This window comes from Trachypithecus francoisi, unplaced genomic scaffold, assembly GCF_009764315.1.
Source record: "Trachypithecus francoisi isolate TF-2019V2 unplaced genomic scaffold, Tfra_2.0 Lachesis_group7, whole genome shotgun sequence".
In the NCBI taxonomy this organism is placed as follows: domain Eukaryota; kingdom Metazoa; phylum Chordata; class Mammalia; order Primates; family Cercopithecidae; genus Trachypithecus; species Trachypithecus francoisi.
In genome coordinates, this window is record NW_022681472.1 from 68,972,562 (window position 1) to 69,044,650 (window position 72,089).

At 35.2% G+C, this 72,089-nt stretch overlaps 1 pseudogene; it reads right to left on the reverse strand.

The window, feature by feature from the left end:
- Positions 1-30,921: 30,921 nt before the first annotated feature.
- On the reverse strand, positions 30,922-42,250 carry LOC117079071 (annotated as a pseudogene).
- Between the last annotated feature and the right edge of the window lie 29,839 nt (positions 42,251-72,089).

A 72,089-nucleotide genomic window follows, 5' to 3' on the forward strand; every position in this document is an offset into this window, starting at 1 on the left:
GCAGGCCCAGGCCTGGTTTCCGGCCTGGCACCAGGCTGCCTGTTTTTGGTTTTACTTCGTTGTTTTTTTTCTTAAAACAGGTACTGAGTGTAAAACAATACAAAACAATATGAGAGGGTCTCTCTCTTTCCTCAGCCTCACATATTTTTATACTCTGTTGTCAGGCACGTACACGTTACATATTGTTATATCTCATTGAATAACTGAGTCCTTCATTATTACATCATGCTCCTTTTTATTCCTGACAACTTTCCTTACTCTGAAATTTGCTGTGTCTGAAATTAATATAGTGCTAATTCTGGTTTCTTTTTCTTGCTATCAACATGATATATCTTTCTTGATTTATTTAGTTTGAATCTCTAAGTGTCTATAGGAAAGTGGGTTTTCTGTAGGCAACACACAGTTGGGCTTTGTTTTCTGATTCTCTCCTGACATAGCTGGATTAACATCCACTATATTTGTTTCAGTTTTCTAATTGCTGCCATTATTCTTTGCTTCTATTTTTATTTTTCACTCTTTTTCTGTCTTTTGTGGTTTTAATAGAGCATTTCATATGGTTCAATTTCTTCTTTCTCTCTGTTAATTCCAGCATGCCTGCTATATCTGAGTCTTGTTCTGATGCTTGCCCTGTCTCTTCAAATTATTATTATTTTGTCTTTTGTTATGTATTGCAAATTGTTTTCTTGGTAGCTGGAATGGGCTGGTTAAAAGGAATTGTAAATAGGTCTTTAGTAATACGATGCTATGGTGTACTAGGAGGAAGGGGGATTTTCTTTAATCCTGTAAGTAGCTCTAGTGTTTTAGTGAGCCTGCGCTTGTGAGATGTGAACTTCAAATCTGCTTCTCAACTTTGTTTTGCTTTGTTTTCTCACCCCCTTGGGACAGAATGGCTAGAGTGATCTGGGTTTGGGCATTTTCCACATAAAGAAAGGAGGGGCTGGAGTTCTGTGTTTCCCTTCCCCAAGGTCATGTAGGCTCCAATAAAACCCCAGCAGTTTAGACTCTCCTTAACTGATTTTTCCTGTAGGCAGATCTTGTAAAGAATAGACTGCTCTGGAAGATTTCAAAAGGGTTCCTTTACCCACCCACTGCTGAAAGCATGAGAGGAATTTTCTCAGACATTCACTATGAGAACCTGGCAGAGCTCCCGAAGGTAAAACTCAGAAACATATAGGGGCTCCCAAAGATTGTAACCCAGGAGGTTTTAATCTCTCAGACTCTTCCATAATGAGCCTCCAAGAACCCTGAAGTTTTTTCTATTTTAACACTGGTTCCTATGGAAGTTGCTGCTCTTATAAGTTGTGAGAAGTTTAATTGTTTTTTACTTTTGATATAAATACCTCCGCATGAGTGACACATCTGCATATTTGCCGTATTTTAAAATAAACAAGATGAGTCCATGGACATTATTCAGTTATGTGCTCAAGCAATTTTAAAGTGTAAGTAATAAGTACCCTTTAGTCAATAACATGTATATATTACTTATTTTCACGGTAAAATGTCTAGATGATTTGATATTCCTTATTCCCTGTCCCTTTTGATAGATTAAATTTAGCACATATTCAGGACAACAACAAGATATCAGATATTTGGTTACACAGAGTCTGTGAAATAAACCGATAGATAAGATCTTATGCAGCATGCAAACCCATTTTTGCAGTATTCACTGCAAAATCTTACAAAATTCTATTTCAGGGTTATCAAATTTAATCAACTAGGCATTTTTAAGCCAGAATCTTATACTTTCTACATTTTAAGCATGTCATAAGAAAAGAATATAGGCTCTGGCTGTTTCCATTTTTAAAGCATCTTATTTTGATCACATAAATAAGTAAAGCAAAAGATTACCCTGAGCCAGACTGGTTTTCTCTCTTATCATTAAGATCTCCACTTATTTTTGCCACCTGAGTCTTATTACACAATTCTGTAATTATACAAGTATTAACATCAATAGAGTAAGCAAATGGATGCCATCATTTTATTTTTTTTCCAAAGTGAACAAAACACAACATGTTTTATAGAAATTAATAGTTGTATGCAGTTTGATTACAAAATAATACAGCTGATATTTCAAGCAGTTTATAGCTGGCTAGTTCATTAATTTTTGCTCATTAATTAAACTTTTTCTCTCTCAACCCTCTTACTCTAGTCTACTTTCTCTCTCCACCCTCAATACACACATAAAATGTAAGTAATAGCAGAGTCTGACATAAATCAGTTTAAATTACAGTTTTGCCTCTCACTGTTTTTGACACTACGGATAAGTTATTCAATAACTCTGAGGCTCATTTTCCGCATCTGTGAATTAGGGATAAAAACGCTTATCTTATATTGTTCCTGTGAGTATCTAATGAGGGCATATCCATAAGTGTATATTATCTAGGCTTGCACAATATTTTATAAAAATGAACTATATATGTAATCAAAGTTTCCAGATTGTTAACCCTCATTTTAATGGTGCAGAATATTTTTGTCAGTGGGTCTACAATTTATACACATATATTTAAAGCTACAAAAAATATATTAACTAGTAACAAAAAATGGACTATAAAATCTGAAAAAGGAAGACTTAAGAGAGGTAATGGGTTAGCAAATAGCTCGATGCAGACCTGTTTAGAGATGACTAGCTTAGTAAGTGTGCCTCAACAATGCATCTATGCAATTGTTTTCAAATAATTTTTTAAATAAACATGTTACTGGCATTTACTAATATAAAGAAGGGTTTCTATCTATAAGATACTTTAATAGGATCTTTCTGCACAGATTAAGTTGATTACCATAAATAAACTAGAATTGATGTATTCAAGGGGCATGGCTGGTTAAAGAACATAAGGTAGCCACATGAATATGTTCAATTTAGTAATTAACGGTAGGTAAAATAAAAGAACACCTAAATCAAAATGGCTCCACTTAATCAACTGTTTTGTTGGCAGATTACCTAGACCCAGATCCTCTATCACTATCTTCTCAGGAGTCCTAGGCATATTAATGAACTGCTCTGAGTTTTTAGAATTTGTTCAGAGTGTTTAAAACTACATACATGTAACATCTGTTTTATACAAGATACTTCAAAAACCAGAGTGATTACTATAATACATTCTATTAAACCTAAACCAGCATGTGTTCAAACGCAGAGAACAAAAAGGAATGTTTTGTCAGATGTTGCATCTGATGGACTGAAAAAGTTCTATAAAATAGCTCCTCTATAGCTTGTGCTTGCCTGTATTTTTGAGTCTTTAAGAAAGTTTAATGCTGGGGAATATCTGTGATGTGTGTGTGTGCCTAGGCAATTCAACCCTTTGTGATAATACAGCATTCCTAGCTAGCTATCATTCGATCGGATGAAAATTTATTAATTATTATATTTTACTGGCAGTAATATTTTTCTTTAATTTCTCTTTTCGATCTTGTCAAATTCAGTAAGAAAAATCAATGTAATATGCAAATATCTCCACTCTATCATTCCATGAGTTATGAGTCTTTTCTTACCAACTATATCATCTATAAACTAAGTACATGACTACTACCAAGTAATATACTATCTTATCATTAATGCTAATCAACTTATGTAATACTGTTTATATATTCTACTAGATTATAAAAAATAATAATTTATAAAAAATACAAACTCTGTTTTCCTTCTCATTTTAACTGCTGCCTGATGTAAACAATCAAACTTTTCATGTAGTTCCCTAATGTACTACTATTGTAACAAGCTTTCTCATTAACTTAATTTATGTTTATAAAAGTCAAAACATATTTTTGTCATGAGTGAGATGGTATTTTCATATTATGCACTATCTTAATGGGAGGGAAAGTAGCGGAGGGAGAAAAGGAAACTATGGTGTAAAAAAAAACTGCTAAGTCCCAGAACTACAATACCCAATACTGTAGCAACTAATCTCTTGAAACTATTGAACACTTGAAATGTAGCTAGTGGAAATAGTAAGTGCAGTATACACATTGGATTTTGCAGACAATACAAAAAACAGACAAGCAATGTATAATACTGGTATTTTGTATTTATTCCATTTTGAGATGATAATATTTCAGATATATTAAGATACATAGTTATGATTTATTATACCTGTTTATTTTCACTTTTTAATTTTGTATTTTAGGAAATTAAAATTACATTTGTGATTCATATTTCATTCCTATTGGAGAGCACTGTGCCAGATACTTCACACTAACACTTTGAGTTATGGAAGATCATGATCCTTCCTACCTGTATCATGAAGTTTGAGAATTTGAAAATTATAGTCCTACTTGTATTAATTTTTTATTACTATATAAAAATACTGAAATTTTAGTAACTTAAACCAACATCCATTTATGATCTTACATTTCTATATGTTACAACTCCAGGTTTGATTTGACTGGATTCTCTGCTAAAGGAGTTTCACTTAAGGTACAGAGGCTCTGGAGAAGAATACACTTTGAGTCATGTGGGTTAGTGGCGGAATCCAGTCTCCTGGAGTTCTATCTCAGTTTCAAGAAGCCAAATGCTGTTTTCTGTTACTCGGACCCCTAAATCTTCAAAGCCACCCATGAGAAGTTGAATACTTTCTGTACTTTGAGTGCTTTGAGTTACGATTTTTTTCCTCTGTCTTTGACCTGTAGAACCTGATTTGAAAGTTCATGTGACTAGTCAGGTCCATCTGAATAATCTCCCTTTTCATTAACTCAATGTTACTTTATTAGTAATCTAAATTACATTTACAAAATTCCTTTTGCCATTTGATTTAATCACAGGAGTGATATCTCAGCAGTCGTTTTCCTCTGGGATCACTCTCAGGATGATGAAGAATGTCATAAAATACTAAAACCCACAAAAATATTGCTCCAGATAAAAAGTTTCTTAAGGACCTTAACTTTTAAATTGGGGCAAAATTTCAATATGTAGTACTAATCTACATTTTTTTTTTTTTTTCTGATGGCAAACCCCATATTATGCATTAGTCCTTGTTTTAAGTTGACTCTGCAAATTGGAAGGGACTATTTTTCTTCCTCTGTTGCTAGTTTTAAACATCATTATCACATTGGGGCTAACAAAAGTGGAATGAGCCCATTTCATATTTTGAGCCATTTTATGTTGTGAATAAGTTCTAGTTACCTGATTTTGAATATTTACAATTGTTGTACTATATATTTGGTAATTTTAAGAGCTTTTTAACAAATATATTTGGTACTTCATTTAAGCTCATGGTAGAGCTGTACTTCTCTGATCCATATCCTTTGCTTTGGCAAATACGTAGATAAATAAATAAATAAGAAGAAATATCAGATTTTCCAGAAATATGTTTTCAATTCTGAAATAAGCCAATAAGGACTAGTGCCTTTCACTATGTTATTATCTTTCTGCCTCTGTAATTGTGGAAGCATATGTTGAAATGAAGTCTTTAGTTGCCAGTCCCTGAGTGATAGTACGAGCAAAGCCCTTCTTCTAGACATCACAGACCCACTTTGGGCATAGAGCATAAGAAACAGCTGCTGAAGGCTGGGTGCAGTGGCTCATGTTTGTAATCTCAGCACTTTGGGAGGCCGAGGCAGGTGGACCACCTGAGGTCAGGAGTTCGAGACTAGCCTGGCCAACACAGTGAAACCCCGTTTCTACTAAAAATACAAAAATTAGCCGGGCGTCGTAGTGGGTGCCTGTACTCCCAGTTATTCAGGAGGCTGAGGCAGGAGAATCACTTGAACCAGGGGGGCGGAAGTTTCAGTGAGCCGAGATCGTGCCATTGCGTTCCAGCTTGGGTGACAAAAGTGAAACTCCATGGAAGGAGGGAGGGAGGGAGGGAGGGAGGGAAGGAAGGAAGGAAGGAAGGAAGGAAGGAAGGAAGGAAGGAAGGAGCAAGCTGCTGAAGATGTGGAAGCTTTTATTACCACTTCATAAAATAACCTATCTTGACATATTTGGATATAAAGGTTACTATGGCCTCAAATAAAGATTTCAGAATTGAAGAGAAGTATGTGTATTACACAAATCATTGTATGCTAGATGATAGATAGAAAAAGTGCAATGAAAATAAGCACATGAGAAGAATGAGTAATGAGAGATACGCTCAAAATTAGAAATTGATGTTATAAAAGGCTGCGGGTTTAGGGAAAGGAGAAATTCATCAAGAATCTAAATAACTGCATCTGCTTTGCCTTTTTTCCAATTGTACCCTGTGGTAAATTGCTTAACCTAATTAAGACAGTGTTTTCTCAGTTGATAAACTGAGTGTACCAACACATTACATTCTGTATCATGGGGTTGTATGAGGATAGACAGAGAAAAATATGTGTATTCATATATGTATATATGCAGAGATTATAGAAGTTTATATATATGTATATGTGCATATGTATATGAACACAAAATTCTATAAACTGCTTATACAAATATCAGTACTATTGTTTAGAATGTACCTTTTTAACTACCTTTCAGATTCTTGTCCACTAAGCGTTACCAAGTCTTTAAACGTAATTGCTGCGATTTTGGCAAAATCTCTAAGGCAACTTTTCTGTTCTCATGAAAGTCTGTCTAAATAGGAAAAACACAAAAAGGTAGGCAAACTTTTTTTTGTCCTCTTTTTTTTACAGGATGAATCCTGTTGGAGTTCTTTATTTCTTCAGACTTTGTATCTTAAATGAAATCTTCTCCTTTAGAGGCCACATAAACTGATGATGCAATCTGCATCTCTAAGGAAAATTCATAGGTTATACTTTTTCTTCTTCATACTTGACATTTGAACCTAATAAGTTTGAATAGCCTGTCATTTGAAAACTCTCTTGCACATCTAGCAGACCAAGGTAGCTGGTTCTGCCTTCTGGACAAATGTTGCCCTTAAGTCAGCTTAGGGAGAGTGTTCTGACATCAAGATTCTGTTGTATACTCAGATATACATTGTATATCTTGTGTATATATATATATATATATATTGTATATAGTATACTATATACTCTCAGCTTCTCATTTGTTCATATATATATATATGACATGTTTATCATGGAAGTATTTCAGAGCTATCTGAAAATGAATATTGATTATTAAGGAATTCAGTTTTAGGAAGAAAACATACAATGAAGATATATGATCTTCATTATTTTCCTTTCTCCAGGCAATTTCAATAGATACTTATCAAGAACTCAGAATATGCCTAACACTGCCAAGGTGTCAGAAATATTAGCGAGATTAAAACAGATAAATTCCTTCTTTAGTAGACTTATATTCCAACTAAATAAATGTATTTTAAAAGGGCATAATAAATGGTATAAGCAAAAGAAAATGAGGGTGAGGTGAATAGGGTATGCCAAGTAGGGAGCTGCTATTTTAATGAGGCCTAGGAGAAATCCCTCTATAAGGTGACATTTGGGCAGAGACCTAAAGAAAGTGAGAAAATGTGATATATGTATGTACATGGAAAAAGAATACAATAAGCAAAGAAATAATGGGTAGAGGCCAAGAGGGAGAGTCTTATTCATTACACAGATTTTGAACTAAAAGCAAGAAGGCCCTAATGGCCAAAAATAAATGAGGATTCATTATAGAGGGAGAAAAATATAGAGAGTTAGGACTATTGCTGTGATGTAAAGTCATTGGAGAGATGACCTGAGAGATTAGAACCCTGGGGTAACATACATTTCGTTTGTTATTTTATTCCCAAGTGATATTCATTATATAAAGAGAAAAAGTCAAATAGGTAGAAATGAGAAAATATAAAAAAATGCTGACTTTTGAGAAACATTGACCTATAAATCTTAAGATGTTAAATATTTGTTTCTTGTGATTTGTATCTTTATTGATATGGTAATTCTGTATCTATAAGTTTGTGAGTGAAATACATAACAAGCCTGGAATGTATTTTCTTTATAATTCACATTAATTTTTTTCCACTAAAATTCAATCTAGTAAATTTCCTGTTATAGTCAAATAATTTTGACAACACATCTTTTAATGCTCCATGGTATTAACAACCCTTTATGGTTTGCATTTAAGATTGTTTAGAGTATTCATTGTAATAAATAATGAAAATGTTGGCAGAAGTTTTTCCATGTGTATGTACACACATACATACTCTATTTTTAATTATTTCATTCCCATAGATTAAAGTAAATGAAGTTTTGCTTAATGTAAAACAATGTTGATGCTCTCAATTCTCTAGTTACTTTGTACAATTTGCATGCCTACCAGCAATGATGAATATCCTAATTACCTTATACATGTCTGTATTATGTCAAATCTTTCAGGCACTTTCAGTGTCTGACTTCTTTAGCACTGAAGTTCATACTCAGATTTAAAGGGCCTGTGTGAACAGGTGAGGCCCACCTGAATACTCTGCAGATAACCTGATTTGGTACCTTACTTCCATCTTTAAAATCCCTTCTAGCAACACCTACATTCATGATTGACAGAATAACTGAGAGAAGGTATGTACACCAGGGACTGCGAATTTTGGAGATCACTTTAGAATTCCGTCTTCTGTGGATACATTTGAATATACCTACACATTAACACGCACTTGTCACCACATTAAGGAAAATTAACATATAGATTACCCCGAAAAATGTCCTCAAACTATTTAATAATTCTTTAATCCTACCCCTTCTTGCCCTCTTTGCCATCTTCAACTCTAGGAAATTGCACTTATGCTTTTTGTCTCGGATTTTATATAAATGTCACCATGCACTATGCACTTTTTGTCTGACTTCTTTCAACTAGCATAGTTTGAAATTCCTATATGTTTTATGATTCAATAATATATTTTTATGTCTGAGTCTTATTATATGACTATATCCACCCTCATGACAATAGACATTAGGTTGTTTCCAGTTTGGGGCCTGAGAAATAAAGTTATTTTGAATATTCATGTACAAGTATTTGTAAGGACATATGCTTTCATTTCTTTTGCATAAATACCAAAAAAAAAAAAAAAAAAAAGAGTGGCTAGACTATAAGTGTGTTTAGCTTTTTAAAAACCTAAACAATTCAAAAAGCAAAAAATGAAAATCCCCTTTCAAAAAATGGGCAAAGGACATGAACAGACATTTCTCAAAAGAAGACCTACATGCAGCCAACAAACATATGAAAACATTCTCAATATCACTAATTATTAGAGAAATGCAAATCAAAACCACAATGGGATGCCATCTCATATCAGTCGAAATGGCTATTGTTAAAAAAATTAAACATTACAGGTGCTGGCGAGGTTTCAGAGAAAAGAAAATGCTTTTACACTGTCGGCGGGCATGTAAATTAGTTCAGCCACCGTGGAAAGCGGTTTTGAGTTTTCTCAAATAACTAAAAAACAGAACTACTATTCAACCTAGCAAACCCATTGCTGGGTATATACCCAAAGGAAAATAAATTGTTTTTTCAAAAAGACATGTGCACTTGAATGTTCATTACAGCACTATTGACAATAGCAAAGACATGGAATCTAATTAGATGTACATCAATGTTGGACTGGATAAAGAAAACATGGTACACATCCACCATAGGATACTATGCAGCCATAAAAATGAACAAAGTCATGTCTAATGGCAGCGAAAGGCCATTATCCTAAGCAAATTAACACAGGAACAGAAAACCAAACACTGCATGTTCTCACTTACAAGTGGGAGCTAAACATTGAGTACACATAGACATAAAGATGGAAACAATAGACACTAGTCACTGGGGACTTCTAGAAGGGAGAGGGTAGGAAGAGGCAAAAGGTTGAAAAACTACCTGTTGGTTACTATGCTCACTACCTGGGTGACACAATCATTTGTACACCAAACCTCAGTGACGCTATTCATCCATGTAACAAACCTGCACATGTACACACTGAACCTAAAATAAAAAAGGAAACAAAAAAATATATTTTTAGCTGTAGCTGAAAAAAAAAAAGAAAGAAAGAAACAGGAAAAGAAACCGCCATGCTATTCTTCAAAGTATTTCTGTCATATTACATTTCCAGCATCAGAGAGTGAGAGTTCTGGTTTCTCTAACGTCATCATCAGCACTTGACCTCGTTGCTCTCTAATTTTAGATATTCTACAGGATATGTAGTAGTATCTCAATGTGCTTTCTTTTCCAGTTCCTTAGCTACTAATGTTTAAGCATGTTTTCATGTGCTAATTTATCATTTGTGCATTTTAGTTTGTGAAGTGCCTTTAGCAATTTTTACCATTTTTTTAAAAAAGTAATGTTTCTTTCTTACAATTGGATTTGTTGTGGTGGTGGTGGTTGTTGTTTTTGTTGTTGTTATTGTTGAGATGGAGTCTCACTCTGTCACCCACACTGGAGTGCAGTGGTGCGATCCTGGCTCACTGCAACCTCCACCTTCCAGGTTCAAGTGATTCTAGTGCCTCAGCCTCCTGAGTCGCTGGGATTACAGGTATGCACCACCATGCCCAGCTTTTTTTTTTATTTTTTATTTTTTATTTTTTATTTTTGTATTTTCAGTAGAGACAGGGTGGGTTTCAACACGTTGGCCAGGCTGGTCTCAAACTCCTGCCCTCAAGTGATCCACCCACCTTGGCCTCCTAAAGTCCTGGGATTACAGGCATAAGCCACTGCGCCCAGCCTGTTTCTTATAATTGAATTTTGAAAACATTTTATATATTATAGATACATGTCTTGTATCAGTCATGAAATTTTAAATATATTCTCCAAGACCATGTACTGTATTTTCATTCCCTGAAAAGTCTTAATAGAAGAAAAAAGTTGCTAATTTTGATAAAGTCAAAATTTTTAACTTTTCTTTTTTACGAATCATAATTTGGATGCCATCTATAAGAAATATTTGCTTGGAACACATTCATAAAGAATTTCTCCTCTCTTTCTTCTAGTAATTTAAGAATTTTCATTTTTATATTTTGGGACAATTGTCATTTTGAGTTAACTTTATATACAATGTGAGGTACGGATTGAAGTTTATCTTTGTTGACAAATGAATATCCAAGTGTTCTCGCAAAGAAGCACTATCTTAGGTCTGTTGAATTCCTTTGTACCTTTGTTGGAAATCAATGAAATATATGAGTCTATTTATGTACAGTCCATTCTGGTCCATTGAACTGCCTTCACACCAATGCCATCCTGTCTTGAATACACTGTAGCTTCATGATAAGTCTTGAGGTCAGATAGGCTATACTGTTCAAATTTATTTTTCCTTTTAATTCTGTTTTGGCTATTCTAACTCTTTTACATTTTCATTCAAATTAACCTATGAATGTTTTCAAATGAGCCTACTACAATTTCAAATGAGTTTGTGTTAAAATTGTATTGATCAATTTCAGGAGTATTGAATTTTCCTAATATTGAGTCCTTGGATTCATAAACACAGTTCATCTCTCCATTGATTTTTGTCTCTTGAATTTGTGTCAGTTATATTTTTGTAGTTTTTAATATATAGGTCTTTTACATTTTTCATGGTTTTAGCACTAATAAAATTATACTTGTATATTATAGAAAATGATATTTTATTTTAATTCTGATTATTTATTTTGAATATTAAAGTACAATGGAATTTTATTGATTTTGGTATCTTGTGACAAAATTAATTAGTTCTAAGTCTTTATGTAAATTATAGGATTTTCTACATGTATGATAACGTCATCAGTGATAGTTTTCCTTCTTCCTCTGTAATCTGAATGCCTTTTGTATTTTTCTTGCTTTTATTACACAGACTAGAGCTTCCATTATAATGACGAATGGAAGTTGTAAGAGCAGATGACCTTGACTTTCTGCTACCATTAAAGGGGAAATGTTTAGTTTACGATAAGCTGTGATGTCAGCAAGAGGTTTCTCTGAAATGCCCTTTTTTAGATTGAGGAACTTCCCAATGATTCCTAGACTGCTGAGAGTATTTATCAGGGATGGATTTTCGATTTATCAAAATTTTTTTTCTGTGTTTATTGAAATTATCATAGTATTTCCCTTCTATGAATCTGTTAAATATGATGACATGCTAATTCTCAAAGGTTAGAATACCTTCACTTTTCTGACCCACTTTGTCAGGTTATATTAACACTTGATTTTCTTAAAAAAACAACTTTTGATTCAGTGATTTGATTTATTGTTTTCCTATTTTTTATTTTGTTGATAATTCTTATCTTTATTAACATTTTGTATTTATCATTGGCTTTAAGAACTTAACTTTTCTTCACATTTCTTGTACTTGGGCTTGCTGAACTTCTTGGCTCTGTTGGTTGATGTTTTTTAATAAAATATGAAAACATTCCCATCATTATTTCTCAAATATTTGTCTGCCTCTACTATTATCCTTGTAGATCCAAATTATGCATGTATTTGGTCACTTAAACGTCTCCCATAATTTGCATAAGCTATTTACTACTTTTAAGACCCTTTTAAATTTGTATTAATTTTATATAGTTTCTATTGTTGGACTTTAAGTTAAATAATATAGTTTTATTTTTTGCTTGGTTTTCTGCAGTTGCTAATACTTTATTTCATAGACTGTTTTTCAGAGGTTTCATTTTTTATGTCTGGAAGTTAAATTTGACCTTTTTTATATTTTCTATATTTATTAATATCCTCAATTTGTATATACCTCGTTGAACATATAAATTTGATTGACAAAAATAATTTCAATGCCTTTGTCTACTAAGTCTATCATATTATTTCTACATATGATTTGGTTTACTATTCTCCCAATTAATGGTCAGATTTCTATGCTTTTTGAATGCCTGGTTAATTTTGACTAGAGTTTATATATTGTGAAATTTTTACCTTTATCCTGCTAGCTCCTGTATATTTGTGTATTCACAAAAATGTTATTGAGCTTTGTTCTAAGACACAGATAAATTTCTTGGAAATAGTTTGTTTCCTCTAAGGCTTATCTAGTCTTTGAACAAAGGACCCAGTAACCTAACAATCTGTTGCTGATTTATTTTTGCCACTATTGAGTCAATATCCTTCCAAATAAGAATAGAAAATATTATCCCGTTTTTATTAGCATTGGGGATTGTTTTTCTGGTTTTTTTTTTTTTTTTTTTTTTGGGGTGGTGCTTTCTCTGGCATTTTTTTTTTTTATATATACACTCACATGCTGCTGAGTCCTCAGGTAAAATCTTGACAGAGATATCTGGATCTCTCTGTCCCTCTCTCTTCTAGTGTGTTTTCTTGCAAACTCTTTATGCCTCCTGAACTCGTAAGAATCCTGGGCTCCAACTTTATTTTACCTTCCTGTGCTGCAGCGTCAAACCATATTGCAGTTCATAATGCTGGGGGATCATAAGACCATTTGTTTCCTCTTTTTCAGGAAACCTCTCTAGCAATTCTTAATATCTAAAGTCTGAAAACTAAAGGTTTATTCTTTTATTATTTTTTCAGAATATTAAACTCTTTCAAGCAGCAGAGTACATCCCATCCCATCCCTGTTACTCTACCTTGCCCTGAAAAAAAAAAAATCCTTTTTTGACTTGTAATTTTAAAAACAAAATGTAGAAGTGTCAGTTGTTTCAGACGTGTTGTATTAATGAGGAAAGTAACAGAGTAAAACTATTGATAATATTTCATGCTTACTATACCATTGATATATAATATTCCACATACGGTGTTATAATTTAATGGATTTTTAATATATTACTATTTGACCAATGTCACTGGATTCAAAACACAAGTATTTATGTTAAGATGTAAAGGATAAATAAAACATTCTGTGATTTAAAAATATATCAGAAATTTAATCACCTGGTAAAAGTCAATATAAAGCCAATTGAAACTATAAACATTTTTCTTTGAAAACATAAACCAATGTAGCAGATGCTGAAATTGGGAGCAATTTTGTTAAAATTTATCAAAGAAAATGGAAAGAAGAAAAGTTCACTTTAATTCCACTGGGTAACATAAAAATACATTTTTACTGTCAGATTATTTGCAAGTTATATTTAAAGATACCATCTCTGTGAATATTTATGTACTGTTAACATGACTCCTAGTAGTCAGAAATTTGTGTTCAGCTGTCACTCACGGTAGCTACTTCAGACTTTCTGCTTTAAAAAAAATCGTTGAACAGTTTAGCATCTTTCTTCAAGGACATTCTTTTATAGGATGTCAAGGAGCACCCTGAATAAACACAAGATAAAACTTTATGTTTCCTTTCAGAGGACAGTAACCACCCCATAAAAACTTCAATTATAGTTTCCATGATATATTTTGGATGAGGTTGGGGTAGGCTTGAGCTTGGACAATGTTTCAAAACCCTATTTCATTTTATTAAAACACAAATAAAAAATTGTAATCAGAAACATTAAACAAAATTTCTAATGCTATGTTTTACTCTTGAGTCAAATGGAGTTATTGTTAATATTGAAGAGATTTAGATTTTTCATTTAAAATAAGTGTTGTACCTACCACACTGGGTTTCTCAGACCATTTTTAAAACACTTACTGTCTTTTTAAGTTTAAATATTTTTTGACTTACAGAAAATTGGCAGAGATACTGCAGAGAGCTCTCATATGCTGAACACCCAGTTTCCTTATTATTAGCATTTTAAATTAAGTTGATTTGTTATAATTAATAAACCAATATTGATACATTATTATTAATGAAAGTCTGTACTGTATTAATATTTCCTTATTTTTTACCTATTGTCATTTTTATTTTCCAGGATCTCACCTAGGATGCCATATTAGATTTAGTTATTTTTCTCTTTAGGATTGGCTGCAACACTTTTTCAGGCATTCTCGTTTTTGATAACCTTGACAGTTTTGAGGAGGACTGGTCATGTATTTGGAGAATATCCCTTATGGATACCTTCTCATGTTTAAACTGATTTTTTATTTTTATTTATTTATTTTTTTAAGGAAGATCATAGAGGTAAAATGACATTTTCATTTCATCATATCAGATATATACTGTCAACATGATTGATCGCTGATGCTGTTGATCTATCAGCTTTGAGATAGTGCTTCTTAGTTTTCTTCACTGGAAAGTTATTATTTTCCCATCTTTTTATATTGTATTCCTTGGAAGAAAGTCACTATGTGCAGCCCACTTTAAAGGGAAGGCATTACAACCACCACCTGAATAAGAGTTTCTACCTAACTTGATTGGTGTTTTCCTTGATGAGATACTTCTCTTCTCCACATATATTTATTTACTCAGTTATTTACAATACTATGAATGTATTTTACACCATTAATTTTACACATTGGGATAGAAGCTATTATGACATGATTGATTTTGCTACTCAAATTGTGATAGTTTTATCATTGGGAGCTGTTTCCCGTTGTTTCTATGTGCCTTTGATACACCACCATCATTGTGTGCAGGTTTTTGTTTTGGTTTGGTTTTGGTTTTGATTTTTTTAATACCTTCTTACTTTCTAGAACTGCAGGATTCTCTAGGCTCATTTTGTATATTTCATGGCTCAGGCACTGAATCACCATTTTCTCCACGGAGCACTTGTACCTTGTATTGGAGAATAACATCAGAAATCAAGATCTAGATGTGTTCTCGATTTCTTAAAGGTGTTTTCACTTTTAAGTGGTAGCTTAAATACTGAGTACACACGGACACAAAGAAGGGAACAAAAGACACAGAAGCCTGCTTGAGGGTGAAAAGTGAGAGGGGAATGAAGATAAAAAACCTACCTATCGGGTACTATGTTTATTACCTGGGTGACAAAATAATTTGTACACTAAACCCCTGTGACATGGAATTTACCTATACGGCAAACCTTCCTATGTATTCCCAAACCTAAAATAAAAATTTTAAAAAACCGGAATGCTAGGTGTGCTTATTGTTACAAGAAAATCAATGCTTCTAGGCTCTCTCAACTGACAAAGTAAGGAAATACATATGCAAATACAAACCCATACATACCCTACACATTATCTATCATCTATCTAAATTTACATAAGATGAAACATGAATTGATACCGATTTCTCCAACTCTAATTGAATACCACAGACATCATTCTAGCGGTCTCATCTTGTTGGTTTGTTAACTTCCACCATAAAAGTGAGAAACCTGCCTTGTATAAGAAGACTATGTTCAGCTTTGAAAGAAAGTGCAAAATCATTTTCCAAAGTAGATGTACCAAGTGTTCAATTTACTCAATTATTCAATGCAAATATACATGTACAGGATTTCCAGATTGTTAACATACGCCCTGTGGGGACAAGATATGATCTTGTACTGTGCAGAGTTTATGTACAGATTATATTGCCTTCAGTCTTACAGAATCCAACCTTCTCCAAAGTTGCTTAGGTCATCACTATTTCTGCATTGCCTTCAGGTAGGTTGCTTCATACATTGGTAAATACAGTTAGATTCTTTTATCACACTCAACACTCCATCCTGGGATTCCTTGACTTCCTATTTCTTAATAATTTGCATTTATCAGCTTTTTATGTTCTATGCTGCAAAGTGCAATAGGTTTTGACAATTGCATAGTAGTATGAATCCATCATTATGGTGTTATATAGAATAATTTCAATGCCCTAAGAAAATGCATGTGCTTTATGAATTCAGCCTCTGCCCAAACCCTTGACAAACACTGCTTTATTTATAGTTTCTATTGTTTTGCCAATAAATTGCAATCATGTAGTAGATAGACTTTACAGAATGCCTTTCTTCATTTAGCAGTATTCATTTAAGATTCATCATGACTTTGAATAGCTTGATAGCTTATATCTATCTATTGCTGAATAATATTACACAGCATATTTTTCTGTTCCATGTTTAAGAATATATTGGTTGTTTCCAGTTTATTGTGATGATGTATAAAGCTGTTGTTAATATCTACATAAAGATTTGTGTGGGGACAATTTTTCAAATCACTGGTTAAGTAACTAGGATCACAATGGCTGGATTGTAAAATAAGCCTATGTTCAGCTTTGAAAGAAACTGTCAAACTATATCCAAAAGTGAATGTAGCAGTTTACATTCCCACCAGCAATGAATGGAGCACTAGTTGTTCTGAATCTACAGCAGTTGATATTGTTTATTCATTTTTACTTTAGCTATTCCAATAGGTGTGATGTTATACCTTATGGATTTAATTCGCATTTCAAATAACAAATAATGTTGATCATCTTTTCATCTGTGTATCCTCTTCCATGAGGTGTCAATTTAGACCTTTTGCCTATCTTGTAATTGTGTCATTTGTTTAGTTTTAGGTGTTCTTTGTGTATTTTTTAGTGCTTAGTTTTAGGTGTTCTTTGTGTATTTTAGATACAAGTCATTTTGGGAAAAAAAAAAATGACTGTTTCTAGTTGAGGAGATTAACTGCTGGTTCAAAACCTATATGTGATTTTTTAGACCTGACCACAGGCAACTACAAAGGCTTTACCTGGCAGGACTCATGGGAATAAACTGCCCTCCCACAGACCAGACTGGGTGCACAGCCAGTTCATTACAGTCTCTGAAGGGAGTTACAGTTGAGAACTCAGGGCCTCTTAACTGGTCAGGCTCTTACCGTATTTAAATTCCTAGTGTCTTCATTCCTAGATCTCTTTATCTGAGGTCTAGGACAGAGAGATCTTCTTCAGGTACCTCTGCTGAGACCTCCTGGAGGAGCAGAAGGTGGGAAAACTTCAAGATATGCTTTTTTCCCACTTTGACTCAGCACAGTGATTTTTCACTCCTAGCTCTTCCTCCTCATCCTGCCCCTGACACCAGGGTCTATAAAGCTGTCTGACCCTATTGTTTGCAACATCCTCAAGAGAGAAATGATCCACCTCTCTGTGCAACACAAACGCCTCCACCTGTGTGCCTTTCCGTGGGAGAAGTGAGACAGAGAGTTGGGGCTTCCTTCGGTTTTAGACTCCTGCTTATGCCTTCACAATATGTGATTAAAGGTTTAACTCCTTTATTTTTAACTTGTTGCTTTAATTGGATCCTTCAACACTTGCTTTAATTGGAGTCCCCTGATTCTAGGTTTTATTTCTCTTTACAGTGTATTTCAGGGAAACATAGATATTAATTTCTAAAAAGTCCAACTTATCAATTTTTTTCTTTTTTTATCTCTCAGGATTGTGTTTTCAGTATTGTGTTGAAAAACTTGTCACCAAAACCAAGGTCACATAGATTTTCCCTTATGTTTTATTTTGTAAATATTATAGTTTCACCTTTTACTTTTAGGTCTATGAGCCATTTTGAGACAATTATTAAGAATATGATTGGGTCTCTGCACAGATACTTTTTTTTCCTTTTTGCACATGGATATCCCATTGTTACAGAAACATTTGTTATAGTCTATTCTTTCTTTTTTTGGGGGGGGAAGCTATTTATTTATTTATTATTCTTTTTTAATTATACTTTAAGTTCTAGGGTACATGTGCATAACGTGCAGGTTTGTTACATATGTATACTTGTGCCATGTTGGTGTGCTGCACCCATCAACTCGTCAGCACCCATCAATTCATCATTTATATCATGTATAACTCCCTTGGCTTTCAAACATTGTCGAAAATTAATTGATTGTATTTTATTGGTTTGTTGCCGGAAATCAATTCTGTCCAATTTACCTATGTTTCTATTATTTTATGAATAATATCCTGTTTTGATTCTTATAACTGTATGATTAATGTAGAAATTGAATAGTGTGAGTGTTTTTATATTTTTGAGCAGTATCTTGTAGCTATTCTAGGCATTTTGCCTTTCTATATAAACTTTAGAACAGGTTTATTAACATCAATCATAGTCTGTTGGGATTTTGATTGGGATTGCACGAAATGCACAGGCCAAGCTGGAAAGAATTAACATTTTAATAATATCAAATCTTTCAATCCATGAACATGGAATATTTCTCCATTTATTTAATTATTTATTGATTTTTTTCACCATATTTTGTAGTTTTCTGCAAACAGATTCTGGACATATTCTATTAAATTATGTAAAGATTAGAACTTCCCTCTGCTTCTATTTTCTGAGAGATTTTGTAAAAATTGGTATTATTTTTCCTTAAATGTTTGTTAAAATTATCTAGTAAAACCATATGTCTCTGGTGCTCTCTCTTGTGGAAAATTTGTGATTATTTAATTTATTTAATATATTTTGGAATATTCAAGGTATTATTTCTCCATTTTTCATTTTTGGTAGTCTTTTAAGAAACTGTTTCATTTTGCCTAAGGCAGAAAATTGGTGGCTTTGAGATGTGTGTTGTATTTTTTATTTAAATTTTACTGCCCATCAGTTGAGAGTGATGGATCCCTCTCACTCTGATGTTGTAATTTGGGTCATCTCTTCTTTTTCTTTATTATTCTGGAATAGGGGTTTTTGAATCATATCATTCTTCTTAAAGAAAAAGTTTTAACTTTTTTTTAATTTTAGTTTTTATTTTTGTGAGTACATAGTAGACGTATATATTTATGAGGTACGTGAGATGTTTTGATACATACATGCATTATGTAATCATCACATTATGGAGAATGGGGTATCCATCCTCTCAAGCACTTATCCTTTGTTTTAAAGAACAAGATTTTGGTTTCATTTTATTTGTTTTGTATTTTAATATTCTTGATATTTTTCTAATATTAACTTTAATTTTATACTACTTTCTGACTGCCAACTCAGTCTTTATTCTCTAGTTTCTTAGAGACTTAGGTTATTGATTATAGATCTACCATATTTTCTAATATATGAATTTAGTTCAGGAAATTTATCCTAAGCATTGCTTTTCCTACACTGTGCAAATTTTGATTAATTTTATTTTTATTTTTGTGTCAGTTTATTGCTGCAGAAGCTTCTGTTCCAGGTAAGCAGATGTTGGCCGTGACTCTCTGGAGTTATCTATCACCCCAGATATTAGATTATAACTTTGCCTTGCAAATTCAATTCTCTGTTGGTCAAAGAAAATTAATCGATTTTAAGTTTTTCCAATTCATCTTGTTTTAAAGATAGAAGTCATGACTTCCAAGCTTTTTAAATGTCAGAGCTGAAACTAGAAGGCCACAATTATATATTTTAAGAACATAAAATGTCTCCCTTATTCCTACTATACAATTGGCTATAAATACTTGTCAGCTATGCTTTCTTCCTTCGATAAACCTAATGGCATACAACCACTAGTTCCAGGTACTCAGCAAGGTGTCTAAGATTTAGTAACAACACAACTTGACCTTTGTTTTCCAGGAGACTTTAAAGCTTTTATTCACCTTTTACATTATACCAAGTAGTTTTCACAGCTGCAGAGAAGTCACTCTTCATCTTTCCAATTAGAGTTGTTATACTCAAATGGTACTTGCATTCAGTATGCAATTTTATCATTTCACTCTGCTATAAATGACAGTTACCCAAGCTACCAGTTAACAATAGAAATAATATGTAGGAGCATCACACTAGAGAAAACTTCAACAAACTAGAGTTAGAGCACAAATAATTGAATGAGAAGCTTCTGAATTTTTAAAATATTATTCAATGTTATAGAAGTGTTTCTCTTTCATATTTACCTAAGCCCATTCTCTGAGTCATATGTCAGGCACTTAATAATAGTTTCTTGTGTCTTGTGCATCTGTAACTGAGTTCCTAAATATAGAAGCTATCATCTGGTACAATTATACTACTGATTGCTATAAAGTTCACAGAAATTTCAGAAAATCTCTTCAAAAATCCATTATCCTGTGTTGTGTGTTAGATTAATCCTAAGTACTGTATTTTATGTAGTGGATAAATTTGGATTTTATAATTAATAGCTACTTTTCCTATAATATATGAAGGGATATTAATGAATAGAATAGATAGTAAAAACAAGACAAAACAAAGCAAAATGATAAGAACCTTTACATGTTCAGATTTTAAAAAAAAACTTTAGAATTGATTTTGGAATGACATAGTCTACAAGACAGTTTGTTCCACTGGCAAGTGAATTCAATTATATTTTTCCAAGAATTGAATTCAATTTTGAGTTAAATAGCCCATTTACCTGTCATTTCTCAGAACCTCTGAAACTGTTTCACTTTTTTTTTTTTTTTTTTGAGACAGAGTCTCGCTCTGTCGCCCAGGCTGGAGTACAGTGGCCGGATCTCAGCTCACTGCAAGCTCCGCTTCCCGGGTTTAGGCAATTCTCCTGCCTCAGCCTCCCGAGTAGCTGGGACTACAGGTGCCCGCCACCTCGCCCGGCTAGTTTTTTGTATTTTTTAGTAGAGACGGGGTTTCACCGTGTTAGCCAGGATGGTCTTGATCTCCTGACCTCATGATCCGCCCGTCTCGGCCTCCCAAAGTGCTGGGATTACAGGCTTGAGCCACCGCGCCCGGCCCTGTTTCACTTTTTACATCTACACTTTCAATTAGAAAGAAAATTTTGATCTGAGGCAAACAAGAAGATTCAGCTTTAAGTCCAGTTTTATTCTGCTGTTTCCAAAATTCAGAGGGAATTTAAGTTAAATCTTGTAGTCAGACACCCTTTAGATAACTAGCTTAAGACATGCTCTCTCATTCTCTGGTGTTAGTTCCTTTCTGAAACACTTCTAACATCATCATTCTTGTTTACATTTTGTTGTTTTACGAATATATCGCTTCTCTTGTAATGTATTTTCTTGTGTATCTATGGAAAATTTTAGAAGATTGAAAGTATCTTTTATGATGATTTCGTTTAAATAAAGCCATTAAAGAGGTATTTTAAATTAATCTGTGGTTCATGCCCATCTTCTCTGGAAGAAGTTCAAATTGTAGTTTTGTTATTTAGTAAATACGTGACCTTGACAACTCACTTAACCTACCATTGCTTCAGTTTCTTCATCTGCAAACAAAAACTAACGATAAACTGTTTAGCTACTAAACAGAGTACTTATCAGATTAAATGACTTAATATAAGTAAAGTTATCTGAGGGTACTGGTTAAGAGCATAGATTTTTAAAAACTAAACCAAGAACGTAGTGCAAGATCTACTTTTAGGCAGAGATAGATTCCAAATCATATTAACTTTTCTACTTGTGCCTGGAGTAATTATTTTTCCTCCTACTTTAAAAAAATAAGCCATTAAGCCATTTCTGATTTACATAAAATAGTGTCATTCTAGTCTGATTTCTTTATTTTTCTTGTAGGCACCTAAAACAATGACACCCATCTTTGATTCTCTCAGGTCTTATAATGGAAATGGTCTCCTTTTGCCTCTGGCATAATGATACTTTCTTTACTTGTGTTTCATATCACATCTGTTTCGTTCAGTCTCCCTCTCTTTCTCTTTCTCTTCCTCCCTCCTTTCTTTCTCTTCCTTTTCTCCTTTACTTCCTCTCCTTGACCCTTAACTCTTTATTTTTTCTTCCCACTCAAGCTTCTTGAGTTGTCTATGCTTGCTTGTTACGTTTATTTTATTTCTTTCTTTCACCCTTCAATTGACTGTTGTCTGTTTGCATCCCAAAACACATATTAATGTTGTTCTCTAAGATCTCCATTGACCATTTCAATCTTTAACCTACTTTAAATCTCTGCATTATTTTTCACTGTATGCCATTCATTTCATCTTGATATGTTTTCTAATGGGACAACAACCTTATCTAGTTAGCTTCAAAGTATCTGAGATTCGACTTCAAGGATGACAATTTCCTTACCTTTTCTATCAATAATCAAGATATTCCTTTCTAGTTCTCTCTTTCCTCTGGCATAGCCCACTCTCCTTGGGCAATGCTACTTACATCTATAGTTTTAATTATTTCCAAATCTACACCTTCATGACTTCTCACTCTCTCTTGAGAGCCATGTATTCAACTGTCTTTGGTGTTTTATTTTTTCTAGATGCTTAGTAGTTCCATTATGCTCCAACAATTTTGGCTGCTCATTTTAGGACAATTAATTTGGGAAAGAACTTTAATTTGGGGCACAGCCACTTAATTATACTTCCCAAAATATAGATAACATGTACACCTCTTGATAAAGTGACTATCTGTTAAAATACTTTTGCACTACAAGATGAACTTGATATAGCATGGTATATAAGATACTCCGTGACATAACCCCTGCTTGTAAATCTCAGCAATCCTTGTTAAATTTAGGTCTTCTATGAATATGGTAAGTGTAAAAACCTGCCCATACTCTGCCCTTTTCCACCTTAATCTTTAAACTTAAAGTGTCTTATTACATCATTTATAGTCTCACTGATTGAAACTACTCTAAAGGCCGGGCGCGGTGGCTCAAGCCTGTAATCCCAGCACTTTGGGAGGCCGAGACGGGCGGATCACGAGGTCAGGAGATCGAGACCATCCTGGCTAACACGGTGAAACCCCGTCTCTACTAAAAATACAAAAACTAGCCGGGCGAGGTGGCAGGCTCCTGTAGTCCCAGCTACTTGGGAGGCTGAGGCAGGAGAATGGCGTAAACCCGGGAGGCGGAGCTTGCAGTGAGCTGAGATCCGGCCACTGCACTCCAGTCCGGGCAACAAAGCGAGACTCCGTCTCAAAAAAAAAAAAAAAAAAAAAATTCTCTAAAATAGAATAAGTAGTCGATGAATTTTTTTCTAAGTCATTAGCTATTGAAGGTTTCCAAAATTATGCCATTAATGGCTCAACCATTAAAATATTCATTATTTTTTATATTCAGAAACATAGGTGAATAGTGTATTTATCTTGTAGTCTTAACTTAGAACGTGACAGTAAATAGTTAATTATATGTCAACTATGGCATTATTAGGCAACTTTTTATAAAGAAAACTGAGCTTCAGTTACAATAGAAACTTGGATTTTTACTTCTATTTTGTAGATTCCACATTTTGTTTCTTTTCAGAGTACTAGTTACAGAGTACTAGTTACAGAGTACTAGTTTGTTTCTTTTCAGAGTACTAATTATAAATACTATTTATAATTAGATCTGGTGTCCAGATGTGCAAACTTCCTTAAATTAAATGTTACTTTTGTTTTCATCAATTTGTTTTCATTATATGAGAAAGCATATTAGAGTGGCTATTAAAGATCTAATGTATTCCATTTACTGTGACATTTTTTTCAACCCAAAAGCTGTTTTGCTATTATGTATTATTTAGTTAAGGCCTTAAATATAATATATTTTATCTTTTTTTTAACTTTTATTTTAAGTTTTGGAGTACAAGTGCAGGTTTGTTACATAGGTAAACTTTGGTCATGAGTTTGTTTTACAGATTATTTCATCAAACGGGTATAACTTAATATGCATTAGTTATTTTTCTTGATGCTCTTCACACCCTCCACCCTCCAAAAGACTTCAGTGTGCATTGTTCCACTCTGTGTATCTATATGTCTCAACATTTAGCTCCCAATTTAAGTGAGAACATGTGGTAATTGGTTGTCTGTTCCTGTGTTAGTTTGTTAGAAATAATGGCCTCTAGCTCTATCCGTGTTCCTGCAAAGAACATGATCTTATTTTTCTCAATTGCTGTGTAGTATTCCACAGCATAAATGTACCACATTTTCTTTATCCAGTCTATCACTGATGGACATTTAGGTTGATTCTATGTCTTTGCTATTGTGAAAAGTGGTGCAATGAACATTCACATGCGTGTATCTTTATAATAGAATGATTTATATTTCTTTGGGTACATACCTGGTAATGGAGTTGCTGGGTTAAGTAATATTTCTGTATTTAGGTTTTTGAGGAATCACCACAGTGTCTTCCACAATGACTGACTAGCAGGGGTGAATCTCTTAAGTTGAAATGTTTATAGCAAAGAAAAAATAAAGAAATACATACCTGTACTCTAAGAGTAATTTATTGATGAGAAAAAAATTGGTAAGATAGGTACATAAAAAATTCTATAAGGAACTCACAAAAAGAAGACAATAAAAAGAAAAATGGTAAGTGACTTTTCAAAATTTTGATATATATGTTTAGCTGGTAATTATAACAAGGCTTATATTTCTTCAAGGATTATTCTCGTAATTATTCTTATATATCTCAATGGTAGGTAAAACATGGTGAGTAAAAACAAGAAAACAAAACAAAACAAAAATAAAACCTACAGATTTGGTGTTATGTGTACCAGGTTTGAATCCTAGTTACAGTATTTATTGATCATAGGGCTGTGGCTAGGATATTTAACATCTCTTAGCCTCATTCTCCTCATTAATAAAATAAAATTAAAGTAAGATTTTAAGGTTAATATAAAAATAAAGTGAGGTTGACCTGGAGCATTGTAACTTACTTGTTAATTTTCTTCCCATCTGTAGTAATAAAAATATGATTATCTTTTTTCTTAATTAATACTTAGGAAATGTGTTCTATTTTTTTCTCTGAATTTTGAATGTATTCATATGGAATCCTAAAAGGAAGTTGAAATGTTATTTTTTGTAGTAATTGTTGCAAAGTGATTATTTTAAATTAATTATGCCCAAATATTAAGCTTTTGTTTTTAAGATTTGGTAGTTGTTAATCATTAGAGGTAGGTTGGAGATGGCTCATTACCAGTCTAAAACGAAGGAACCTCAGTTTCAATTTTGCCATACTACATACATTCATAAGAAGATAAGCAGTAACATTTTTATATCTAAATCTGTCATCTGGGGTGAATGTCAGCTGTTTTTCCCCTGTGGTACCCAAAAGCACTAAGATAGTTTGGAATTTTGTTCCCCCCAAATCTCATAGGGGCAATGTAAGAATAGTCTAACACAGAAAATTGGTACTGAGTAATGAAGCATTGCTATAAAGATACCTGATAATGTGTAAGCAGCTTAGAAACTGGATAACAGGGCTGGGCACGGTGACTCACACCTGTAATCCCAGCACTTTGGGAGGCCAAGGAGGGTGGATCATGAGTTCAGGAGATAGAGACCATCCTGGCTAACATGGTGAAACCCCATCTCTACTAAAAATACAAAAAATTATCTGGGTGTGGTGGTGGGCACCTGTAGTACCAGCTACTCAGGAGGCTGAGGCAGGAGAATGGCGTGAATCCAGGAGGCAGAGCTTGCAGTGAGCCAAGATTGCACCACTGCACTCCAGCCTGGGCAACAGAGACAGATTCTGTCTCAAAAAAAAAAACAAAACAAAACAAACAAACAAACAAAAACTGGATAACGGGCAGAGGTTGGAAGTTTGTAGGACTCAAAAGAAGATGGAAAAATAAGGGAAATTTTGGCACTTCTTAGAAACTGGTTAAATTGTTGTGATCAAAATGCTGATAGTGATGTGGAGAGTGAAGTCCAGGCTGATGAGGTCTCAGACAAAAATTAGGAACTTATTGGGAACTAGATCAAAGGTCACCCTTGTTATGCCATGGCAAAGAACTTGGCTATATTTTGTTCATGTTCTAGGGATCTGTGAAAGTTTAAACTTAAGAGCAATGACTTAGGGTACCTGGCAGAAGAAATTTCTAAGCAGCAAAACATTTAAGATGTAACCTGGTTGCTTCTAACAACCTATCTCAGATACGGGAGCAAAGAAACGACTAAAAGTTGGAAGTTATAATTAAAGAGAGAGCAGAGTATAAAAATTTGGAAAACTTGCAGCCTAGTCATGTGGCAAAGAAAGAGAAAAAAAAAAACAAGAAAAATCTAAACGTATTATGGAATAACCACTTGCTAGAGATATGAGCATAACTAAAAAGTAGCAAAGTGTGAATAGCGAAGACTATGGTAAAATAGCCTTGAAGACATTTCAGAAATCTTTGAGGCAGCCCCCCCCCATTACAGGTCCAGAGGCTTAAGTCTAAAGAATGGTTTTGTAGGCTAGACAAGGAGTGTCACTGACCTGCACTACGTTGGTAGGCTTCTCGCATCCAGGCCCCTCTGACAGCTTTGACTCAAAGGGCCATGTACAGCTTAGGATGGCAAATCCAGAGGGTACAAGCTGTAAGTCTTGATGGCTTTGAGGTGGTCTTAAGCCTGCAAGTTCGCTGAGTGCAAGAGGAAGCCTGATAGCCTCTGCTCAGATTTCAGAAGATGTGTGAGAAAGCCTATGTGCCCAGGCAGAATTCTCTGCAGGGACAGAACCCTCACAGAGAACTTCCAGTAAGGCAGTGTCAAGGGCAAATGTAGTGTTGGAGGTAACACACAGAGTCTCCACTGGGGCACTGCCTGGTGGAGTTATAGGAAGGGGGCTGCCACCTGCCAGACCCCAGAATGACAGATTCACTGGTAGCTTGCACCCTGTACCTGGAAAAGCCACAGGTACTCAACTCTAACCCATGTAAGCAGCCGCAGGACCTGTACTCTGCAAAGCCACAGAGGTAGAGCTTTCCAAGGCCTTGGGAGCTCACCCTTGCACCAGTGGGCCCTGGACGTGGGACATGGAGTCAAATGAGATTATTTTGGAGCTTTAAGATGTAATGACTGCCTTGCTAGGTTTTGAACTTGTATGTGGCCTGTTACCCCTTTCTTTTGGCCAATTTCTCCCTTTTGGAATAAAAATGCTTATCCAATGCCTGTACCCCCATTGTATCTTGGAAGTAACTTGTTTTGGTTTTCCTGGTTCATAAATGGAAGAAACTAATCTCAGATGAGACTTTGGACTTTCGACATTTCAGTGATGCTGATGATTCTATTTTGCAATGTGAGAAGAACATGAGATTTGGGGACCAAACGTGGAGTGACGTAAGTTGAATATTGGTTCTCCCAAACCTCACGTTAAAATGTAATCACCAATTTTGGAGGGGGGTGGGGATTGGTGGGAGGTGATTGGATCATGGGGGCAGATTTCTCATGAATGGTTTAGTACCACCCTCTTGGTGCTGTTCTCACAATAGTGAGTGAGTTTTCAGAGTTCCAATTGTTTAAAAGTGTCTGGCACCTTCCCATCTCTCTCTCTTGCTCCTTCTTTCACCATGTAATGTGGCTGCTGCCTCTTCACCTTCCATCATGAGTGAAAGCTCCCTAAAGTGTTTCTTTATGGCAATGCAAGAATGGCCTAACACAGATACTATCATTGAAAAATTCACCTGATTCTACAAGTAGGGTTAGACTAAATAATCAGGCAGTCTGAGGTGATAAAAGGTATTCTTGGAACCAATAAGTCAGCTCAGAATCAGTTAAAAGTCAAATGGAGGATGCTATCCCTTAGTCTACAGGGCGAGGTTTCACTTGATTCTTATGCCTTGACCATACAAAAGTGTGAAGGTTGTAGGAACTATTTTAAATAAAACAGCTTGAACACTAGTAATTTCATTAATGGGGATCCATTTTTAACATTCATTATGCTAATTTACTCAACATTCAGTAAAGCTCCTGACGTTGAGTCAAGATGTAGATGTTAGACGAGATCAGGTGCGTTCAGGGTGGTATGGCCGTAGACAAAATGTAGATGTTAGAAATGCTTGGTGAATTTACTTCTGCAGTATGGACTTCCTAACTTTTAATGTTAGCTGACCCCCTGGGGAAAATGATTGCAGGAATATGTCAACTAGATCCCCATAGTGTCTAGATTAACACAAATGCACATACATTGATTTAACATGGTCAATTCTGAAATATTTGAATATAAATTATAGGCCTTATATCATTGTACCTTTAATCATATTTTCCAAATAGCAAAATTAAGTCAAAACTGGCTTATAAAATCCAGATTGTAATGTCCATTGGATTTACAGAAGTATCAGATGGATAATAGATTGATCTTAATTTTGCCCTTTAAATTAAATGCCAGAGTAGTATAAACCTGGGAGAATGTAAATTTGGGAACCAGAGTTGTATCCTCTTATCTTCTCTCACAATAATAGTCTTCAAAATTGCAAGAAATAATCCTAGCACTTTGGGAGGCCAAGGCAGGTGGATGGCTTCAGTCTAGGAGTTCAAGACCAGTCAGACAATGTGCAAAAATGCATGTCTCTACAAAAATGTGAAAATTAGCCAGCCATCGCGGCATGTGCCTATAGTCCCAGCTCCTCAGGGCGCTGAGGGAGGAGTATTGCTTGAATCTTGGAGGTTGAGGCTGCAGTTATCCATAATTGACTGAGCCACTGCACTCTAGCCTGGGTGACAGAGCAAGAATTTGTCTAAAAAAAAAAAAAAAGCAACAAAAAGAGTGCCAAATATAGGATGTTATCTCATGGAAATAGCATGAAAAAGGATGATCTACATGAGTTGATTCACTAGTTGTATCTATTAAAAATAACCACTTCATATAAACTAATACTACCTAATATTATTGATAGCTTACTCATGTCAGATGTTATTCCTGACCTTTTACATATAGTATTCATTCCTCAAAATAATCTCATAAATTACATACTATAAACATTATTTGATGAAGATAAAACCACTGAGGCAGAGAGCATTTAAGTAACTTACTAAAGTCTAACAGTTAAAGAATTGATAATGTAGAATTAAAACCTAGTGATGTGGCTCCGGAAGCCATATTCTCCAATGCTACAATACATTGATTATGTCACAGTGTGTCTATGGGGCTGACTTCATGGACCTATGACCTGTCCAGTTGCACAGGGTACCATGCTCACATGGATCTGCTCTTGGTTAATGCTGTGCTGCTGCCATTTTGGAATTCTTTTTTTTTTTTTTTTTTTTTTTTTTTTTTGAGACGGAGTCTCGGTCTGTCGCCCGGACTGGAGTGCAGTGGCCAGATCTCAGCTCACTGCAAGCTCCGCCTCCCGGTTCCCGCCATTCTCCTGCCTCAGCCTCCCGAGTAGCTGGGACTACAGGCGCCCGCCACCTCGCCCGGCTAGTTTTTGTATTTTTAGTAGAGACGGGGTTTCACCGTGTTAGCCAGGATGGTCTCGATCTCCTGACCTCATGATCCACCCGTCTCGGCCTCCCAAAGTGCTGGGATTACAGGCTTGAGCCACCGCGCCCGGCCTGGAATTCTTAATAATTTGCAACAAAAGACCCCACATTTTCATTTTGAATTGAACCCCACAAATTATGTAGCCAAACCTGTGTATGACTGCCTTGGCCATGAAATAATACACTTCATAGGTAGAAATGATATGAGGAAGTTCCTCTCACCGACAATCATTAGAATGTGTAATTCAAACCAGTGGGAGAAAAATGAAACTGTCACTAAATAAGATATTAATTACACTCTTTATAAGCAAATAATGAATTGTTCTTTATCACAAATAAACATAAACCAAGTCGTCTCACAACTTCCTGATGAGTGTAAGTAAGCACAAGAATATAATTACTTATCTTCATACTTACCATAAAAGGGAATATTCAAGAAATCTTAATATATTGGGAGTTTCAAACATACTTCTGTTGCCAAAATATTATTGGAGGAATGAGAGTCTATTGTTGAAAACTTAGAAAATAAAAAGACATAGTGCTTAGCAGTAAAATATCAAATTAAATCTAATTAGTAAATATGTTATTCTTCTCACCTGTTAATATTAACAGCAAAGTTACATTAATGTTTTCAAGAGCTGGAAAAAGACACCATGAACTGTGCATTACCATAAAAATTTGAGGTAATATTACAAAACCTAGTTTTAAAAATATTCATAAATGTAGTTTTCACTGATTAGTAATTTAATTTTTTAAATAAATAAATGCCTGAAATTTAAAACAGCATTATTGTAAAATTATAAATGTTTCTTTTATTTTGCTGAGTAAAACAAATGAGCAAAATTCAATTCTTGTTACAGAAGTGTTATATTTCTGAGTACATTTATAAGAGAGATTTCTGGATTTAATTTTCCTCATCTAAGCCATGTAGCTTAGCAATAGTGTCATTTGGAATAAATATATTTTCTTTACAAACTAGCTAATGCAGATTTTATGGATGAATAATTTACATAAGTTTTGTTTCTGCCACCTTGTATTTATTGAAGTTTTATTTGACACCACATGATACATTTATGTATGATCACTTGGATTTTATCTTTCAAGGTAATTTGCCTTACATCTTATTGAGTTCCAATTAATCAAAGTAAGAAGTGACTTCCGATAATCATAACCCTGAAATATATAAAAAACCGATTTGGCATGTGCAATTACTCATTTCAGACATTCTTTTACATTTGAATCTAAAATTCGTGTACAAAATTTTATAAAATAAACCAAAGTAACTCTCTATAAATATTCAACATCTGCTATTTTTAAAAGCCTGAACTCATTTCACTAATTGTCATGTGCTGATGTGGAAAATAACTGAAAGATCAGTTTCTTCCAGGATGTGCAGGTTAGCCAATATAAAGCCTGTTCAACAACAGCAAGACACAAAAGTAGCTATAAATCATTGAATTAAATCTTATTACAGTCTAAGTGTTTCTCCTCTAATGATACTCACATAATTCTTATTGTATAATTTAAAAATATTAGAATAATTAAAATGATGTAGAATGCATATCTCTTAGAAGCATTAGAGTATTGTTAATTCTGACAGATTTCTATAATCCAGGTCACAGTCTTCTTTTCAGACTGTGTGATTATCTTACTTATGACTTATTCCTAATGTAAACAATATCTCCATGGAGAAAACATATTACTATTTAATGGAACATTTAAAAAGCATTAAATTTGTTCATATTGTTGGATAAAGAACAATATTACAGTGTATATTAAGCACCAATCCTATGCATAGTACTTTGGTAAAATTAAAAGGACCAGAAAGAAAAAACATAACTATATTGCAATTGAGATGGTATTAAAAATCATAAGTAGAAAAACAAAGCAATGTCTTATAACTGACATTGAACCAAATAGACTCTCATTGCTATGGAACACAAAAGAGGAAGAAAAGTGTTGATATGAAATACCTATGTCTAGATACTGGCTTCTTGATGATTTTTTATCTTTTATTCCTTATCGTATTCATTCCTTCAGTTATTTAAATATCCAGAAAGGGTTTTTGGACATCTTCGAGTAGAGAATGCTTAAGTAATTATGTAATATGGATCTGAGGATATGAACTTTATGATTAATTCCTGTAAATAAGTTATGAAGTTTCTGTTATAGTGGTCATAAATGTAGGTAAGAATCCATTATGTGTCTGGGTGGGAGTACAGAATGGAGAGCTAAAGATTATCTCTGATTACATATGAAAGTTCCACTGTAAAGTTATTGGTCAATGTTTTCTGGGGAAAGCACTTTAACATAGGCAAAGTCTTTCTAACCTAAAGAAATTTAGAGTTAAATATAGGGAAAAAAAATCAAAACAACATTTTGATATTTTGTGTATTTTGTGTTTCTTTTTTTACCTGCAATGTATGAAATGTGTTTCTTTTGTTTTGAGTTCTTGGGCAGACCAAAGGGTAAAATATCCAAGCTGAGATATAACTGCCAAACAAGGTCACTAAACCCAGCTACAGGAGATGCATAGGGTTTTGACTGACATACATTCATCTGATTCCTTCCACCTTGAAGTCTGTGATGAAGTAGCAAGGCAAAAATGTTCAATCTTTCTCCTGTCTTCTTCGGATTCATTAACATATCATATCCTTGAAGTAATTGCTGTCTCATTGATGTCTCATTTGATTTATCTAAAAGAACCTTCGGCTGGACATCAATACCCATATTTTTTTAAATGTGTGTTGTTTTATTGGGCCCAGAGACGCTACTTTTCCCTGTGCCATTCTTTGCAAATAACTGAAGTCCACATTAGCTGTTAGATCTGCTATTCCTGGGGCAATTAAGACATCACGAAACTTGTGGCCACAAAACCCTCTGAAGTCATCTGTCTTTGTTCCATCATGACCATAATCAGCAACCAGTGCAGCACCTCCAGTTAGTGCAATGCATTGAGAAAGTTCCTTAGTGATAACACCAGCATCAGGAAACACTTCAACGTGATCGCTTGTTTAATCTAGTAACTTCAGCCATTGAGATAATCTACTGTAATTGTGATTTGAATTAAAATTTCGATTGTGAATAAAATGGAGCTATTTATTTCACAAATATATAATGTTATTGCAGTATTTAAGACTATAAGGGCCCCTTATATTGATAAAGCTAACACTTACTTGGGAAGGTTTTGGTAGTCAGGCAATTGAAGCACATTTAATGGAAATATTAGCTGGGCATAATGGTATGCATCTGTAGCCCCAGCTACTCTGGAGGGAAAGTTGGGAGTGTGACTGAGCCTAGAAGTTTGAGGCTGCAGTGAGCTGTGATCAGGAAATTGCACTCCATTTCAGTCAAAATATGCTGAAATTTATAAATTAAAATAATTTATAAGTGAATATCAAACATTTGGAAAAAATTCACTTTTAAAAGTTGTAATGTTAATAAATCAAATATTAATATTTAAAAGAAATTATGAAGTAATTTTTAATATGCAAAGAAATGTTGTTTTCCAGAACACCTATAAGTTCATATTTACATACAGTCCTGCTCCATGTGTGATATGGATAACATACACTTGACTTTCTTCTCCATCTATGCTTTTTCTATTCTCCTTACCACGAATTCCCCAATTAATACTCTGTTTCCACCTATTGAAATAGTAGTCACGGGGCGGAGCAAGATGGCCAAATAGGAACAGCTCCAGTCTCCAGCTCCAAGCACGAGCGACACAGAAGACAGGTGATTTCTGCATTTTCAACTGAGGTACTGGGTTTATCTCACTAGGGAGTGCCAGACAATCGGTGCTGGTCAGCTGCTGCAGCCCAACCAGCAATAGCTGAAGCAGGACGAGGCATCGCCTCACCTGGGAAGCGCAAGGGGGAAGGGAATCCCTTTTCCTAGCCAGGGGAACTGAGACACACAACACCTGGAAAATCGAGTAACTCCCATCCCAATACTGCGCTTTACCAAGGGTCTTAGCAAACGGGCACACCAGGAGATTATATCCCACACCTAGCCAGGAGGGTCCCACGCCCACGGAGCCTCCCTCATTGCTAGCATAGCAGCCTGTGATCTAAGGGCAAGGCAGCAGCCAGGCTGGGGGAGGGGTGCCCACCATTGCTGAGGCTTAAGTAGATAAACAAAGCCACTGGGAAGCTCGAACTGGGTGGAGCTCACAGCAGCTCAAGAAGCCCTGCCTGTCTCTGTAGACTCCAACTCTGGGGACAGGGCACAGCTAAACAACAACAACAACAAAGCAGCAGAAACCTCTGCAGCGGCAAACGACTCTGTCTGACAGCTTTGAAGAGAGCAGTGGATCTCCCAACAGAGAGGTTGGGATCTGAGAACGGACAGACTGCCTGCTCAAGTAGGTCCCTGACCCCTGAGTAGCCTAACTGGGAGACATCCCCCACTAGGGGCAGGCCGACACCCCACACCTCACACGGTGGAGTATACCCCTGAGAGGAAGCTTCCAAAGCAAAAATCAGACAGGTACACTCGCTGTTTAAAAATATTCTATCTTTGGCAGCCTCTGCTGCTGATACCGAGGCAAACAGGGTCAGGAGTGGACCTCAAGCAATCTCCAACAGACCTACAGCTGAGGGTCCTGACTGTTAGAAGGAAAGCTAACAAACAGGAAGGACACTCACACCAAAACCCCATCAGTTCGTCACCATCATCAAAGACCAGAGGCAGATAAAACCACAAAGATGGGGAAAAAGCAGGGCAGAAAAGCTGGAAATTCAAAAAATAATAGCGCATCTCCCCCTCCAAAGGAATGCAGCTCATCGCCAGCAACGAATCAAAGCTGGACAGAGAATGACTTTGACGAGATGAGAGATGAAGGCTTCAGTCCATCAAATTTCTCAGAGCTAAAGGAGGAATTACATACCCAGTGCAAAGAAACTAAAAATCCTGAAAAAAGAGTGGAAGAATTGATAACTAGAATAATTAATGCAGAGAAGGCCATAAACGAAATGACAGAGATGAAAACCATGACACGAGAAATACGTGACAAATACACAAGCTTCAGTAACCGACTCGATCAACTGGAAGAAAGAGTATCAGCGATTGAGGATCAAATGAATGAAATGAAGCGAGAAGAGAAATCTAAAGAAAAAAGAAGAAAAAGAAATGAACAAAGCCTGCAAGAAGTATGGGATTATGTAAAAAGACCAAATCTACGTCTGATTGGGTGCCTGAAAGTGAGGGGGAAAGTGGAACCAAGTTGGAAAACACTCTTCAGGATATCATCCAGGAGAACTTCCCCAACCTAGTAGGGCAGGCCAACATTCAAATTCAGGAAATACAGAGAACACCACAAAGATACTCCTCCAGAAGAGCAACTCCAAGACACATAATTGCCAGATTCACCAAAGTTGAAATGAAGGAAAAAATCTTAAGGGCAGCCAGAGAGAAAGGTCAGGTTACCCACAAAGGGAAGCCCATCAAACTAACAGCAGATCTCTCGGCAAAAACTCTACAAGCCAGAAGAGAGTGGGGGGCAATATTCAACATTCTTAAAGAAAAGAATTTTAAACCCAGAATTTCATATCCAGCCAAACTAAGTTTCATAAGTGAAAGAGAAATAAAATCCTTTACAGATAAGCAAATGCTTAGAGATTTTGTCACCACCAGGCCTGCCTTACAAGAGACCCTGAAGGAAGCACTAAACATGGAAAGGAACAACCGGTACCAGCCATTGCAAAAACATGCCAAAATGTAAAGACCATCTAGGCTAGGAAGAAACTGCATCAACTAACGAACAAAATAACCAGTTAATATCATAATGGCAGGATCAAGTTCACACATAACAATATTAACCTTAAATGTCAATGGACTAAATGCTCCAATTAACAGACACAGACTGGCAAACTCGATAAAGAGTCAAGACCCATCAGTTTGCTGTATTCAGGAGACCCATCTTACATGCAGAGACATACATAGGCTCAAAATAAAGGGATGGAGGAAGATCTACCAAGCAAATGGAGAACAAAAAAAAGCAGGGGTTGCAATCCTAGTCTCTGATAAAATAGACTTTAAACCATCAAAGATCAAAAGAGACAAAGAAGGCCATTACATAATGGTAAAGGGATCAATTCAACAGGAAGAGCTAACTATCCTAAATATATATACACCCAATACAGGAGCACCCAGATTCATCAAGCAAGTCCTTAGAGACTTAGACTCCCATACAATAATAATGGGAGACTTCAACACCCCACTGTCAACATTAGACAGATCAACAAGACAGAAAGTTAACAAGGATATCCAGGAATTGAACTCATCTCTGCAGCAAGCAGACCTAATAGACATCTACAGAACTCTCCACCCCAAATCAACAGAATATACATTCTTCTCAGCACCACATCACACTTATCCCAAAGTTAACCACATAGTTGGAAGTAAAGCACTCCTCAGCAAATGTACAAGAACAGAAATTATAACAAACTGTCTCTCAGACCACAGTGCAATCAAACTAGAACTCAGGACTAAGAAACTCAATTAAAACCGCTCAACTACATGGAAACTGAATAACTTGCTCCTGAATGACTACTGGGTACATAACGAAATGAAGGCAGAAATAATGATGTTCTTTGAAACCAATGAGAACAAAGATACAGCATACCAGAATCTCTGGGACACATTTAAAGCGGTGTGTAGAGGGAAATTTATAGCACTAAATGCCCACAAGAGAAAGCTGGAAAGATCTAAAATTGACACTCTAACATCACAATTAAAAGAACTAGAGAAGCAAGAGCAAACACATTCAAAAGCTAGCAGAAGGCAAGAAATTACTAAGATCAGAGCAGAACTGAAGGAGATAGAGACACAAAAAACCCTCCAAAAAATCAACGAATCCAGGAGTTGGTTTTTTGAAAAGATCAACGAATTGATACACTGCTAGCAAGACTAATAAAGAAGAAAAGAGAGAAGAATCAAATAGACGCAATAAAAAATGATAAAGGGGATGTCACCACCGACCCCACAGAAATACAAACTACCATCAGAGAATACTATAAACACCTCTACACAAATAAACTAGAAGATCTAGAAGAAATGGATAATTTCCTGGAAACTTACACTCTCCCAAGACTAAACCAGGAAGAAGCTGAAACCCTGAATAGACCAATAGCAGGCTCTGAAATTGAGGCAATAATTAATAGCCTACCAACCAAAAAAATTCCAGGACCAAATGGATTCACAGCTGAATTCTACCAGAACTACAAGGAGGAGCTGGTACCATTCCTTCTGAAACTATTCCAATCAATAGAAAAAGAGAGAATCCTCCCTAACTCATTTTATGAGGCCAACATCATCCTGATATCAAAGCCTGGCAGAGACACAACAAAAAAAGAGAATTTTAGACCAATATCCCTGATGAACATCGATGAAAAATCCTCAATAAAATACTGGCAAAACGGATCCAGCAGCACATCAAAAAGCTTATCCACCATGATCAAGTGGGCTTCATCCCTAGGATGCAAGGCTGGTTCAATATTCGCAAATCAATAAATGTAATCCAGCATATGAACAGAACCAAAGACAAAAACCACAGGATTATGTCAATAGATGCAGAAAAGGCCTTTGACAAAATTCAGCAGCTCTTCATGCTAAAAACACTCAATAAATTCGGTATTGATGGAACATATCTCAAAATAATAAGAGCTATTTATGACAAACCCATAGCCAATATCACACTGAACTGGCAAAAACTGGAAAAATTCCCTTTGAAAACGGGCACAAGACAGGGATGCCCTCTCTCACCACCACTCCTATTCAACATAGTGCTGGAAGTTCTGGCTAGAGCAATCAGGCAAGAGAAAGAAATAAAGTGTATCCAGTTAGGAAAAGAAGAAGTCAAATTGTCCCTGTTTGCAGATGACATGATTGTATATTTTGAAAACCCCATTGTCTCAGCCCAAAATCTCCTTAAGCTGATAAGAAACTTCAGCAAAGTCTCAGAATACAAAATTAATGTGCAAAAATCGCAAGCATTCTTATACACCAGTAACAGACAAACAGAGAGCCAAATCATGAATGAACTTCCATTCACAATTGCTTCAAAGAGAATAAAATACCTAGAAATCCAACTTACAAGGGATGTAAAGGACCTCTTCAGGGAGAACTACAAACCACTGCTCAGCGAAATAAAAGAGGACACACAAACAAATGGAAGAACATACCATGCTCATGGATAGGAAGAATCAATATCATGAAAATGGCCATACTGCCCAAGGTGATTTATAGATTCAATGCCATCCCCATCAAGCTACCAATGAGTTTCTTCACAGAATTGAAAAAAACGGCTTTAAAGTTCATATGGAACCAAAAAAGAGCCCGCATTGCCAAGACAATCCTAAGTCAAAAGAACAAAGCTGGAGGCATCACGCTACCTGACTTCAAACTATACTACAAGGCTACAGTAATCAAAACAGCATGGTACTGGTACCAAAACAGAGATATAGACCAATGGAACAGAACAGAGTCCTCAGAAATAATACATGTACAGCCATCTGATCTTTGACAAATCTGAGAAAAAGAAGAAATGGGGAAAGGATTCCCTATTTAATAAATGGTGCTGGGAAAATTGGCTAGCCATAAGTAGAAAGCTGAAACTGGATCCTTTCCTTACTCCTTATACGAAAATTAATTCAAGATGGATTACAGACTTAAATGTTAGACCTAATACCATAAAAACCCTAGAAGAAAACCTAGGTAATACCATTCAGGACATAGGCATGGGCAAGGACTTTATGTCTAAAACACCAAAAGCAATAGCAACAAAAGCCAAAATTCACAAATGGGATCTAATTAAACTAAAGAGCTTCTGCACAGCAAAAGAAACTACCATCAGATTGAGCAGGCAACCCACAGAATGGGAGAAAATTTTTGTAATCTACTCATTAGACAAAGGGCTAATATCCAGAACCTACAAAGAACTCAAACAAATTTACAAGAAAAAAACAAACAACCCCATCAAAAAGTGGGGAAAGGATATGAACAGACACTTCTCAAAAGAAGACATTTATGCAGCCAACAGACACATGAAAAAATGCTCATCATCACTGGCCATCAGAGAAGTGCAAATCAAAACCACAATGAGATACCATCTCACACCAGTTAGAATGGCAATCATTAAACAGTCAGGAAACAACAGGTGCTGGAGAGGCTGTGGAGAAATAGGAACACTTTTACACTGTTGGTGGGATTGTAAACTAGTTCAACCATTATGGAAAACAGTATGGCGATTCCTCAAGGATCTAGAACTAGAAGTCCCATATGACCCAGCCATCCCATTACTGGGTATATACCCAAAGGATTATAAATCATGCTGCTATAAAGACACATGTACACGTATGTTTATTGCATCACTATTCACAATAGCAAAGACTTGGAATCAACCCAAATGTCCATCAGTGACAGACTGGATTAAGAAAATGTGGCACATATACACCATGGAATACTATGCAGCCATAAAAAAGGATGAGTTCATGTCCTTTGTAGGGACATGGATGCAGCTGGAAACCATCATTCTCAGCAAACTATGGCAAAAACAGAAAACCAGTCACCGCATGTTCTCACTCATAGGTGGGAATCGAACAATGAGATTACTTGGACTCGGGAAGGGGAACATCACACACTGGGGCCTATCATTAGGAGGGAGGAGGGGGGAGGGATTGTATTGGGAATTATACCTGATGTAAATGACGAGTTAATGGGTGCTGACGAGTTGATGGGTGCAGCACACCAACATGGCACAAGTATACATATGTAACAAACCTGCACATTATGCACATGTACCCTAGAACTTAAAGTATAATAATAAAAAATAAATAATAAATAAATAAATAATAAAAAGAAGCAAAGCTAGGAACTTTCACAACCATTTTTCAGGATAAATAAAAATCAGTGAAATGGTAGTCACATTTAAAGGACTGATCTTAAATTTCATTATTCTATAATGTTTTCCAGATCCCTTTTTAAAAAATAAGGGTTTTTTTTTGTATTTTTTACTAATTTTTCCCAGTGATACTACTTTGCTCAATCATAACACAAGTAATAAAATATTACATTAATTTACTTTAAGTGTTTGCAAATATCTGTCCCCTTCTCTATATTGTAAGCTACTTATATTAAAGGGACTATTATAAATGTGCTTTGAATAGACAACCATTAGATTATAATATCAAAATCAGCCTATCATGCCTAGCCAGTCTATAAGCAAATACTTAGCTTTGATTGTAAAAAAATAATATGTAGTATGTTAGATGAGAAAATAGCTACCAACATTAGATAAATTCAATTCAAACCCTACATTTCAATACTTATGTCTGGTTTACATCATTTCTATTATAAAACAGGTATTCGCTAACTCATTGGGGATCCATTTGGACAAAAGTTGATTCAGTAAATTTCATGTAATCAGTAACATTGAGTTGAGAAAAAATCAGTGAATAACTAATTGTTAACTAAAATGAACAGTCAATAAATTCAACTTTATATTTTCCACATGTTCTATTTTAAGGCATTTGATTTAAAAACCAAATATTTTTTTCAGTTCATTGAATAAAATTTGGTAACATGAATAACAGGGATTAAAGCTCATAAATAGCTTTATGAAAATAAACCTCAAATACAGCCAATTACATGTTATAATTAAAACATGCATTTAAAAGGTGACTTTATAATAAATAAAATTTATCGTACATGTAAGAGTATTAAAAAATCTAAATGCTTTAGATCTAAAAACATTCCTACTCTGTTTTTGAAGAGCAGTTTTGAAGAGCAGAGCAGATTCAGTTACATGACCAAAGATAGCCCAGCCTACAGGATTTTATAAATTTCAAAATCTTATATGATAAGAGCAGTTGAATAACTTCTTATTCTTGGAAAATATTTACGTAATGTGCCTTCTTTATTGTAATTCTCTTGCCATTAAAATTACAATGATGTTTTCTTTCTATGTTTTTGTCTTCAATACAGCAGCCTGCCATATTGCTGAAAGTTTGTGAGACATAGCCTAGTAGTTTGTTATCAGTCCTCATTGGTTGAGGCTCCTCCCGCTGTAGTTGAAGACTGTCTACTGCTAAAAGAAGAGAGAATATACTAGAAAGAAATATAATTATTTGATGTGTTTAATTTTTTCTGATACTTCCTGTCCATTTGTTACTTCCTGTCCCTTTGTCGCCTGAAGACATTCTCTATTTTTGTCCTGAGGCATCAAGTGTGTTGAGAACAACAGAATGTGGAAATTTGTGTACTTCAACATACAATGGAGTAAGACGTAAATGAAAAGTTTTATGTGATAGAGATGTTGACAGATTCCATTTCATCTAGTGAACACATCCAGTATTTACAACCTTACCCCATGCATATCATGCAGACTACCTGACTGCGTGTTTTGCTTCTAGATCAAGACCTATCATCCACTCTAAAACATCATGCACACATATGAAATCCCAATTGTCTACATTTATGGAACACAGTTTAAAATACTTCAAAAATATTGATATGATAAACATCAACAAAATACAAGTTCATTTGAGATTCAACATGCATTCAACTGTTTATTTAGCTAGGAGTTATTTAATACCACATGCTGGCTACAGTGTTAGGGTCTGAAGTACACAGCCTAATATGGTTAAACTTTGATACACAAAGCAAAATGTTATTCAATTATAAAATAATGTTTACATTCTTATAGGAAAATGCTTACAAAAATTATATTAAAGCTCAATGAATGATCTACTTTAATAATTCTACACTAGAACAACAGGAATTTGTGGTTTAGAGAAGGATTTTTTGTTCAAGTTAGATTTGGATAGGTCTTTCCAGAGTTAATAAATACTTTCAGAAGGAGAAGAGAAAAAGCACATTTCAGAAAATAATTAATGACATGAGCCATATCAAAGAGATACAACAGAGCATGGTTTATTTAAGTAATATGCATGATCCAGAATGGTAATGGTGTAGGATGGTTGTATTTAAAAAAAAAAAAAAAAAAGTAGTCTATACAACAATGAAGTTAGCTTTTACCATATTTTTAAAAACAATGTTAAGTAATTTTGAGTGATGTGGGTCACATTCTGCAGGGAATGGCTAATCATAAAGGTAATTAAGCAGAAACCTATTTGGGACAGGCATTTTAAAAACTTTAAATTAATTACCCTAATAATACTTTCTAGAAAGCAACTTTCCCCAAAGTGCACTTAGGGCCAAAAAACAAGCAGATATCTGTGATTTTATTAAAGTATTGTTTGCCAGTCTTTCCTCAGAAAACAGTAAAAGATTTGAGAAGAAAAGAAAAATAGCCATTTATGTAGTTTTTGGCTCAAGTTTCAAATAAAAAGACAAGGACAGATGATATATTAAGTCAAGAACTTTCTTGACCTTGCCCAATGAATGAACAGAAAAGTAATAGCTTCTCCCAAAATTCTCAGATGGATTGCCTCTGAAGTGCCTCCACTTGGGTTCACTTTCTCATCTTTGGTTATTCCCTTTGATTGAGCATAAAGTGATGTGTGAAATAATTAGCAGAAGCCTGGATTGGCAGAATAGTTAATGTATCTTCATCTAAGATAAACATCTCTTCTCTTTCATCTATCTATAGGTATTCTTGATTCATCTTTTTATTAGATTTCTTTTGCAGCCATAAGGCTTTACCTCATATTGCAGGATTTTCTTCACTGTTATCTTTAATCTGCAAGTTAACATTTGAACCATCACCAAAATGTATCACTATGATAACCAAATAACAAGTAACCTTTATTACTTTATATTTTGAAGTTCAACAAACCATAGTCTTAAGGAGTATGTTCTAAGCGTGTCTGAAATAAAAGTGACATCATTGCAAACTGTTATAGCTTAAAAACAAGCAATCCAAAGTGAAACTAGGGTAATCTCAATTTCCTGTAAGCCACGCTAGGTAGGTGAGGTTTCTGCTTTGTTAAAAAGAGTGGAAGTGTAGAGCATGGATGAGAAATAGGAGCAACCAGGATCAAAAACATCAGTTAGTTGAATTTGGAGACAATAAAGACAAGTGTTAAAGTGATCTGAGCTGGGGGCTAGAGGCTATTCATTAAAAAGAGGAAACTATTTTCATTTCTACATTCATTTTTAACCATGACACTTTGAAATATAATTTGCAATTACTTTATAAAGAGAGAACAAAAAGCATAAAGCATTGTGAGGAGGAGGAAATAAATAACTCTTAATAAAAACAAAACAAGGAAGTCAAAGCAAAAAAAAAAAAAAGTCCACAAAAAGTTTAGATACAGTTTGAAATAGAGCTTACCAGTTACTTTCACTATATGACTAAATTTATTTAAAAAGAAAAGTGAAGAAAAACAAATGTGGAACTGAAACATACCCATTTTGAAGCGTCGAATTGATAAACGATAATGGATGCATAGCCACACATGCACACCCACAGAGAACTAAGCACTGAGTGCATTAAATTTAGATTATCTTAAATAAAATACTATATTCAACCCATTAATCTTTCTTTCTTGGTAATAGAGTTGTAATTTATAATTGTGACTATTATGGCACAGATTCATTTGAAAATACTCTATTATGATATTTAATATTTTGCCATTTCCTGTAGTGCTAAATTTCGTTTATGCTAAACTGAAATAAAATCTGGGAGAAAAATTTGAAAATCAGTGGCATAGGCATAAAGACAGTAAAAACTGGACTACATACATTTTGGCGGCAGGTACGCTCTACAAGATCTCAGGTAAATTAAGGTCAAATATAGAAAACATAATTTGTGTTAAGTAAGGATACAATTAAAAACTCTAAAGCAAAGTCGTTGCAGTCTTTTTCACAAACACCTACTTTTTAATATTTTATGTATAACATAATATTAGAAAAACGCAATCAATAGGAAACAAGAATGTTTAAATTAACTTGACTGAATTTTCTTCTCACTTTCCCACATGTGGTATTTTGTAAACATGTTTTAGAGTTAGGGAGTGTAAAGAAGGTGAATATTTGATTTTTTATTAGAATGTATAATAAAATCTTGAGATAAAATTATCCATGTTTCAACATATCTTGTATCAGTTTTTGTTCCAGACTATCTTTCCAAGAAAGTTTATACAGCAAATGTCTTTGAAAAATAGTGTTCCCCCCAGGGACAGAGGACAGATTTGTGTCTTGACTTGAAAAATAAAGGTAACAAGGCCGGGCGCGGTGGCTCAAGCCTGTAATCCCAGCACTTTGGGAGGCCGAGACGGGCGGATCACGAGGTCAGGAGATCGAGACCATCCTGGCTAACACGGTGAAACCCCGTCTCTACTAAAAAAATACAAAAAATTAACCAGGCGAGATGGCGGGCGCCTGTAGTCCCAGCTACTCGGGAGGCTGAGGCGAGAGAATGGCGTAAACCCGGGAGGCGGAGCTTGCAGTGAGCTGAGATCTGGCCACTGCACTCCAGCCTGGGCGACAGAGCAAGACTCCGTCTCAAAAAATAAATAAATAAATAAAGGTAACATCTCCTTCCGAGGTAAAGTTTTGGCAAGCTTGCCAGTAATCCCCTTAGAAGGCTGAAAGTTCTGTAAACTCACTGTGTGTACCATCTACCTGGTCTGCTCCATATAGCTCCCATGGGATATGAGAGAGCAACAGAAACCAACTTAAGCACAAAGCTTATGCTGTCTGTTATGCCTTGAGTAACTAGATTTTTTTTTTTTTTTGATCTAGGAATTTCATGTGTTTTGCCAGCCTCTACAATACTGTGGGGTATGTTGTAAACTTGCAAGTAAAATAAAATTTCAGACCCTTACAATTCTTAACATAAAAATGCTCAAATTTTCAGTGTGAAATAAGTTTTTAAATTTACTTATTATTCTGATGAGGAAACTGAGGAAAGCACTGGTTAATTCATTTTATTTCATTTTTTGGAGATGGAGTCTCACTTTTTTCCACAGGCTGGAGTGCAGTGGTGCAATTACCTACACATAAACAGTCAATTAACATGTATTTTGTATGTTATATGTACTATCTACTATATTCTCACAATAAAATTATCTAGAAAAAAGAAAATGCTATTTTAAGAATTATTGAAAAAAGAAAACATATTTACTATTCATTTAGCATCATAAAGATCTTCATCCTGGTCCTCACATACAGTAGTCTGAACAGGAGGAAAAAAAGGAGGTGTTGGTTTTGCTGTCTCAGGTGTGTCAAAGTCAGAAAAGATGGAGGAGGTGAAAGGGGAAGCAAGAGAGTTAGGCACACTCAGTGTAGTTTTACACTAAATTATACATTATAATTTTTGACTTCTTGCTTCTTCATTTCTCTAAAAATATTGCTGTGTGTCACCAGTCCTTCTTCCACCATTTTCTTTTGTTTAAGTGCCCAAATCATGGAAGGTCTGTGTCATAAAAGAAGTCAAAAGCAGTCCTGAATAATTGGCAAACTTCTGCAAGATGGTCTAATGTCAAATTCTTTTCCGAAATTTCTTCTTCCCCATCTTTCTTATCATCTGGCACTGGTTCAGAGCACTTATCTCCATCAAGTTGTCTTCTATAAATTCCTCTTGCATGGTATCTATTGGCTCTAGAATTTCTTCAAGATCCATAACTTGACCCTCCAATCCCTGCCTTTTTCACCATATCCTCAATGTTTTTCATGATTTCCTCGGTGGGCTCTGTTGTAAATCCTGTGACGTCATGCACAGCATCTAGACAGTTTTCTCCAGCAGGAATTTATTGTTTCAGATTTGATGGTTTTCATGGCTTTTTCCCTAACCATGATGGCATCTTCAGTGGTGTAATCCTTCCAGACTTTCATGATGTTATCTGTATAGGGGTTCTCTTCTATAGCATTGATAATCCTTTCCATAGAGTATCATGTGTAATGAGCCTTTAAGGTCTTTATGATCCCCCGATCTAGAGGCTGAATTAGATACATTGTGTTTGAAGGCAATTAGACCACTTGACACCTTCTGTGTTGAACCTACGAGGCTTTAGGTGGTCAGGGTCATTGTCCAATATTAAAATAACTTCAAAATGCAATCCATTACTGAAAAAGGATTTCCTGACTTTAGGTACAAAGAATCAATCCATTACATTTTGATAGAAACAATCCAGAACGAGGGTTCTCACTGACCAGGACTTTTTCTTGTAAGACCAAAAGACTGGCAGTTGGTATTTATCTTTTCCCTTCAAGGAAGCTTTATAGATAAGCCTTGATCATAAACCCAACTGAATTTGAACAAAATATTGGAGTTAGACTATCTCTTCCTGCCTTAATTCGTGGTGCTTACTGTTCTTTGCTAATAAATGTACATTTTTTTCTAACAGAATAGTGCACTTTCATCTGCGTTATGAACCTGTTTAGGCAGATATTGTTTCTTTTCAATGATTTTCTTAATGTTGTCTGGGAACTAGTCTGCTGCCTCTTGGTCAGCAGAAGCTATTTCTGCGGTTATCCTGACATTTTAAAAGCCAAAACTCTTTCTATAATACAATTATCAAACCATCCTTTGCTGGCATTAAATTTTTCAACTTACATTCTTCACCTTCCCTTTTTCTCAAATCATGTTACAGTGTACAAGTATGCTTGTCTTATAGTAGTCTTACACCCACATAAAAGCTGGATTTTGAATACAAGATAAAAAAGTATTCCACAAAAAGTGCAAGGTTTTTCACACCTGCTGGTGTAGCTGCAGTGACAGCATCACAAGTTTTTTTCTTATTTTATAGTGGGTCTTATGCAGGATTCTTTTATCATAAAATGGCTGCAAATGTATCTGCAAGACCTCAATCTATAGTACATATCAAGCAATTAAACTTTCATATAATGTGATGATTTTGCCACTTGGGAGCACTTCCAGCATCACATGTACCGGGATTCTCTCAGATTTTATCATCATGTTCACTAAACAAATACTGTCTTCTTTCTGTGGTGGTAACTTTGTTAATAATATTGTGAAGGGAAATTGATTACTTGGAATTGACTGAATAGTCTAATTCTAATCTGGCTTACGTATTAAGCAAAATCTTTTTTTTTTAGTTTTGTCTTACCAAAGTCCTTGTGATATATATTTATGGCACCAAATATCTGGTATTTCTTTTCTTTGTTTTCTGAAATATACACCTTAACAGGACATCATGAATTTTCTAAATGTAAAAACAGCGTTCTACTAAAAGAAAAGAATTAATTGAAAAAACCACAAACTAACTTTTACATAAAACATCTATGCAGTTTATACTGATGTTTGATAAAAATACATACAAATTTCTTCTTTGTGTTGGTGACACATAGAACATTCCAAACTTTATGTATTTTATTATTTTTTATTTTTAACTAGTATATGTGGCAATCTAGAGTTTATAGAAAATTTCAAATATATCATTTAATTCTCAGAAATGGTATTTTATTTCATCTTTCTTTTACCTAGGAGACAAAGGATCAAAAGGTTATCACCTTGATTAGAGAGCTTAAAATTTTTTGATTTGAAAACTGGGAATTTTATTCTCTTATATAATATCTTTTGTGCTTTTATGCATAAATGATCTTGAAATTTCAAAAAATGCTTAATAATGAAACAATATTTTTATGTTAGTTTTATTTAAGATATCTAAAAGTGAAACTTTTAATTGTTCTGCTGTTCTCAACCTTGAAAACTTGAGCAATTAATCAGATTTATTCCAGTGATGATGACAAATGTAAATGAAAAGCAGGGATTTTTTGCTTTCATTAAGTATTCTGATATTCTCTGTATCTTTTAATTATATGAAAATTGTGTTATATCTGTGCAGAAATATTCAAATTTTAAGTAATAGCTACTATTCAACTGTACTTTCATATTTAATTATTTTGAATACCTGTGATTCCAAAGTTTGTTTATGAGTATTTATTATTTTAACTAGTGTTTTGGATGTGTCCTTGTACATGAATTTTCAGAATGTTACAAATGATTATGCAAGTTGAGAATTTACAGAGTCTGTGTCAACATTACAAATAATCCCCAAATACTTCACCCTCTTATGAGTTTCCATATTAATGAGGAAATTGACCTGATGCAGACCATAAGTCATACATAGACAGCCATCTTTAATTGTAAATTGTGGACTGAATTTTGAATTACTTGTTTTTTTAACTAGGTGTTTAACTAGGTATTTTTTTGTGTGTTTTTCAAATACCATAAATACACAATAAGTAATACGCTTATGGTGTCAATTGAATCTTGCTTTCAAGAAGATAAATTCATACCATTAATGGTTAATGAATGATATCTAGCTTCGTAAAGACATCTGAAAAATGCTAACTGAATTATAATGAAATATTTATTAATATGGGCATATTTGTAAACTGTTTCAGAAAATTAGAAGCCATTTATTAATACAAGTAATGCAATAAGGGTAGATATAAGCAAAACCAGCTATCCCCATGAAGCTGTTGATATAATTTTTAACTTTTACTAATTTTTCGTGAAATTAGAGGTGAAATAGCAATCCATAGCTATTGTAGAAAGGAGGTCAATGATATGATAGAAAAAATGATCTTTTAACTTTGTAATAGAAATATTTCGAAAAAACTCACTTACATGTAATTTATTTTTTACCCAATTAGTACAATTCTCTTCTCTGTGATAACCTAGAGCAAGACAATTGCCTTTTCCATATTTCTTACCTTTAGATATTTGCATATAATTATTTTGTTCCCCCACAGTCTCCTCCTTTTTAATCAACACTTTCTCATTGCCTTTAACTATTCTTCTATGACATTCTTAATTTCTAAGTCACAGTGATACATATGTATGCATATAAATTAAAATGTGCATATGCTTATGTACTCCCATGCAATCTGGAAAAAAAAACATTGAGGACAAAGTATTTTTAGGAAGAAAAAAGAATGCTATTTGTAGCATCTTTTGACAGGCCAAGGGAATTCCTTTCTTTTTGAAAATAAACATCAATAAAAATCGAATTTGATATCTTTTAAAATCTTCAGAGAGAAAACAATATGAATTACGTGAAATGTTGACTCATGGACTTATTTTTAGCAGAAAAGGGAAGATAAATTACAACAAAGTACATATTAGTATTTTGTGTTAATTGATTTTTAAAAGCATATAATGTGATTTCTTCAACTACCTTAATATCTTGTCATTTTAGTTGTTGTTTTGGTTTTAATGATATATGTTCCATAAAATGTAACATAGTAAAATTCTCAATATGTTATGGTTTCTATTTTCTGTCATATGTGTAGTAAAGGCAAAACAACCTCAGACTATGATTCACTCTAATTTATCTTTATTCTACCTTGAAATAAATATGTTAGTCTATTGAAGATCAAGTTTAGCTTTGTCCCATAGGACTATTCATTGTTTCCAACTACATTTGTGGTAAAGGATACCTCCACTACCACTGCCACTGATTAATCACCATTTTTACCATAAACCAAATTGCAGTATGTAATGGGACCATGTTTATCAGTATTCTGTTTTGCATTGAAATGTTTATTTTTGTATTAGTGCCACACTTTTGATAAGCTCTGATTTTGACTTTGTCTATTTAGTAAAGGAAAATTAGTGCTTTAGGTCTTTTTAAAGCTTCTATTCAAAAACCTGTTATGTACCCAGTGTCTTCTTGGCTTTACCCCATATTTCTTCAAATCTCTTTGTCATGGTCATCCTTCTACTTAGAATTTGCTCTTGTTTCTCTGTGTAGAAGAACTGCCTTCAGGCTGCCAATGCCCACTGTACTTGTGTTTTTTGCACAAGTGACCAGAACTTTATGTCACAGATGACAGATTATAACTGAAGCCTGAGAGGTGAGGGAGTATTAATTCTCCAAGTCTCTTGCTGCTGACTGAGAGAACTCCATGGTGTGACCAGCACTCCCCAGAGCACCCCAGCATGAGCCAGAAATACCCTTTCTGGGACTTTAACTGATAGTGCACCCTTGCTTGACTTTTTCCCTTTCTGGTCCTAATTTCTTTCACCTAACCTGATTTTTGTGGGAATAACTAAATTACTTCCACCTACATGTTCCTCTCTGTTGATGTCCCAAAAGTCCAACTTATATTTTCTAAAGAATTCAAGTGTGATGGTATTGACACCAGACAAAATATAAATCAGACTGTTTTATACTAATATAGGTTACAATGAGCAATGAGGTCATTTTGTATCAAATATATGTATTGTCAGCCTACTAAAGCCCAGGTCATATTCTATGTACTTGAGATGTAACAGTAAATACAATAAACAAAGTTTCTGTTTTTATAGAGTTTCTCTTCCAGTTTGGAGAAGCATACGAATAAGTAAACATATACACCTATGTGCACACACATATATGCTTCTGTAAAAAATAAATACATAAATACATCACAAAACAGAAAAATAATCTAGTGATGAGTGTTATCAAAAAAAAAAAGCTAAATTAGAATGTCATAGAAAGGAACTGGAACGGTGCTTCAGATTTTTAGTCAGAGGAGGTCTCTGTAAAAGGGCTAGGTTGCATTGAAGTTGAGATCTAAAATGACAGGAACAGTCTAAACCTTTGAAGATTAGGAATAAAAACATTCCAGCCAGGAGGGACACTGGGTGCATGAGTAAGTGGCCAGAGTATTTAAAACAGGATGAGTAAAAAAAGAAAAATGTTTTAAAAAAGAGAGATAATCTGAGTCATTATTTATCAGGGACTTAAAAGTCATACCATGTGCTTTTATGTGTGTAGTAGAAAGACATTGGATATTTGAACAGAGGAGTTACTTGATCTGATTTTAATGAAAAGACATTTTAGCCATTCTGTGATTAAAGGGTTCCAATACAGGATCTTAGGTTTGGTTACCTGCAAACAGAAATAAGGGAAGCAGAATTGGGCAGAGGGAGAAAATAAACTGTGATAAAGGTGAAACAGAAGGCTCAGACAGTCCTACATGCAGCTCAGGAGCTGGCCCTCTGGAGTTGTCCCAAAGGGAATCAAGGGTGTCTGGGCCTTTATACCGTCACATCAGACGGTAACTAGACGTCATTTACCCTGTGGACAAGGCACCTCCCTTTGGGTAAAGCAGTGCTGCGTGAAGTACACATCTGTGAGCCATCAACAGCCAACATTTCCAGCAGCTGGGAAAATGAGTGGCTCAGTTAGACAGGAAATCCTCTTTCTTACACACTTACTATGTGTGATATTCACCGACATTTTCAGTGAAATTCTATTTTATTTTATTTTATTTTATTTTATTTTATTAGAAGCGAATCTGGTCATAATCTATGAAATTAATTTCATCAATCTTTGTTTTAGTTTAAAAAGCCTACTGACCAAGGGAATGTGTAGAAGGAGAAATGAAGAAGCAGGAAAGTACATGAAAAATAGAGAGATTAGGAGGCTGTTATTAGCCTAGGCAGGAGGAGAATGTTACCTGGACAAGGGCGGTATCCAGGTAGTGGAGAGAAGTGTGAGATTTGAGACTTATTTTGAACCCAATTATATTTAATGTTCTGTTAGATTTGAGTACAGAAAATGAGTACTGATAAGAAAAGAGACAAAGGTAACTCCTGGTTTATATTGTTTAAAGTACTTTTTATTCATGAACAATTGAATAAATCATGATTCAATGTAGCAATAATGGAAAAAATGCCACGAAACATTTGATAGGGGAAACCAAAATTTACTCTGGGATATGTTGCAGTTGAAGTGGCTATTATATATTCAATGTCAAGTATATGGTACATTATGCAAATCTAAAATGTAGGGAAGCAATTATAGATATAAATGTGGGAGTCACCACACACAAATTAAAATCATGGAGCTGGATACCATTATCTGAGGCAGTGCCTGTCAAGATTTTTTTTTGTTAAAAAAAGCATTTTGCTTCTTAACCCATATTCATGTATAACTACTAAAACAAAAGTTTCACAAAATTGCTTGCATTGATTATGCAGGATTTAATATTTAAAGGACTCACAAGGCTTTGCAAGTCATACACTTATTAAAGCTTTAACAAAGTTAAATAATGCAGTACAACAGGAGAAAGAAAGTACAAGCAATCATTGTTGGTGGAGAGATTTTTAGGCAGGTTTCCAGAGTTCTTTCTAAGTTTCACAGAAGGCACATCATCTTTCATCTATTTCACTCAGACATGCACATGACATCTTTGTCTTAGGGGAGCCCAGGAGTTTCCAGTGGGGTTTGTCTTACCTTGCTGGACACATTCCCAAATTAGATTGTATAAGCAGTTAAATCAGGTGCAAGCTATCAATTTATATATTGGTAAATAATGTCAATAAGTTTGCTTTTGCTGCTTTCAGGAAATGTTTTACACTCAAAGTGCACATTATATACTACTATTCAAAGTCATTCTTTTTTTTGTTTTGTTTTGTTTTGGTTTTGGTTTTGGTTTTTATTTTTTTTTTGAGACAGTGTCTAACTCTGTCACCCAGACTGGAGTGTAGTGGCACAATCTCAGCTCACTGCAACCTCTGCCTCATGGATTCAAATGATTATCATGTTTAAGCTATTATCCTGCCTCAGCCTCCCAAATAGGTGGTATTACAAGTATGTGCTACCACACTCAGCTAAATTTTGTTTTTTTTTTTTTTTTTTTGAGACGGAGTCTCGCTCTGTCGCCCGGGCTGGAGTGCAGTGGCCGGATCTCAGCTCACTGCAAGCTCCGCCTCCCGGGTTCACACCATTCTCCTGCCTCAGCCTCCCGAGTAGCTGGGACTACAGGCGCCCACCACCTCGCCCGGCTAGTTTTTGTATTTTTTTTTAGTAGAGACGGGGTTTCACAGTGTTAGCCAGGATGTTGTATTTTTTGTAGAGACCACATTTGGCCATGTTGGCCAGGCTGATCTTGAACTCCTGACCTCAAGCCATCTTCTCGCCTCAACCTCCCAAAGTGCTGGGATTACAGGTGTGAGCCACTATGCCAGGTGCCTGGCCTCAGACTCATTCTTATCTTTACCAAGAGTCAATACAAAATTTCAGACACTCTCAGAGATTAACCTAGAGCTGTCCCAGTCTGGCAATAAAATAACTCTTTTTACACACTTGATATGTGTGTTGTTCAATGATATTTTCAGTGAATTTCTATTTTATTTTATTTAATAATGGACATATTTATGTAATAGTCATAGCCCATTAAATTAATTTCATAAATTTTTGTATTAGGCATCAGTTTGAACACTGATCTAGGGATTAAATGTAAAGGAAGAATGGAAGAGAACACAGGACTGGATGCTTGGAAACACAAACACTTCAGGGATAGAAAGAAGAGGAGGAAATAGAAGAAAAGCTTGAGAAAAAGCAAAGATAAAAAGAAATGCAAGAAGGCTATTATATCCTTGAAACTAAGAAGAAAATATCTGATGAAGTGGTCAAGTGTTGCTGAGAGGCATAGGGCATCATGTAGTGAGAAATGAATGCTGGTTTAGGCGAAATAATTGTTGAGGATCTTGATGATAATTGAATGGATGTCTGTTGGAGTGGATTGAGAGGAGAATGATACATGAGAAACCAAAGACTTGGACACAGGACATTTTTCAAGATATTTGCCCTAAAGAGGCAAGTGACGCAGTAATTTGATTAGGTTATGGAGTAAAAACAGTATTTTGGGGGTTAAATTACAACATGCTTATATGACAAGGGCAACAATCCAACAGAAGGCAAAAATATGACGATTTAAGAGATAAAAGGAAATATTGCAGGAAAGAACTAAAGAAGGCAAGAGACAGTGTTGCCCAGCAAACAATGTGAGGGCTTATACCCTATATATTCACTAGGGCAGCTTACCCATTTGCATAGAAATCAGCGGAGTATATGGCAATAGATTTAAAACATTAGTTTATTGAATGGAGTAAAATTGAATGAGTTCTTTGGTAACTCGTCATTTCACAGGTGTGTTCTTTCTACGAGAAAGCTATAGAGAGCAGGTAGCATTAGATCTGAAGAGAGAAATAAGGAGAAAACTATTTATCTGAGGGATGTGAGACTAAATCTGTAGAAGAACAGAGTTGGTTTACTGAGTATCACTGAGATCCCACTTGAGATTTCTTCATCAGACCAGTTGCCTGTGTGCTTTTCTACAGCCATTTTCAACTGTGTGGTTGAAGGCAGAGAGTTAGCCAAAGGCTGATTGTAATTAGGGTCGAAAGTCTAATGGAGAAATGTGGTAGAACAAGAAAAAAGTAAGAATTGAGGATGTACACATAAAAATGAATAGAATTTCTTATCTAGGTTAGGTAAAGACAAATAAGGGCAGTGGTGGCAAACGAAAATGATGATAGGGTATAAATGTGATTGAATAATATAAAGAGTAGGAGTTTTAGAGCAAGTAAACTCTAAAGACAGGATGTCAGGGAGGGTTCAAATGTTCAAATATAGATTTTTGGAGACCGTACAGTTAATAACAATGACAGTAACAATAGTATTACTGATGGAAGTTGGTGGGTGAGATTGGGTGAGGGAAAAGTAATTGGAATTGAAGATATTATCGAAGTCCTAGAAGGATTATCCACATGGATTTTGTTATCTTGCGAATGATGACTTAGACTGGAAGGTGGAAGACAAGTGGAAATCACTTTCACATAGAGCAAGGGTGCCTTCTGACTTTTGCGGGTTGGATGTGAGATTCTGCCAGCCTCTAGCATGTGAGTCTCCACCCTGCTGCCTGAAAACCTTTGTGCTATTGGCAGTTGAGATACTAAGAAGTTCTCTTTGGTGAGTTTATTTCCTACTTTCCAGGACATTACCAATATTTACCTGATCTTTGCTATTCTAATTTCTAATGTTAACTTTGTGCTTCTTCAACACATGTGTATATGTCACATATGTGTATGTATTACGAATAGGTGTCATTTTCCTTGTCCTCATCTAATGGAAGAAGCAGCATTTTATGACTGCTCTTTGTACAGGTGTTCCATGATGCTCAAAGTTTCCTGTATAAAATGATCATGGTGTGCCTGGAATTGATTCCTTCTGGTGGGTTCTGGGTCTCGCTGACTTCAAGAATGAAGCCGGGAACCCTCGCAGTGAGTGTTACAGTTTTTAAAGATGGTGTGTCCGGAGTTTGTTCCTTCAGATGCTCAGATGTGTCCAGAGTTTCTTCCTTCCAATGGGTTTGTGGACTCATTGACTCCAGGAGTGAAGCCGCAGACCTTCACAGTGAGTGTTACAGCTCTTGAAGGTGGTACGTCTGGAGTTGTTTGTTCCTCCCGGTGGATTCGTGGTCTCACTGACTTGAAGAGTGAAGCCGCAAACCTTCGCAGTGAGTGTTACAGCTCATAAAGTTAGTGCAGACCCAAAGGGTGAGCAGCAGCAAGATTTATTGTGAAGAGTTAAAGAACAAAGCTTCCACAGCGTGGAAGGGGACCCAAAGGGGTTGTCATTGCTGGCTTGGGTGGCCAGTTTTTATTCCCTTATTTGGCCCCGTGTACATCCTGCTGATTGGTCCATTTTACAGAGTACTGATTGGTGCATTTACAAACCTTTAGCTAGACACAGAGTGCTGATTGCTGCATTTTTACAGAGTGTTGATTGGTATGTTTACAAACCTTTAGCTAGACAAAGAGCACTGATTGGTGCATTTACAAACCTTTAGCCAAACAGAAAAGTTCTCCAAGTCCCCACTTGACCCAGGAAGTCCAGCTGCTTCACCTCTCAATCCCCACTCTAAACAAGACATCCAAACTGCTGTTGGGAATTGGGCAATGACTGCTCTAGCTACTTCCTGAAAGATAGGGACAAAGAAAGGGGCCTGCAGTTGTAGTGTCCTCCAGAGAGGAACTCTCTAGGCCAGTGAAAGGGCCAGCAGGTTGGTGCAGGGGTCCTTGGTAGAAGTTGTTAGCTGAGCTCATTTGAGGTTCCATTTGTAAGACCATATGTAGCTTGATGGCCTCAATTCTACAGGAAACAAATTTGACAAGGAGGTTAAAAATACAAGGCTCGAAGGCCAGTAACATAAGATGGCTGTCAAGGGACCTAAAAAAGGGAGAAGCCATGTTGCCCAACTCCAGAGGTTGGTATAAGAGTTTGAAAGGCATTGCCTGATTTCAGAAACCTTTTCCTGTAAATGCCAGGCGGCATCTTGTACTATCCCTGATTGGTTAGTGTAAAAGCAACACTCTTCCCCTAAGAAAGTGCATAGTCCTCCTTTCTCAGCAATGAGGAGGTCTAGGCCTTGGCAGTTTTGGAGAGTCACTGCTGCCAAAGAGTCTATTTGGGATTGTAGTTACTATCCTTACTGGATAGATTTTGTTATTTCTTGCAAACTGTCTGAGAAATTCTTTGAGGGTGTGTAGTAGGATAATAATAAAGATAAACTGGCTATTCCAGTTCCTGTAGCAGTGGCCATTTCTAACCCTATAAGTAGGGGCATTACTTGCATGGCCCTACGCTGATGGACTTGAGCTTTGAGGGACACTTATAGGGTCTGATTTCCATAAGATTAGAAGTTAGGATAATATATGTTACACTGTTAACTTTTAGCAAACTTTACTTTTGTTGGAAACCCTGTAAGTTTGGGATTTCAATTATTCTTTGCTATTAATAAGACCTGGTTCAGTCCAGATTAATTTAAAATTGGTATAGACGGCTCCTTCCTGATTCTGTAAATGCTTTAAGGTTTGGCTGAGTGCAAACAGCTCACATGTTTGAGCAGACCAATTATTTGGCAATTTTCCTAACTGCTTCTACAAGAGTTCCTTTATTGCTTACTGAATACCCATTGTTTCTTTTTCCCTTAATCGCCTGGGAGGAACCATCATCCTGTCCTGAAGGGAGTTCTTCCTAGGTCAGATTGGACTTTTGTATGGTAATTAATTAAGATTTAGATCACCTGTTAGGAAACCTGCTGGGTTAAGGATTTTTGATAGGAAGGCTATGGGTTGTCAGAGGCCTCAGTGCTTTTGGGTTATGCCATTGTTTGCACCGACAACAAGGTGGTATTGGACTGTTATGGGGTCATGGAGAAGACCATCAGTTATCAATTATAGGTTTTAAATTTACTCTGGCTTTTAAAGGAATAGGGTATGCTGTTTTTTCTTCTCTAATTCCATCTCTCTTTCTCTTTGACTTCTTTGTCTCTCTCTTTCTGACTCCCCCTTTGTCTGTCTCTTTCTTCTCTTTCTTGGACTTTGTCACTCTCTTTCCTTTCTGCTGGTCTTTCCCTGCTTCTGCTTGCCACTTATGCTGTTGTTGTCCCCTCTCCTTCCCCTATTTGATGGCTTTGGCAGTGTAAGACTGCCATCTTCTTGGGTTTTTGCACTGTGTGCAATAATTCCATAATTTCCTTGTGGTGTTTAATGGGGGTTCCCCCAGAGGTTAGGAACTTCCTTTCTTTCCATATTGCAGCATGGGCATATAGGATTATATAAGCATACTTGCTATCTGTATGCACATTTATTCTTTTTCCCTTTCTTAGTTCTAAGGCTCAAGTAAAGGCCACTTGTTCTGCTAACTGGGTGCTGGTCCCTGGGGGAAAGGCTTACTTTCAAGTACGGTTACATCACTAACTATGGCATAACCTGTCCTTCATATCCCATTCTCCACAAATGGGATACAGATGAACTTCCATCTGTATATAGGTTAAGGTCAGGATTAGCTAAGCAGACTTTTAAGAGATCATCTCAGGCGGCATAAGTCTGAACTATAATTTGTTGGCAGTCCTGCTCAATTGGTTCCCCATCCTCTGGGAGAAAATTGGCAGGATTGAGGGCCACGCACATACATATTTGAAGCATCGGTCCCTCAAGGAGTAGTGCCTGGTCTGTAAGTAAGCGGTTGTCTGATAGCCATAAACTTCCTTTGGCGCCTAGTATGCCATTTACATAATGAGTAGTCCAGACAGTGAGATCCTTTCCTTGTATTATTTTGTTAGCCTATGACACTAAGACGGCCACTGCCATAACTACCCTTAAACAGTGAGGCCAGCCTTTTGCTAATACATCAATTTCCTTACTTAGGAATGCCACTGGTTGTGAGGTTGTCCCACGAGTCTGAGTAAGGACTCTAAGAGCTATTCCTGCTCTCTCTGTGATGTATAAAGAAAAGTTTTGTCCTGTGGGAAGGCTTAAGGCTGGAGCTTGAGTTTGTTCCTTCCAATTCCCAGACTCAGGATTGTTTCCCTCCTCAAGCACGGGACAACAAATGGGTAACTTTTTCCCCATATTCATGTAGATAATAGCTCCAGCTTTGGCTAATATATCCCTCCCTAATAAGGGTATGGGACTTTCAGGCATAACAAGAAAGGCATGTGAAAAGAGCAAAGTCTTCCAATTACAACTGAGGAGGTGGGAGAAATACCTGGTTACAGGCTGTCCCGGGATTCCTCGGATGGTAATGGACGTTGAGGGCAGCTTTCCAGGACAAGAGATCAACACTGAGAAGGCTGTATCAGTGTCCAGGAGGAAGTCAATTTCCTGGCCCTCAATGGTTATACATACCCGGGGCTCAGTGAGAGTGATGACATGAGCTGGCGCTTGCCTCGGGCACCCTCAATTCTATTGTTGGATCATCTGGTTGGGGGCTTCTGGCCCAGAGAACCTTTGTCCTCTGGCGCAGTGTGCTTTCCAGTGATTGCCTCGGTATAGTGAACACGGGCGAGGGGGCAGCTTGTTTCTTGTAAGACAATCTTTTTAAAGGTGTCCTTGTAAACCACACTGATAACAAGCCCTACCAGGTGATTGGTCTGCTTCATTTTCTGTCCTTTCTGAACCACCAAGGTTTGTTTGTCTGAGGACCATGACTAAGGCTGCAGCATTTCTCCGATCTCACTTTTCCTTTTGGGCCTGTTCCTCTTGGTCCCCATTATAGAACACCAAGGTTGCCAGGTTTAATAATGCCTCAAGATTTTGTTCAGGGCCCAGGGCTCACTTTTGGAGCTTTCTCCTGATATCTGCAGCTGATTAGGTGATAAACTTATCTTTTAGGATCAATTGACCCTCAAGTGAGTCAGGTGACAGGGGCGTATATTTTTTAAGGCCTCCACCCGTAGCTGCTCAAGGAAGGCAGAAGGATTTTCTTCCTTTCCCTGAGTTATGGTGGACATCATCAAATAATTCATGGGTTTTCTTCCTAATTCTCCTTAGTCCTTCTAGGACACAAGTCAGCAGATGTTTATGACTCCAGACCCCATGATCTGAGTCAAGGTCCCAGTGGGGATCCATACTGGGGATGGCATGCTGACTGGTAGGGAATTTTTCCCTTTCTTCGGCTGTTATTCTATCATTTCCTTGCCTAAGAGGCCAGATATCTCCAAACTCTTGGGTTGTAGTTAAAACTGCATTCTTTTCATTAAAGGCTGGAGTTTGATCTAACGATAGCGTGACATCTCTCCAAGTGAGATCGAAGGTTTGGACCTGAGTGGGTTGCCAGCTTCTGGGCTTGGTGGCCAGCTTTTATTCCCTTATTTGGCCCCACCCATGTCCTGCTGATTGGTCCATTTACAGAGCACTGATTGGTTCACTTTACAGAGTGCTGATTGGTCCATCTTACAGAGTACTGATTGTTTACAAACCTTTAGCTAGACACAGAACACTGATTGGTGCATTTTTACAGAGTGCTGATTGGTGCATTTACAAACCTTTAGCTAAACACAGAGTGCTGATTGGTGCATTTTTACAGAGTGCTGATTGGTGCGTTTACATTTTACAGAGTGCTGATTGGTGTTTTTCTTTAGCTAGACAGAAAAGTTCTCCAAGTCCCCACTCGACCCAGAAAGTCCAACTGGCTTCACCTCTCAATAGCACTTTTTGTCTTGCAAAGCTCTCATGCAACTCTGTTGAGTCTAATAGAAAATTGAAACTCCTTTAATTGACATTTAAGTTATGTGATTTTTCTATCCCACTTGTTCACCCTTAACTTTCTTATATCGCTTCCACTTCATTCTTTTTTTTACCCACTGTGAGTGAGGATCTTTTAACATTGAGGATCTAACTGCTCTAACTCACTAGCCTGACTTATAGCTTTTTCTTTTTATAATATTTTTCTCTCCTAAAACATCTTTTCAATTTCTATCATTCAGTAAGACTCAGTTCAATGTCATCTCATCAATTAAGCCTACATATATTTCCCTATTCTCATTTATCTGTATATACATAAACGTTTATTAATATCTCTTCTTTGCAAATTACTGACTTGTGGCATTCTATACAGTTTACATATTCATCTTATTTTTTAGCTTGCAATTTTATCATTTGTTACAGGTAGTTAGATAGACATGAGCAGGGACAGGGGTGGGCTCTTTCCCCACCCATTAAGCCTGTCAGGTGATGTTCTGACAATTACCACACTGCCTCTCTAACAATGATAACTCTGCAGCCATTGCCAGAGTGCCAGGCAGAGACAATCTCCTGATGATCCATGGTTATTAACGTTGAAGTGTTAATTGAATGTAGATGCCAGGGAGAAGAAACTTCCTCGAATGGCATGCGCATTGAGACAAAAAGGTGAAGCATGACTTTCCCGGAGCACTCCATGAAAGGGAAGAAAGCCTCAGATGGACATGAATACAACTTTCTAAACACACTGCGAGTACTCAATTCCCTGGGGTAAGGAAGACACTCTGCATGCGGGAAGCCCACCTAAGGGAAGAATCGTGAGAAACAGGCAAGCCTATAAAGTCCTAGAATCAAGGTTAAATGCTGTCTTTCTGGCACCCTCTGATATCTTTTCCAAGTGAGCTTAACTTTCTTTCCTGTTCTAAAGATTTTTAAATAAATTTTCACTCCTGCTCTGAAACTTGTCTTGGTCTCTTTTTCTGCTTTATTCCCCCCAGTTGAATTCTTTCTTCTGGGAAGGCAAGAACTGAAGTTGCTGCAGACCCGTATGGATACCAGTAACTTGGGGTAACTAAGACCTCTTCCACTGGTAACATCAATGACTCTTGTCTTTTGTTTGTTTTTCTATCATTTAACACTGTTCCTAAAATAAAGAAATATTTATTAAAATGATTGCTGAATGTGTGAATGAGTTAATTAACTGATCATTTAGCTTTATGGCAGGTGTCTTATCTGGAAGGCATAATATCATGGTATGTATAAACTTGAAAGAACTTAAGTCACATGTAAATTTCAAGTCTCTTTAAAGCGTATATTTTGTGTATTTTTTTAACAAATGGTATCAAATTCAATAAAAAGTATATCAGCTCACAAATACAGTATTTATAAGAACACAGGCAATTTAGTGGCCACTGTTTTTACTAGTTTTAATCATGTGAAATTGCCATTTTGCTAATATTCACAAATGTATGAATATAAGCAAATCTGTTTTAAACTAAATATCTATTAGTTAGAAAAAATCTGCATATGCATTAACTATCAAGCTTTTAAAACACTAAATTCTTTAGAAAACTTTAAATATGCACATTTGATTTACATCAAACATCTTTTGATAGGGATGATATAAATATCCAATTGCCTTTTTGATCAAATTTTGCATAGTAAGGATTTTGCATTTGAACAATGCTGAGACAGCATAATATCAGCGTAATTGCATTGACATCGTAACAGTTCCTTGGCAGCAATTGTGCTCTCAATAATGCAAATATAGTGCATAATTAAGGTAGAAGATACCACCATGATCAGCAGAATGCCTCCTCTGGAGCCTGTACAATGTCCCTGTATTATTGCCATGAGAGTAATGATTGCATCCTGTACCTTCCAAGGAAAACACATAATGAACAATATGTGAGAATCATAAATGATAGAAACTGACATGTGCAACAGCTGTATATCTTGGTTTCTTCAGATGTTTATTCATAAAATACATATTGCTCTTGTCAGTCTACTGCGATACGGTGAATACACAGCACAGAAGAACAGATTTGAAAAGAAAGTCAACTAAACAATTAGGTGCGTTTCAAACTGTTTTAAATTAGAAGCCATTTTAGGTCTTATAAACTATTTTTCAATTTATAGTGCATAAACATTGAAAAATATTTTATTAATGTTTTAAACCCTTTAATACTTTAATACTGCAAAGCAAATTCTGTCTCATACTCATTTATTGACAGTCTCTTTTCTGAGAGACATAATCTAACTTAGTTAATTTTTTATGTTCCTGTCTTCTCATTTATAAACTTAGAAAAATGTTCTAAGCAAGTTATATAGGTTTTATTAGATTTAAATTAGATAATGCAGAATAGTGTTTGGCTCAGTGTCTGCCACAATGCAAATACTCATTAAATTTTAGTTAGTATTATTTATCAATCCTTACCTCTCCTATTATAGACATATATAATTAAGTGTTATAGTTTAATTTAACATAAATATCAATATTCCAGAATGAAATATCTGTAAAGGCAGAGACTTTGCCTATATTGATCATAACAGTATCTCCAATACTTTAAAAAAATTCTTTAAAGTATTATTTTTTTGATATCTGTTGAATGGATTAACAAATCCAGTATAGCATGTGTGATTTTAAACACAATCTCAAAAGAGTGATTTCAAGTTTCTAATTACACCTGGATTCACATTTCTTGCACATATGACTCATAGGTACAAAGAGCTTTATGAAGTTAAGAGAGGAGACCAGCCTTCATATTGTCTTATGCTCAGTTTCTGCTTCCAAAGAAAGAAGAAGTAAAAACTAAAAGGCAAAAATGAAATTCACAAGCAGACAGCCCAGCACCACACCCTGGGCCTGGTAGTTAAAGATGGACCCCTGACCTAACCGGTTATGTTATCTATAGATTACAGACATTGTATAGAAAAGCACTGTGAAAATCCCTGTCCTGTTCCGTTCCATTCTAATTACCAGTGCGTGCAGCCCCCAGTCAGGCACCCTCTGCTTGCTCAATCAATCATGACCCTCTCATGCAGACCCCCTTAGAGTTGTGAACCCTTAAAAGGGACAGGAATTGCTCACTTGTGGAGCTTCGTTGTTGGAGATGTAAGTCTTGCCGAAGCTCCCAACCAAGTAAACCCCTTCCTTCTTTAACTTGGTGTCTGAGGGGTTTTGTCTGTGGCTTGTCCTGCTACAAAGTGACTGATTATATCTATTTAAGATATAATCTTACAAAAATTGTTTTATCATCATTATTATCATCTTTATTTTTGAGTACAGTTTGTAAACATTGACAAATAAAAGGGAATTGATTAGGAAATACAACTGAATTATTATGGGGCTGCATGACCTACTAAACTTTTTCCAAGTCTAAAATTCTAAGTTTTTTCCTGTTTTGATATTTTCTTGATTCTCTAAAACATTAATTACATTTTTATTTACCTCTACCTATTAATCGTTTCTTTTGCATTTAATAGTAAACCAGTTTGATATCTTAATGGTGCTTTTTTCATGTTTGGAAAACTGCTTGAACATGAGCAAGCAATTATTTCTGTCTTGCAAAAAGTAGTCACCAACATCAGGTATTTGGAGAAAGCTAACAGCATCTTTGGATGTCTTCAAGTGTATTAAATTCAATGGGTTTCTATTATGGCCAAAAGATTTATATTGTATTTCTCATTAACCTTGACAACATTGAGTCTTGGAAGTTAAATAGTAGGTTATGCCATATAAAATTGTCCATGTTTGATAATGTGATTTAAATGAGAATTTAATAAAACACAACTGATTATCATATTAATAATTAAAAATGAAAGATTTGGCTCAAAGAGATTAGGAACTTTCTGTTATCATGTATTTGTTGTGGAGTAATTATTTAAAGCCAGTTCTATGTGGCTCAAATTTTTTATATAATAACCTAACCTTATTCTTTTCCCATAGTTTCTACTCTACCATTTAGGATTCATTCCTTTCTATACTCCTTTGTAGAATTTGTTTTATAAAGCAACTATTACTTTAAAAGTTAATTTGAAAAGCCAGCATAGCCACATAACCAAATAACCATCATTGGAACTTGTTCATCAGAATCATTTTCAAAGAGTGACTAAATGAACAAGTTTTAAGGGGGAATAGAAGAAGAAAATAAGATATTTGTCAAAAAAAAATACCCTCAATAAGCATTTCTTTAAGCAAAGACAAATTATTTAAACCTAATATTCTTACTGCCTTTAAGAAAAATCTTCAACCGGTTATGGTGGCTCATACCTGTAATTCCAGCACTTTGGGATTCTGAGATAGGAAGATCAGTTGAGGCCAGGAGTTTAAAACCACCCTGAGCAACATAATGAGACACCATCTGTATAATTTTTTTTTTTTTTTTTTTGAGGTGGCGTCTCGCTCTGTCACCCAGGCTGGAGTGCAGGACTGTAATCTCAGCTCACTGCAACCTCCGCCTCCTGGGTTCAAGTGATTCTCCTGCCTCAGCCTCCTGAGTAGCTGGGATCACAGGCATGCACCACCACATCTGGTTAATTGTTGTATTTTTAGTAGAGACGGGGTTTCACCATGTTGTTCAGGCTGGTCTCTAACTCCTAACCTTGTGATCCAGCCACCTCAGCCTCCCAAAGTGCTGGGATTACAGGCATGAGCCTCCGCACCCGGCCTCTGTATTTTTTTTTTTTTTTAATAGCCAGGGATGGTAGCATGTGCCTGTAGTCCTACCTACTCAGAAGGCTGAGGCAGGAGGATTGCTTGTGACCAGAAGTTCGAGGCTGCAATGATCTATGATCAATTCCAACATAAGCAAAAGAGTGAAAATATGTTTTTTAAAAAAGAAGAAAATTTTCAAGGAGGAGTTGATTTTCATGTATCCAAAATCCCCTTTCTTAATTGCTACTCAGATATCTAGTAGATATCTCAAACTGAACTAGTTCAAATGAGACCCAGACATGCTTTCTTCCTAGATTTTCAATACCAATAAATAGCAATACTATTAATCTAGTCAGTTTCTTACAGTGTAACCAGAATTATTATAAATAGAAATAATTGTCAGATTTTGTCACTTGATATAAAAGCCAGGTAATTCAGATGCTAAAGAAAGGCAGAAACCACAAACAATCTATGATGAAACAATCATGTATACTACCAGAAAAATGTAACAAAGAATGGGTTCACACCTCAGACTTGGGAAGAGTCCTGCCATTTTCTATAATGTGACATCGTGTGTGGGCTCATTTCACATGTAGAGCCCTACACATGTCAGGCAGTTGAGCAGAAAACAGCCTGGGAATGTAGGATGACTCTTCAACAGGGTTATTATCTGTGGGGGCTCTCATGGCTGTCTGTTATATGATAGATCTGCCTTCATATAAATGTCTACAATCTGGCCGGGCACGGTGGCTCAAGCCTGTAATCCCAGCACTTTGGGAGGCCGAGACGGGCGGATCACGAGGTCAGGAGATTGAGACCATCCTGGCTAACACAGTGAAACCCCGTCTCTACTAAAAAATACAAAAAACTAGCCGGGCGTGGTGGCGGGCGCCTGTAGTCCCAGCTACTCGGGAGGCTGAGGCAGGAGAATGGCGTGAACCCGGGAGGCGGAGCTTGCAGTGAGCTGAGGTCCGGCCACTGCACTCCAGCCTGGGCGACACAGCGAGACTCCGTCTCAAAAAAAAAAAAAAAAAAAAGTCTACAATCTTTAAAAATTGCTAAATGTGTGGGATAGACTTATTTAAAAAAAAATACAGTCTGCGTTTTTAAACAAAAGCATATGTTTTCTTCATTTTATGTGTAATGAGTTCGAAACTATAAAATGGGCTGGCGCAGTGGCTCACATCTATAATCCCAGCACTTTGGGAGGCCAGAGTGAGTGGATCACTTGAGGTCAGGAGTTCGAGACCAGCCTGGGGAACATGGTGAAACCCCATGTCTGCTAAAAATACGCAAATTAGCCCAGGCACAGAGGCTCGCGCCTGTAATCTCGGCATTATGGGAGGCCGAGGTGGGTAGGTCAAGAGATCGAGACATTTTGGCCAACATGGTAAAATCCCATCTCTACTAAAAATACAAAAATTAGGTGGGCATGGTGGTGTGTGCCTATAGTCACAGGTGCTTGGGAGGCTGAGGCAGGAGAAGTGCTTGAACCTGGGAGGTGGAGGTTGCAATGATCCAAGATCGTGCCATTGCACTCTAGCCTGGTGACAGAGCGAGACTCCATCTCAAAAAAAGAAAGAAAAATAAATAATTAGCCAGATGTGGTGACACACACCTGTAATCCCAGCTACTCAGGAGGCTGGGGCAGGAGAATCACTTGAACCCAGGAGGTAGAGGTTTCAGTGAGCTGAGATCGAACTGCTGCACTCCAGCCTGGGTAACAGCGCCAGACTCCACCTCAAAAAATACATACATACATACATAAATAACTATAAAATGATACTAAGATATACATTTTTTAATGGAAACCTCATCTTTTCAGATGATAGCCCTTCAAAATTTGCAAATATAGGTTCATAACCTTAACTCTCTTACAAATTTAGAATTTCATGTTGATCTTTCTAGCAATATGATTATTATAGAACTTTTGTTTCCCTCTTGCTGCTGCTCTTCTTTCTCTTTTTTCTCCTCCTCTTCCTCCTTCTCCTCCTTCTATTTCCTTTTCTTCTTCTACCTCCTCTTCCTCCTCCTTCTTCCCTTCCTCCTTCTCCCCCTGCACATCCTTTTTACTTTTCCCACTTCTCCAAAATCAATAATGTAACATTTTCAGATAAAATATTTAAGATTCAGAAATTTAAGTGAGATGCCCAAATCCATACAACTGAAAAATAAATGAAACAATTAAGATTTGGATGGAGCTGGAGGCCATTATCCTTACCAAATAAACACAGGAACAGAAAACCAAATACCTTGTGTTCTCACTTACAAGTGGGAACTAAATGATAACACATGGACACGTAGAGGGGAACAACCCACACTGGAGCCTTTCGGAAGGTGGAGGGTGGGAGGAGGGAGAGGATCAGGAAAAAAAATAGGTGATGAAATAATCTGTACAGCAAACTCCCATGACACAAGTTCATCTATGTAACAAACCTGTACTGTACGCCTAAACTTGTAATAAAAGTTAAAAAAAGCTTTTAAACATATTTTTTATTGCACATTTTATGTTCTGTCAATATTATGCATCATGCTCCTGTTTATAACTCTGTTAGCAACTAGAAATTATTTTGGCAAAGAAGAATTTAGTTCTCATGTTTTGGAAGAATTCAATAAAATTGGAATTCACAAGAATAGCAAAAGCTTAAATGCCTACAAACACTAAATATTATCATTTATACTTTTCTGCAAAAACGTTATTAAGATGATACCAGTGTTAATTTATGCAAGACTTTTTCCAATGGCATTTAAGCTCTCAAGTAAATTTTTTTGGGGGAAGACTAATCAACCTATGTGAATAAAAAGGCCTACCTCAAAGAGAGATTTATAATATGATAACATGCCACCAGGCATAAATTGAGTGAACATTTATCAGTTTAAAAAATTTGGACTTCTATTCTTAAGTAAAATTAATCTTTTATTGTATATATTTATTGTATTTTTATTATATGTAATACATATTATATATAGTATTTTATTATATATTATATATTTATTGTATATAATTTATTGTATATATTTATTTTTATTTTTTGAGACAGAGTCACTCAGTCACCCAGGTTAGAGCACAGTGGTGCAAACTCCACTCACTGCAACCTCTGCCTCCTGGGTTCAAGTGATTCTCCTGCCTCAGCCTCCCAAGTAGCTGGGATTACAGGTATGCACCACCATGATCAGCTAATTTTTTTTTTTTTTTTGTATTTTTTATAGAGACAGGGTTTCGCCATGTTGGGCAAGCTGGTCTCGAACTCCTGACCTCAAGTGATCTGCCTCTTCGGCCTCCCAAAGTGCTGGGATTATAGGCATGAACCACCATGTCCAGTCTATTGTATATATTTAAAACAACGCGATACATGATTTGAAATACGTGTACATTGTGGAATGACTAAATCAAGCTAATTAACATATGTATAACCTCATATATTTATTATTTTTTGTAATAAGAACACAATCTATTCTCAGTGGTTTTCAAGTGTAAACAATACATTGTTATCTGTAGTCACCATGTTATACAATAGATTTCCTTTTTTATATTTTATTTCATTTATTTTTTAATTTCAATAGATTTATGGGGAACAGGTGGTCTTTGGTTATATGAATAAGTTCTTTAGCAGTAATTTCTGAGTAAAATTAATCTTAAACAACAAATAACATTGCACCATAATAAAATGGTCATTTAAAGTGTTCATTTGAAATGCTTACAAGTGCATTTGAGAATAAAGGCCCTTTAAAAATGTTTTTGAAACAGTTTGGAGAAGACAGATATCAGAATTTTGTGTCAATATTTAGAGACATTTTCATAAATAGATACTGTAAAGATTCAAAAGATCATCTGATTATATAAAACTAATACTTGCAGATTTGCCTATGAAAATGGAGACTTAAAAAGCTTATTTATATAAATAAATGAAGTTCTACCAAATATGAATTACTCACAAATATTATGAAATATTTATATTAGATATCTAAATATAGTATATATTTAGAAACATTATGATACAATATGGTGCTGAACCACAAAATTTAAGATTGGAAGAATCTTCCAAAGGGCTGTGAGAAAAGATAAACACATTCACCTCTAAATCCAAGGATACACGGATGGCAAAAATGTTCTCCCATTCTGTTTGAAGAAAAAAATCAATGTATTCCTAGAAAATTAAATGTATGTGGTATAGAAAAAAAACAGGATAGAAAAGTGAGTTTGTTTAAATTTTAAAAACTAATAACTTCAAATTCTAAAAAAATAAAATGAGAGAGAAAGTACACATTGAAAATTTCATAGATGTTTCCCAGTGGAAACAGTAAATAAAAGATTTTAACAATAAATACTTCATTACACCAATGACCACTAATATTTCGGAAAATATGAGCTGAGAGTTTGACTAGATTAGTCTTGAGTATTCAAAATATTTAAAATTGAATATTTGTGAACTGATTGAATAAAATATGTAAAAGTATGTTTCTTAAATATTTATTCAAATAATTTCTGTTGTGAAATAACATCATGGACCTCTTGGAAGACATTCTCAGATGTAATTTTCTTTATTATTTCTTCTTAAATTTACTTTTAATTAAATAATGATTATATTAACTAGTTTTTAAAGGATTAAAACTCTAAAATGTGAAAATACTGCCAACCCTCTTTACTACTTTTACCTGAAAATGTAACCACCTTATCATCATTTTCAATGTAACTTTTCAGACATTATCTTATATATTCATGAAAGTGCTTTGAACATGGCTTCCTGAGTATTTCATTCCTGAACATTTTACACTGCAATTCTGTAAAGACGTGTGTATTTTGATTCTATTACGTATCTTTGAATTTTCCAATTATAATTCGAATGCTTTATTTTTGATATAATCCCAATCTTAGAAAGTTTAAAAGCTTTGAATTGCTTCCCATTACCCTTGGAATACAATATAAATGTTTATCTGTGACCTGTAAGGTTCTGCATGAGCTGTCCCTGTTATAAGCTTCAAATAGCCATGGAACATGATTTAACTATGCAGCACTCTATCCTTACTGCATAGCAAAGATCCTGCTACATGGAATAAATCTAATATATACGTTAACTGACTATATGTATGAAATAACTCCATTGTTAAGACTGTATTTTTAATGTGGAAATTCTCATATTTTGAGAAATAAGGAACATTAAACAAACAGAAATGAAGACATGGTTTAGAAATTTAAATAGAAATGCCATTACAATTACAACTTAGAGTAAAAAGCATTTATGATTCATGAATACTACTTTATTATTAAGACTGTGCTGTCACACTTACATTCTTTTAGTTTCTTTGTATAATGGGGACTATTTTGGTTCTTATATTTGTGACAAGTTGAGGATTAACTATAACAATTGTCATTGTTATATTTAGCAATACTACTTTGATATTTTATGTGTCAAAATTGAACTATGAACTGGACTAAAATGTAAATCTGTAAATACTATAAATTTATAAATCTATAAATACTAAAATCATTTTATGATTTTATGTACATGGACAACAGCTCAGATAGCTCATATAACAGTTATTCAATTAACAGAATATATATAAACTTTATGACTCTATATACACAGGAAAATATTTTCATATATATAGCTTCCATAAATTATTCTCACCTAATAAAAGTGTTTTTGTGAAATTCAAAATTATGCAACAATTATCTTCCAAAATGTTAATTTTTATATCAGTTACATAGGAAAAATGGTCTGTTTTATGTATGTAAAATATATGCATGTATATGTTTGTGTATGTGTATGTGTATTGAAATGGTAACATGGCCTTCAAAGTTTCAACATAAATGTTATATTTACACATTTGTCATAAAAGTGTTTTCAAATGCCATAGACACATACCTTTTATTTTGAAGTTTTAAATCTTGAAAGTCTTCTTTTGCTAAATATTTATCTTTTTCTAAAAGTAAAATAAGTAATTTTAAAGGAATTTAAGATATTTTATAGTAGTTACCTGAAATGGATAAATCATAAAAATGTTATTTCATATATTTATGGAGAAATTATAACATGGTGTCTTTACCATATCCACTGCTCATTATCACTTCTGCTGCAAGAAATAAAATTATTTGGATCTCATTCTAACAGGTTAAGCTAACACTTGGAGTTCTAACCTTGTAGGCCACACAGCTTTACCTTCACAATGATGAAAATTGCTATTTGAATAGCATAGTTATTAAGCGTTTTGATCACATAGTCAAGTTAAACTAGGTGAAAACTGAACCACATCTATGGCATTTCCAACACTCATTAAAAAAAAAAAAAAAAAAAAAAAGATGTAAGCAAAGGCATCAATGCTCTTCTTTACCCCATGCTTTTTTCATTAGATAATTTTTGTTTCTAATTAGTTGTGCATGGATCTTATGATCTAATTACAGACTAATTTTGAGAAATAAAAACCATCGCTCTGGGTAACTCTAGTCTTAATCACGGACATTAATATACTGTTCTTTGAAATTCAACCTGACAGCCTCTTCAGATTCAGAAATTGTCTTGCTAGAAACCTCCAAGGTCACGATCCTTCAAAGTACTGTTTGTCAAATTGCCCTGACACAACTCCTGCAAGAAGAACTACTCTTCGCTTATTAATGTGCAGTCAAAAGTGACATAGCCTTGCATATTGATCTTATATATCAAGAAAAAATAAAAAAGTGATAAGGTGAAAATATCTTGTGTTAAACCTTATATATATAATAATACCAAAGTATGATTACATACGTGAATATTTATAGCTGATGAAAGAATTTTGAGTTTCTAAATTACATTGCAAATGTGTTAGGAGAGGTAATACATGATAGTCAAACTCCTCAATATGAAACATATGAAATATGTGTATGCAGATTCCTATTTTCACAGATGAAAATAGTAAACACTGACTTATAAGTTATATTATATAAATTGTACTTCAGAAATCATAAAGAAAAAATTTTACTCCCTTCTGCTAGATTATGTCACAAATCCACAAAATGCATTCATTCAGTATGTATGATACATTGGTAACTATTTTCAAAACTGTGGAGAATATAAGGCATGAATCCATTGAAGACTATATGTGTTCTATAGACATAGTCTACATATCTATATGTGTATATATGTACATATAAAAATATAATTCATGTAGTTAAGGAGTCTTATTTTTATAATTTTTTAATGAATACTCTTCTTTGATAATTTTTTTATGAATTATTGTTCTGCAATAAGACAATACAACTATTTCATATATGTGTGTGCATGTGTGTATGAAAAAAATCAGTATATCTGCAAAAACAAAGGAATGTTGAAACATAAGTAGATCCTAATTATATACTGAGACTTATAAGGATAAATACATAATTCTAAAACTTCCAGAAAAAAATGAAAATATTCTGATATCTTATTTTTCATCAGCAAAACTACAGCAGATGATATCTGAAAATGCCTTCCAAGTTCTGAGGTGAGATAATTATGTTTCACTAATTTCATACCCTTAAATGTTATCTTTCAAGAATCAATATAAAATAGAATACATTTTCCAATATATAAGAACGCAAACAGATTTTTTTTCCCATGCATCATTTCTTAGGAAGGCACATCCAGCAAAAAACAGTGAACATCAAATGAAGGACACTGCAGATATACAAGCAATCAGTCCAGACTTAAATATGAAGAGAGTAGACTCCAAATGAGTGTCTTTAAAATAATGTGCCATGTTTTAAGTAAAAGGTGATGTGAAAACAGAGAGGGAGAATGAATGGTTTAATGATTAAAATAAGTAGTAGATATGTATTTAAAAATATATTTGTAGATGAGATGATGGGAGGCTTTATGATTCATTGATTTTTATTCCTATGATTATTGCTTAACTGATTTTTTTTCACTGCATCTAAGCTTCTGCCTATATGATCTTTACCTATCTTTGGCTTTAGTTTTTCACGAATAGCTAATCGCTTTCTGAGTGATCTCTTTTCCAAACTAACACATTTTGATTACACAAGAAACATTAAGAAACAAACATGTTATTCTCTGACATTTCCATGTAATCTCAATAGATATTTTGAATATGAATGAATTAATAGGTACTCAGTAGCTATTTTGATGACTGACTTAATCAG